The sequence below is a fragment of the Arachis ipaensis genome, chromosome B1, assembly GCF_059453495.1.
Source record: "Arachis ipaensis isolate K30076 ecotype BB chromosome B1, ASM5945349v1, whole genome shotgun sequence".
NCBI lineage: Eukaryota > Viridiplantae > Streptophyta > Magnoliopsida > Fabales > Fabaceae > Arachis > Arachis ipaensis.
Window position 1 is genome coordinate 140864086 of NC_142436.1, and position 60948 is coordinate 140925033.

At 35.9% G+C, this 60948-nt stretch overlaps 4 protein-coding genes and 4 pseudogenes across 11 annotated transcripts; 2 read left to right on the plus strand and 6 right to left on the minus strand.

Moving 5' to 3' along the window:
• Positions 1–7882: 7882 nt before the first annotated feature.
• On the plus strand, positions 7883–8716 carry LOC107612868 (mitogen-activated protein kinase kinase kinase 18-like). Its single transcript, XM_088503134.1, has 2 exons — positions 7883–8109; positions 8170–8716. Exons 1-2 carry the CDS (start codon positions 7883–7885, stop codon positions 8714–8716), a joined length of 774 nt encoding a protein of 257 aa, XP_088359260.1.
• A 4828-nt stretch (positions 8717–13544) lies between these two features.
• Positions 13545–14721, minus strand: LOC107636321 (uncharacterized). 2 transcript variants are annotated; one of them, XM_016339850.3, is made up of 2 exons: positions 14322–14721; positions 13545–14171 (listed from the first exon to the last, which is right to left on the minus strand). In XM_016339850.3, exons 1-2 carry the CDS (start codon positions 14611–14613, stop codon positions 13825–13827), a joined length of 639 nt encoding a protein of 212 aa, XP_016195336.1. In that variant the 5' UTR covers positions 14614–14721; the 3' UTR covers positions 13545–13824. The 2 variants fall into 2 exon arrangements, with proteins under 2 accessions (XP_016195336.1, XP_016195347.1); XM_016339861.3 differs by having other exon boundaries at positions 13545–14150; positions 14322–14716.
• Positions 14722–24778: 10057 nt separating this feature from the next.
• On the plus strand, positions 24779–26209 carry LOC107612861 (putative F-box protein At4g22030 pseudogene; annotated as a pseudogene). Its single transcript, XR_015899850.1, has one exon. The product of XR_015899850.1 is annotated as a putative F-box protein At4g22030 pseudogene (transcript).
• A 2991-nt stretch (positions 26210–29200) lies between these two features.
• Positions 29201–32564, minus strand: LOC107612853 (uncharacterized; annotated as a pseudogene). Its single transcript, XR_015899852.1, has 2 exons — positions 30513–32564; positions 29201–29462 (listed from the first exon to the last, which is right to left on the minus strand). The product of XR_015899852.1 is annotated as an uncharacterized LOC107612853 (transcript).
• A 1980-nt stretch (positions 32565–34544) lies between these two features.
• LOC148578634 (uncharacterized) lies at positions 34545–40310 on the minus strand. 2 transcript variants are annotated; one of them, XM_088501951.1, is made up of 2 exons: positions 35938–40310; positions 34545–35552 (listed from the first exon to the last, which is right to left on the minus strand). In XM_088501951.1, exon 1 carries the CDS (start codon positions 38346–38348, stop codon positions 36819–36821), a length of 1530 nt encoding a protein of 509 aa, XP_088358077.1. In that variant the 5' UTR covers positions 38349–40310; the 3' UTR covers positions 34545–35552; positions 35938–36818. The 2 variants fall into 2 exon arrangements, with proteins under 2 accessions (XP_088358077.1, XP_088358076.1); XM_088501950.1 differs by having other exon boundaries at positions 35704–40310.
• A 4337-nt stretch (positions 40311–44647) lies between these two features.
• Positions 44648–48252, minus strand: LOC148578635 (transcription factor LHW-like; annotated as a pseudogene). The gene is made up of 4 exons (XR_015902528.1): positions 48191–48252; positions 47954–48055; positions 47622–47762; positions 44648–47541 (listed from the first exon to the last, which is right to left on the minus strand). The product of XR_015902528.1 is annotated as a transcription factor LHW-like (transcript).
• On the minus strand, positions 48197–51738 carry LOC107636312 (uncharacterized). Its single transcript, XM_088501952.1, is given in 7 exon segments — positions 48197–49349; positions 49351–49589; positions 49949–50015; positions 50099–50133; positions 50354–50435; positions 50542–50736; positions 51567–51738. Coding segments are annotated over 7 exon segments (1809 nt in total). The 5' UTR covers positions 51662–51738; the 3' UTR covers positions 48197–48253.
• Positions 51739–51863: 125 nt separating this feature from the next.
• LOC148578636 (pentatricopeptide repeat-containing protein At3g49170, chloroplastic pseudogene) lies at positions 51864–55740 on the minus strand (annotated as a pseudogene). 2 transcript variants are annotated; one of them, XR_015902527.1, is made up of 3 exons: positions 55516–55740; positions 52851–54929; positions 51864–52148 (listed from the first exon to the last, which is right to left on the minus strand). The product of XR_015902527.1 is annotated as a pentatricopeptide repeat-containing protein At3g49170, chloroplastic pseudogene, transcript variant X2 (transcript). The 2 variants fall into 2 exon arrangements; XR_015902526.1 differs by having other exon boundaries at positions 52748–54929.
• Positions 55741–60948: the final 5208 nt, after the last annotated feature.

The window sequence follows — 60948 nt, forward strand, 5'->3', positions numbered from 1 at the left end:
AAGGCAATGGAAGCTCCACTTGGGGAGAAATAGTCCTCATTGCAGTCTTTGCCATGATGTCTGCTACTGTATTTGCATCTCTCAAGATCAACCGAATATCAGCACGCCATTTACAAGACATGATATTTCGGATTTTTAACACCAAAGGATTAATAAACCCAGAGCAATATTGTAAATTATTGACAATAGTAAATGCCTCCACACAGTCTGTCTTACATATAATGTCTCTTTGTCTCGAGTCCCATGCTAAAAGAAAGCCTCTCCAAATAGCAAACAACTCTCCTTGCAAAATGCTACGACTCTCAATTGTTCCCAAACAGCCTCGTTGCCACCTTCCCTTCCAATCTCTGCTAACACAAGCAAAACTAACTCGAGCACCACTGCCAGGATAGCTAGCATCACAATTAATCTTAAAGGTACCCACTCAGGGGGGAATCCAAGAGCCACTAATGGTTGAGGGGATAGATAGTCGTTGCAACTCAAAAATATTTCGGAGCTCCTTTTCTAAGGACAAAGCCATACCAATCACCTTGTCTGTGGTCCAATGCTCATGAGGATGAAAGATCTCGTTATTTCTCGAACACCAAATCCACCAGAGACTAGAAAAGAATCTAAAAGGGCGCTGTTTGCTATTATATAAGAACCAACTCATCAAATCCACTGGTTGATCGGAGATCCCTAAAGCTTGCCAAACAAGTTGGGCTTTTGGACAATCCCGAATACAATGTAAAACCGATTCCTGACCTGAGAAACATCGTGGACAGCTATCCGTGTGCGAAATGCCCCTCCTAAAACGAAATGCAGCAGTAGGAAGAGCCTCCCGAAGACATAGCCAGGCCAAAATTTTGTGCTTTTCTGGAACATATTGACGCCAAAGCCAAAGCCAATTACCCCTATCCTCCCAACTAAACATCTTCTTACTGAGCCACAAATAACCACTATGAGCATCATAAACCTTTGAGGCCGCACCAGTCCAACACCAACCGACCTCTGAACCAGCTTGAACATCTGGGTTGTAAGAGTTAATGTTGCTCTACAGAGACTGATTCAGATGAGAATAGATATTCTCAAGGTTCCACTGTCCAGATGACCAAAGGTCCAAGATCCTGAGATCCGAATCAGAAATGTGAACATAATCCATCTCCTGACATAGTCGCCCCTCTCTTCTCCATTTAGAAAACCAAAAGTTCTGTTCCAAATCCCCAATGCACCAACTAAAACCTTCCTTCAGGATATCCCAAGCTCGACATATACTCTTCCAAACATAAGATCCCCTTCCTCGAGACCGACTAAAACAATCAGCCTTAGAAGAATGGTATTTCTCCGTCAACAGTTGAACCCATAGCTTGTCGGGATGGTGAAAAAGTTGCCAAACTAGTTTTCCAAGAAGAGCAATATTGGCACAAAAAGAATCTCTAATTCCCAGACCTCCAAACTTCTTAGGAGTGACCAACACTTTCCAGTTAACTAGATTCAGGCCTCTACCATCAGCTTCACCCTTCCATAGAAAGTTTCGCATCATGGATTCTATCTTATTAGTTACCCCTTTAGGGAAGAGAGATACTTGCATGCGATAAGTAGGAATCGCAGTCACTACCAAGTTGAGCAAACAGAGTCTACCTGCCTTATTAAGCAATCTGCCTTATTAAACAATGTGAATTAATAAGGTTAAAAGAGTAAATTAATCTTAAATTTAATTAATAGCATTAAATTAAGATGTAATATATTTTTATTTAATTGGTGGTTGGTTATATTGTTCAAAATAGTCATTGTTTATCTAGTATTTTTTTATTTAATAATATATCTACTAGTATAATAGTTAAAAAGAGGTATATTATACCTCAAAATATGAGTTCAAATCTTATTTTACCTAACTCATACAAAAGTGAATTTGAGATGTTAGCTTTTACTTTATTGATACAATAGTAAATTTTGTAATCGATTAATACTTAACAGCACATACCTTAAAAACTATAAACTTTTTACCTTATTGATACATGATGATTCGCTTTTGAATTTTAATATGGAGGCATAGCTGGTGCTAGACGCTGATATGGAGAGGAGGGGTGCTTGACATTGGGGTGGTGTCAGGGAAAATAGAACTCGGACCGTGCGATTGGGAAGACGTAACTCGGACCGTGCGAGTTCCTGCTGCCAAAGCGGACCGTCCGATTTGTTACTACCCCATCCACGTGTCGTGTTGGCCAGGTGCTCCCTAGAGACGGTGTCACAACCAACCTCCTCTATTGCATGCGTACCCAAGGATTTCACTTTTCCTTTCTTCTCCAGCCAGCTTCGAAGCCTTTATCTTCTTCCTCCCTCAACCATTTCTACTTCATCTGTTTGAACTAAAAAAAATCCAAATGTCAAAGAAATCAAAACCTAGAAATGTTGATCATCCGGAACTTCACATTGTAAAAATTACTTTAAATTATTTTTTTTATATACATGCAAAAACAGAACCTAACAAAAATAATATAAAAAATATTTATTATATAAATAAATAAATACAATAAAAAATATAAAAGAGAGTACAATAAATTTTATAATCTTAAACAAAAAAAATATTCTATAATTTTTCTAATATTACCCGTACTCTTTAATTTAGTATTATTTTGGATTATAAATTTTCATTATTTATGGCTCTATTGTTACTTATAATTAATTTTTTATTTATTTTGTCCTTTTTTATAGGATCATAGTTTATATTATACAAAATTTTGATAATAAACATAGTATATAATAATTACAATTACAAATTTTACAAAGTAAAAATAAAAAATAAAATAAATTAATATAAAACAAAGATAGAGTATATCAAAGAATAATACACTTTCAAAATGACTCTATCATCCATTCCTATCACTCACTAAAACAAAAACAAAAACTTTACCAGCAACTATTTTTTTCCAACCCAACAATACAGACCCCACACTCTGAGAAAGAAGAAGAGAAGTCGAAGAAGATGAACAAACTTGAATCTGGTCGGCTATCTACGGTTCGGGAACTTCACAACTATATATATATACACAAAACTCGGACCATGTGACTACTAGAAGCTACTTCCCCAACGAACAAAACGGACCATCCGATTTGTTCCATGAGAAATCGCCGGTCCGATTTCTATGATGTGAGTTTCATCTCCTCCAAGCAAAACGGACCATCCGATTTGCATATAAATTTTTGGAAACAAAGAATTCGGAGGGTTCGATTTCTCCACACCAACTCTGATAAAAAAACTGTCCCATATAACGGTGTAGAACCCCATCTTTCATAACCCTGCAAAACACCTACACCCCTTCCATAACCAAAAAAATCAGCCTGATGATTAGGTCACTGTGAGATGCTAGTTTTTACTTTATTGATACAATAGTAAATTTTTTATCGATTAATATTTAACTACATCAACTCTGAAAACTAAAAACTAAGATAACCGATTAATATTTAACCACACCAATTTTGAAAACTAAAAATTAAGATAACGTGAAGAAAAATTTTTTATAAAATGGAATGATATATATTAATTAATTCAAATGGTACATCTGAGTTGATTGTTAGATTTATAAACGAGTAAGATAGGTCGTTTTTTTAAATTCGTTTTTGAAAGATTTTATCAATAAAATTACTCTTTTAAAGATTACAAATTAATCATTTTTGTCTTTCGATCACTCTATTAACCATTTTCGTCAACAATTGATGATATAAAATATTAGTTGATAGCATACATGATACTTAAAATGTCCAACAATAAATGTTTAAGTCTATCAATTTAGTCGTTAAGTTATATTAGATTAAGATTTATGTAATTAGAAAAATGAACTAAACTGATACACTTCAAATTTATTTTATTCGATGAATTATTTTTGTTATTTTTTCTTTTTTTTTTTTTTGTATTTCTTCCATCTAGAAGCAGGATTTGTGGGTTGTGTGGAGCAAATACAATGATATTTGATATTTGGGAATATTAAACTACTCTTCCACCTTAGCCCATGACAACAATAAAGAAGTCTCGTGGCCCACAAATTCAGCCCAACAGAATAGATAAATTCAATTACAATTTTAGTCTTTATTATCTTATCTTATCTTTTCTTTATCTTATCTTTAGTTGTTCTTATCCTATCTTTATTTGCTTTTATCTTTCTTAAGCTAATGTTCTATATATATTTAGTTTTACCTTTATAATTTACAATTCAATTCAATCAATCAAGAAATACAAAATATAATATTCTTCCTCTCTTCTTTTCTTATTCTTTCATAATTTTATCAGGGAATACGATGATGCGTGGATTACTGGATTACTGAGAGATGCTATGGAAATTGATTCCCTAAAAACAAGTTTTAACTTGCTTTGCTTTTTGCTTTTAACCTTAGCTTGTTACTTTTTTCTGTATATATATGATTTCCATTCATGAAGGCCGCACTTTTTTATTGCTTCCACTAACCCAATCATACAAAGTGAGTCATATATACCATATGAAGTGTAGAAGGAGAAACACCATAGCTCGGAGTTCCATCTCCATAGCCACTACTCTCAACTCTAGTCAGGCTTTTGCTGTCAAGTCAGCGGACTTACATCACTACAAGCAACTCAGGACAGAACAGAAAATTCTCTCCACACTCAACTGTCCTCAAATTGTGGCCTATAAAAGCTGTGATGTCACGATAGAGAATAGTACGTCTTTTAACAACGTTTTCATGGAGTACGCTAACCATCACTGACGCAGTTAGAAGGAACACGGGTGGCTTACTTGAGGCTGTAATGGCCCGTTTCACCCGTCAAATATTACTTGGACTTACCTTCACTCCCAAAGAATAATGCATGGCAATGTGAAGGGGCAGAATGACTTGGTGATAGCACAAGGAGCCAAGATAGCTGATTTCGGTTGCGCTCTTAGGGTGGTGGCTGATGGTGAGGGTGTAATTCCAGGCCACCGGCGTACAAGGTACGTGGAGTGAAGTAGGAATTTTCTGCTTATGTGTGGACACTTAGGTGTGCAGTGTTGGAAATGATAACAGAAGAGCCATTCTAGCACTATCTACATAATAATGACCTGTTACGGTACTTTATCGGATTCGTTTCTGGGATGAGGTGCCAGAAATTCCAAGCCATGTCTCAGAGGAAGAAAAAGATTTTTTGGAGAAATATTACAAGAGAGACCCTAGTAAGAAGGGGTTGGTTGAGGAACTTCTTGTGCATGAATTTGTTCATGCATTTAATGAGCATATTGATTATGAGCTCAAGTTGAGCAGCTTTGAGCCTCTGATTTACATACTCCCATGGGTGTGTTGGAGATGGAACAGGACATTATACACAGACAGCAACATCCGATTGTTGTCATCGTTCGAAAAGTCTAATTAATTCTGCTTTTACCTATGCTTCCTTTACTGATACTCACTGATATTAAAAAAAGTGAATTTTTTATGGATTAATACTTAATAGCACCAACCTTGAAAACTAAAACTAAGATAATGTGAAGGAAAAAAATTCATAAAATAGAGTGGTATATACTAATTAATCCAAGCGGTACATCCGAGTTGATCATTGGATTTATGAACAGGATTAATAGTCAAATTAGTTATTGAAAGATTAGTTGTTTTTTAAATTTATTTTTGAAAGATTTCATCAATTAAACTACTCTTTCAAAGATTACAAATTAATCATTTTAATCTTTCGATCACTCTATTAACCATTTTCATCAACAATTGATGATTTGAAATGTTAATTGCTAGAATACATGACACTTAACATGTCCAAGAATAATCGTTTAAAAAAATCTATCAATTTAGTTGCTAAGTTATATTGGATTAAAGTTTATGGAATTAAAAAAATGGACTATATTGATACATTCTAAAATTATTTTATTTGATGAATTGTTTTTGTTATTTTTTTTTAATTTTTGTCTTTTTTGTTTTTTTGTTTTTTGTATTTCTTCCCTCTAGAGATAGGATTTATAGATTGTGTGGAGCAAATGCAATGATATTTGATTTTTAGGAATGCGATGATGAGTGGATCACTGTGAGATGCTATGAAAATTGATTCCCTAAAAATAAGTTTTAGCTTGTTTTACTTTCTACTTTTAACCTTCGCTTATTATTTTTCTCTGTATATATATGATTTCAATTCATGAAGGCTGCACTTCTTTATTGCTTCCACTAACCCAATCATACAAAGTGAGCCATATATACCTTATGGAGTGTAGAAGGGAAAACACCATAACTCGGAGCTCCACCACCATCGTCTCCATAGCCACTACTCTCAACTCTAGTCAGACTTTTGCATGGACTTACATCGCTACAAGCAGCTCAAGACAGAACAGGAGATTCTCTCCAAACTCAACTATCCTCAAATTGTAGCCTATAAAGACTGTGATGTCACGCTAGAGAATGGAGAACGGTACGTCTTTTAACAATATTTTCATGGAGTATGCTAACCATCACTCACGCTATTAGAAGGCACACGGGTGGCTTACTTGAGAATGTAGTGGCCTATTTCACCCGCCAAATATTACTTAGACTTACATACCTTCACTGACAAGGAATAGGCATGGCGATGTGAAGGAGCAGAATGACTTGGTGACAACACAACGAGTCAAGATAGCTGATTTTGATTGTACTCTTAGGGTGGTAGCTGATGGTGAGGGTGTGATTGCAGGACGCCGACACACAAGGCACATGCAGAGAAGCTGGAATTTTTTACTAATGTGTAGACACTTGGGTGTGCAGTGTTGGAAATAATAACAGGTGAGCCACTCTGGCACTATTTACATGATAATGACCCTGTTACGATACTTTATCGGATTGGTTTCTAGAATGAGGTGCCAGAAATTCCATGCCATGTCTCAGAAGAAGGAAAGGATTTCATGGCGAAATGTTTCAAGAGAGACCTCATGAGAGGGGGTTGGTTGAGGAACTTTTTGGACATGGATTTGTTCATGCCTTTAATGAGCATATTGATTATGAGCTCGAGTTAGGTAGCTCTGAGCCTCTAATTTACACACTCCCATGGGTGTGTTGGGGATGGAACAGGACTATACACAGACAGCAATATCTGATTGTTGTCATCATTCAAAAAGTCCAGTTAATTCTGTTTTTACCTATGCTTCCTAATATTTACAAAAGTGAATTTTTTTTATCGATTAACACTTAATAGCACAAACTTTGAAAACTAAAATCTAAGATAACGTGAAGAAAAAAATTTCATAAAATAGAGTGATATATACTAATTAATCCAACCAGTACATCTGAATTGATTTAGATTTATAAATAGGATTAATAGTTAAATTAGTTATTGAAAGATAAGTGTTTTCTAAATTAGTTTTTAAAACATTTTATCAATAAAATCACTCTTCTAAATATTACAAATTAATTAAATTTATCTTTCGATCACTCTGTTAACAATTTTCGTCAATAATTGATAATATGAAATGTTAATTGATAGCATACATGACACTTAACATGTCCAAGAATAAATATTTAAGAAAATCTATCAATTTAGTCGCTAAGTTATATTGGGTTAAGGTTTATATAATTAGAAAAATGGACTAAACTGATACATTTTAAATTTATTTTATTCGATGAATTATTTTTGTTATTTTTTCTAATTTTTTTTTTTTTTTGTATTTCTTCCATCTAGAGACAGGATTTGTGGGTTGTGTGGAGCAAATACAATGATATTTGATCTTTGAAAATACTATAATGCGTGGATTACTGTGAGATGCTATGAAAATTAATTCCCTAAAAACAAGTTTTAACTTACCTTACTTTCTGCTTTTAACCTTAACTTGTTACTTTTCCATATATATATATGATTTCAATTCATGAAGGCCGTACTTTTTTATTGCTTCCACCAACCCAATCATACAAAGTGAGTCATATATACCATATGGAGTGTAGAAGAGGAAACACCATAGCTCGGAGCTCCATCTCCATAGCCACTACTCTCAACTCTAGTCAGGCTTTTGCTGTCAAGTCAGCGAATTTACATCGCTACAAGCAACTCAAGACAGGCCAGGTGATTCTCTCCACATTCAACTGTCCTCAAATTGTGGCTTATAAAGGCTGTGATGTCACGCTAGAAAATGGCACGTCTTTTAACAATATTTTCATGGAGTACGCTAACCATCACTGATGCAGTTAGAAGGAACACATGTGGCTTATCTGGGGTTGTAGTGGCCCGTTTCACTCACCAAATATTACTTGGACTTATCTTCACTTCCAAGGAATAATGCACGGCGATGTGAAGCGGCAGAATGACTTGGTGATAGCACAAGGAGCCAAGATAACTGATTTTGATTACGCTCTTAAGGTGGTGGCTGATGGTGAGAGTGTGATTCAGGACGCCGGCGTACAAGACACATGGAGAGAAGTAGAATTTTCTGTTGATGTGTGGACACTTAGGTGTGTAGTGTTAGAAATGATAACAGAAGAGCCACTCTGGCACTATCTACATGATAATGACCCTATTAAGGTACTTTATCGGATTGGTTTCTTGGATGAGGTGCCAGAAATTCCAAGCCATGTCTCAGACGAAGGAAAGGATTTTTTGGCGAAATGTTTTAAGAGAGACCCTAGTGAGAGGGGGTTGGTTGAGGAACTTCTTAGGCATGGATTTATTCATACCTTTAATGAGCATATTGATTATGAACTCGAGTTGGGTAGCTTTGAGCATTTATATACTTCCATGGATATGTTGGAAATAGAGCATGACTATACATAGACAGCAACATCCGATTGTTGTTGTCATCGTTTGAAAAGTCCTGTTAATTCTGCTTTTACCTATGTTTCATACTCACTGATACTAAAAAAAAGTGAATTTTTTATCTATTAATACTTAATAGCACCAACTTTGAAAACTAAAAACTAAGATAACGTGAAGGAAAAAATTTCATAAAATAGAGTGATATATACTAATTAATCTAAGCGGTACATCCGAGTTGATCGTTAGATTTATAAACAGGATTAATAGTAAAATTAATTATTAACAGATAAGTGTTTTCTAAATTCGTTTTTGAAATATTTTATTGAGTAAATTACCATTTCTACCCATAAAAGTTGAAAACGCTGACATATCTACCCATAGAAGCTTAAAATTACCATTTGTACCCATAAAAAATTGACTTCGCAAGCAAAATTACCCAAACCCTAAATAATTACATAAAATCTCCAAACTACCCCATTCTCTTCTCTCACGCACGCACCCACCCTCACTCACTATCTACAGCACCTAAACCACCACTGCCGTAGCATCATCTCCCTTTCTACTCTCTCTTTCTCCCTCTCTTTCTCTCACTCACTCACTTTTCCTCTCTCACCTCTTGAACATCAACATAGCCCAGCCACTATCCTCTTCAAAATCACAAAAAAGAACAAACTCAGAGCAAATTGAAGAATAGAACATGCATAGATTCAAAATAAAACCCTAATTTCTTAGAACCTTCACAAAAAATTTTCAATTTCTCATATTCAAGATCACTATTTTCGTTGCAAATAACACAGATTATTAATTCGATTTTGGCGACGCTGAGAGGAGATGCGAAAACGCATCGCTAGGAGGAGAAGAGAGCAGCGATGCCGAGAGAAGAAGATGAAGATACGACATTTGAAAAAGGAAAGAACTCAACGTTGAAGAAGTTGTGGTTGCAGAAAATAGAGGACTCAAAATTGCTACTTCTTGAAGCCAAAAACCTCCCGAAGAAGAAGAAGAAAAAGAGGAGGGGAGGAGAAGATGGCGCTCGTGACAGCAAAAGAAGGAACCACCATTAATACACAAAAGAGAGAGAAGAACGACAGAGATGAGAGAGACATCAATAGGGAAAGAAGAGGAAGGAGAAAAGTGCAAAGAGGGAGGAGAGAAAGAGAAAGGACGATTAAAGAAGATAGGGTAGAAAGTGGAGAGAGAGAGAGAGAGAGAGTGCGGAAAGGGGAGGGTGCTGCAGCAATACTGGTTCACAGTTTAGATGAAGATGAAGAGGATGAGACTCACCAAGGGTAGTTTGGGAATTTTATGTAATTATTTAGTGTTTGGATAATTTTGCTTGCGAAAGTCAACTTTTATGGGTACAAATGATAATTTTTATTTTCTATAGGTAGATATGTCAACGTTTTCAACTTTTATGGGTAAAAATGGTAGTTTACTCTATTTTATTAATAAAATTACTCTTTCAAAGATTACAAATTAATCATCTTTGTCTTTTGATCACTCTATTAACCGTTTTTGTCAATAATTGATAATATAAAATATTAATTTATAGCATACGTGACATTTAACATGTCCAAAAATAAATGTTTAAGAAAATCTATCAATTTAGTCGCCAAGTCATACTGGGTTAAGGTTTATGTAATTAGAAAGATGGACTAAACTGATACATTCTAAATTTATTTTATTCGATGAAATATTTGTTATTTTTTATTTTATTTATTTCTTTTTGTATTTTTTACATCTAGAGACATGATTTATGGGTTGTGTGGAGCAAATACAATAAAGGAAATAAAGGATCTGCGCCCGATTAGCATGGTTGGTTGTGTGTATAAGGTGATCTCTAAGGTGTTGGTTAGGAGGATGAGAGCAGTGATGCCAGGGTTGGTTGGGGAGACTCAGAGTGTATTTTTCAAAGGTCGGAAAATACACGATGGGGCTCTCATTGTGTGTGAAACAGTGCATTGGCTTAAATTAAGGAAAAAGGAGGCAGCAATCATCAAGCTCGACTTTTAGAAGGCATATGATAGAGTTAAGTGGAGCTTTGTGGACATTGTCTTGCAGAAAATGGGTTTTGGAAGCCGATGGAGGGCTTGGGTTATGGAGTGTGTGGGCACAGCATCGTTGTCAATGTTGATAAATGGTTCACCAACAAAGCCGTTTATGATGGAAAGAGGTCTGCGACAAGGCGACCCACTATCTCCTTTTCTTTTTGTACTTGTGGTTGACGTTCTGCATAGAATGATCAGGGAGGCAGTTAGAAACGGCCGAATTTCTCCTCTGTTGGTTGAGGGGACAACATAGAATTATCGTATCTTCAGTTCGCAGATGACACTATTTTGTTTTGTCCGCATGAGGAGGAGACTATCAAAAACTACAAGAGACTACTTCGCTGCTTTGAGCTTATGTCGGGGTTGAGCATTAATTATGACAAATCCAGTCTAATTCCAATCAATTGTAACCGACAATGGGTGGTTCGTATGTGCAGCTTGTTGGAGTACAAGGAAGCTACACTACCAGTGAGATACCTTGGAATTCCTCTAGGTGCTAATCCGAGGTTGGTGAAGACTTGGAAGCCAATAATAGATAAGGTGGAAGAGAAACTAAGTTTATGGAAGCCCAAAGTGCTAAACAAAGCGGGAAAGTTGGTGCTTATCAAAGCTGTTTTAAATAGCTTACCAGTATATTACTTAAGTTTGTATAAAATGCCTAAGGCAGTTGCTGAAAAATTGATCTCATTACAGAGAAAGTTTTTGTGGAGTAAGGAGGATGGTAGTAATGGCGTAGCTCTGGTTAGATGGGAAGTGGTTCAGGCTCCAAAAAAGTTAGGTGGTTTAGGTGTTGGAGATGCGATGATCAAGAATACAGCACTCTTGTTTAAATGGTGGTAGAGGTTTTCAAAAGAGGAATGTCCGTTGTGGAAGAAAGTGGTATGTTCTTGTTATAATCTGAATCCTAATGAGCTACTGTCCACTCAGACATTACCTATTAGAGGAGGACCATGGAAGGATATCTGTCACCTACAGATCAAGGAGCAACACGTAAGAGATAAGATGATCATTGGACTCACCATGGAGGTTGGTGATGGTAGAAGAACTCATTTCTGGGAGGACATTTGGCTATGTTGTGGTGCTCTGAATGATAGGTTCCCAGGGCTCTTCTCGGTTTCACTCCAAAAAGGATCAGTCATTGGGGATTGTGGGTTTTGGGATGGGATAGAGTGGATTTGGAACTTCCATTGGAGGCGTGAGCTGTTCCAATGGGAATTGGAAATTGTGAATCAGTTGCATGATGCTTTGAGGCCGGTAAAACTAGCGGCGGACAGAGAGGATAGGCTTGTGTGGAAGTTTGATAGACAAGGTGTTTTTACTACTAACTCATTTGTGCAGGTATTGTAGGAGGAAACACTACCGGAGGACATAACAAGTTATAGCTTCACTAAGACTATATGGGAGGGCTTAGTTCTTCCAAGAGTGGAGCTGTTTGCTTGGTTTATCTTGATTGGCAGAGTGCATACAAAGGAGAGATTGTGTTGGCTTGGGATAATTACTCAGGAGGATACTATGTGTGTTCTATGTAAAAAGGATGTTGAGAATGTACATCACTTATTCCTTGGATGTGAATTTACTTGGCAGGTTTGGTGTGCATGGTTAGTTCATCTTGGCAGGAAGTGGTCCTTTCCTGGGACTGTGAAGGAGCATTTTCAATGTTGGACAGGCGCAACCAGTAGAAAGGAGGAGTCTAAAAAGTGGTTCATTTGTTTTTTTGCGATTGTCTGGAATGTCTGGCTGGAAAGAAACAGGAGGATATTTTAGAATAAAAAAAAAGGCGTAGACGACATTATTGACATGTCTTTTCTTAGCTACCAGGAGTGGAAGTATAAAGATCCCTTGTGTTGTTGATGGCTATGCCGAAGATGACATGGGATTGTTTTGTTCTGTAAGCTGTTAGTTAGTTTCTGTCTGTTTTAATCTTTTGATTCTGTTTCTTGCTCCACCTTAATGTTGAGCTCATTTGTTTCAAAAAAAAATATATATATATTTGATGTTTGAAAATGTGATGATGCGTGAATTAATGTGAGATATTATGGAAATTGATTCCCTAAAAACAAATTTTAACTTGCTTTGCTTTCTGTTTTTACCTATGCCTCCCTTATTAATACAACAGTGAATTTTTTATCGATTAATACTTTATTGCACCAACCTTAAAAACTAAAAACTAAGATAACGGTGAAAAAAAATTATAAAACAGAGTGATATATACTAATTAATTAATTCATACGGGCGGTACATTCGAGTTGATTGTTAGATTTATAAACAGGATTAATAGTCAAATTAGTTACTGAAAGATGAGTTTGATTTTCTAAATTTGTTTTTGAAATATTTTATCAATTAAATTACTCTTTCAAATATTACAAATTAATTATTTTTGTCTTTCCATCACTCTATTAACCATTTTTGTTAATAATTGATGTTATGGAATGCTAATTAACAGTATACATGACACTTAACATGTTTAAAAATAAATATATTTGAAAATCCATTAATTTAATAGCTAAATTATATTGAGCTAATGTTTATATAATTAGAAAAATGGACTAAATTAATAGAATTTCATAAATATATTTAATCATCTTTTAATTATTAATAGAATGACATAAGAACAAAAATAATTAATTTATAATATTTAAAAAATTAATTTAATTAATAAATTTTTTTAAAAATTAATTTAAAAAATGACTCATTTTAAAGGACTAATTTAAATTTATATATAAAAGTAACCATGCTAAGTGGATGCCGATAACTGTCCTGAAAATTGAGATACTACTGCATGATAAAGCATACACAAGTGAAAAAAGGAAGTGAAATTTCAATTATGGAGCAATCTGTAGACATTAATTAAGGCGTCTAGGGTACAATACAACAATACAATAACAAATTCTAGCAAAGTTAGGCAACCAAGATAACTAAAGTTACATCAAACACCATCTTCATGCATTTCTCTGTGGTCAGTCAAATCTTAAGTGGTGACGCCTAACAAACAAATCAGCACTATATTTCTGTCATCACATAAAAGTATTCACTATTTTCCAGGACTAGATTTTGCCCTGTTGTTCTTGCTGTATTTTCTTACATATTCTTCTTGGAGACTGAGTGTGACAATCTCCTATCCAAGACTTGTAGCTTCTTGCGGAGGTTGTGATTCTCCTCAAGTACCCGCTGGTACTCAAGAAGAAACCCCTGAAATTGTTTTCTCAAAGCAGTTACATTGGCTTCTGCAACATCAACGTCTTTAGCTTTAGAGTTGAGATCAGATTCTAGCTGTATAAGCTCCACTTTCAATTTGTCTCTTTCTTCTTCCAATGCTTTAGTTGCCTCCAATCTTTTCATTACCACAAGATTCTTTCTTCTAATTCGGAGTTCTCTCATGCAGTGATGTAATCTATCTATTATAACTGCAAGAAAAAGGACGGCACCTGCAAATTATTTGCCAAAACTGAATGACAAATAATCCCTTTGAAATTCAGAAGATTAAAGGATACTAAACACAACATAATTATGGTACTAATGTCCTTGTGAACCAAGTGCGATGTTGAAAAACCATATACCAAAAATAGCAAAGATACCAATGAGAGTAGTTTGGAGGAGATGATTGGCCATGAGAAGCTGATCGGTGGGATTGAGATGAACATGGCCATCATCATGGATTTGTCGCCTCTGAATGTTGATTATTCCGTAGACGCCGGAAAGAAGGAGGGTTACAAGGGAGGCGGCGGCAGTGTTGAGGACGAGGGGCCCGCGGGCACGCTTGAGGCGGTCAAGGGTGAGGATGAGAAGCTTCCTAAATGGGGTCTTGAATAGGAGAATTACAATCACAACCGCCTCCCAGAATATGAGGAGGAACAACACCTCAATCATCACTCCTGATTCTTCTTTGTGCCTCAGATCGCAAGTTTCATTGGGATCACATCCCACTCACTCAGGGACACATCATCATCACATACTATGTGACCTAATGTTTTTTTTGTTTGTTTTTTTTTTTTTGAATCAAGATCTATATCTGTTTTTTTTTTTTTTTACGTCAACACTTTGAGATGATTGTTCATGCCCTATTTCTTGAGTTGGGCCTTGATTTTTTTACTCTTAGTAACCATACATTGGTGTGTGTTGCAGTTTTCCACCTCATATTAGAGAAATATGGTTTTGATGAATAATATAGATTAGCAAAGTTAATCCTTGGGCTCAAATCAATTCTACACCCTGACCAAAACAAAGAAAAAAAAAATTCAATTCTACACATTAAAAAGGAAAAAAAACTCACTGCTTCTTAATATTTATTTTCAATTTATAATAACGATTTTATATTTTTACAACTAGAGAATTTTTTTCACCTTATATTATTTATTGCACTATACAAATGAATGGTAAAACAGAATATATAAACTAAAAAAGCTTGCTAGCAAACACCTCATTATCACCATCACATTCATAACAATCTGCAAATTGTGTTTGTTCAAAGCGGGTCCTACCAAAGTACCAAACCCGTAGAGCCATTTTGATTTCAAACGATTCTCTATTTTCTCTCAAAACAGGATCTCTCTCATTCACACTCAACTCTATACTCGCTTCCTTGAGCTTTAAAAAACCAGCAGTTTCTCCATATAACTTAAACACCATCCTAACTTGACTACCATGTTCCAATGTGTTTAAAACACTTGCCAATGCTCCACAAATCACACTAATCATCAATCCTCCATTGTTCACTAATGAAGAACAAGCTGATCCCAAAGCTACAAGCCCTGTATATATATAGTTTCAATTCATGAAGGCCGCATTTTCTTATTATTTCCACCAAACCAATCATACAAAGTGAGACATATATACATTATGGAGTGGAGAAGGAGAAACACGATAACTCGGTCTCTACCAGCCTCGTCTCTATAGCCACTATTTTCAACTCTAGTCAGGTTTTTACTATTAAGTCGGAAGCTTACATCGCTCCAAGCAGTTTAAGACAGAACAGAAAATTCTCTCCACGCTCAACTGTCTTCAAATTGTGGCCTATAAAGACTGTGATGTCATGCTAGAGAACGGTAAGTCCTTTTACAACATCTTCATGGAGTACGCTCCTCAAAATACCATCGCTGACGCAGTTAGAAGGCACACAGCTGGCTTACCTGAGGCTGTAGTGGCTCATTTCACGCACCAAATATTACCTTCACTCTCAAAAAATAGTGCATGGCGATGTGAAAGGACAGAACGTCTGGTGACGATATAAGGAATTAAGATAACTGATTTCGACTGCTCGCAGGGTGATAGTTGATGTTGAGGGTGTGATTATAGAGACGTCGGCGTACATAGCACCTGAGGTGGGACGTGGAGAGGAGCAGAGATTTCCTGCTGATGTGTAGGCACTTGGATGTACAATGTTGGAGATGATAATAGGGGAGTCACTGTCACTATCTACATGATAATGACTTGTTACTGTATTTTATCAGATCAATTTCTGGGATGAGGTGCCAAAAATTCTAAGCCATGTCGTCATGTTTCGGACCTGTTACTGTACTGGAGACGATAAAGACAGCAACATTAGATTGTTATCGTCATGTTTCGGAAAGTCCTGTTAATCCTAAAGGCAGAATTAGTGAGTTGTGTGGAGTAGATAGAAAGATGTTTGATGCTTAGAAATGCGATGATGATGGATCACTGCGAAAAATAATAATTACTGCAATAAAGAATTACTATTATACACCATAGAAATTGATTCTCTAAAAACAAATTTTAGTTTGTTTTGTTTTCTGTTTTTACCTATGCTCCCTCACTGATACTCATACTTACTAATACTCACTGGTACTCATAAAAATAAATTTGTTATCCATTAATACTTAATAGCACTAACCTTAAAAACTAAAAGCTAAGAGAAGGTGAAAGAAAAAGATTCATAAAATTGAGTAACATATACTAATTTAACGTAAAAATAAGTATGTTATTCTTGTTTTGCTCTTATCTAATAAAAATTTGTCAATAAATATATATTTGGGTTAATAGTTAATTTAGTCACATAAAATAAAGATTTTTTTTAATTTATCTTTAAAAAATTGGGTAAAATATATTTTTTGTCCCTGAAGTTTTACAAAAGTTTTAAAAATATCCCTAAGTTTTATTTTGTTTTAATTTTGTCCCAAAAGTTTTCGATTTGCATCAAATATACCCTTGACGGCTAAATTTTAAAAAAAATTTAAGACCAATCTAACAATAATACATGAAAATTATGCTTGATTTGCTTGTATTGAGGGTTGTTCTTATGAAATCGTTGTTAAATTGGTCTTAAATTTTTTGAAAAATTAGCCGTCAGGGGTATATTTGATGCAAATCAAAAAGGAAAAGGAAAAATACCACAGCTTGGGCCTCCACCACCACTGTCTCCATAGCCATAACTCTCAACTCCAGTTAGGTTTTTGCCATCAAGTCAGCGGACCTACGTAACTTCGAGCAATTTAAGATAAGACATGTAACATCCTAGTATTCAAATCCTTATACTCGAGTCATAAGTCAATGATAATAAGGTGGTATGACTCAGAGACAAATTATAATACATATATAGTTGGAATAAATTATTAAACGAGAAGCCTGAAAAAGGAGTAAAAGAAAATCGCAATCGGAAACACATGCGTAACGAAAAGCATCGCATTTGGAAAGAACTTGGTAAAATAGAACTTAAAGGTAGAATAGATTAAAGACGGAATATATATATATATATATATATATATATATATATATATATATATATATATATATATATATATATATAATCATATGTATAATAGCTACTAGTCATGACATGCGAAGTTTAGGTCGGCTAAGGTTATAGTAGTAAAAACAGTTGATAATAATTTCTATCTCTCCCAAATATACATCAAGGCCTCTATAGGCAAGGTTTCCAAAAGAATTATATATACGTATACATCATTAAGTTTTCTAAAATAAAAGGAAGAGAAATCTAAATAAAATACAGAACAAAACTCAAAGTAGACTTCGCCGTCTTCCAGACGAACTCCAGCTCACTGTGGAGCACTAGGACTTGCATCTGAAAAACAAAGAATATATACGGAATGAGAACTCCCAATCCATGGGTTTTCAGAACAGTAAAAATATCAAATAAATACAATATAAGGTAACAAGAAACTCACTAAGCAATCTTATGCTTCCACACAATGGTCTTTCCATCCTAGGTTCTCATTAATCCATGATTAGGAAAATGTCCTAGAAAATTCTACTCTAATTCATTTTTTATCATTTTCTCCATAACTCTCCAAATTTCAAACAGAACAGCCCTTAGATAGTTCAAATTCAACGATTCTAAATCAACTCATCATACTTCCACCCGGAGCAAGTGGGACGAACCATTGCATCTACCTAAGGAGCTCAAATAATCTCATTCAATATTCATATTTATTATTCAATTATTTCGTCGTTTCATCTCATTAAAGGCATCCCTCAGCATCAACCGACACCAGCATGAGGGACCTCTCAGTTATGCAAACACAAGCAAGACAAACAAATAATACACAAGTAAATTCAGGTAAAGCAATTAGCACATAATCATTTAATATGTACAGTTAAGCAAGTCAAGACAAATAGCAAACTCAAACAAATCAAACAAATACAAATTATGTATGCCTGTCCTATGGCTGATGAGTCTCATCTGTCAGTTATACAGCCAAACCCAACATGTCTGGAGCAAGTGGAATCACTCCACTGCGTCTACCCAGACAGGTATATTTGGCAAGTGTAATCACATCTGGAAGCAAGTAGAATCACTCTACTACGGCAAGTGGAATCACTCCACTGCATTTCAATCACATCTAGGAGCAAGTAGAATCACTCTTTTACGGCAAGTAAAATCACTCCACTGCATTTCCCAAGCAGGTACATTTTAATCAAACTCACTTTTATTTTCATAGTCATTCTCTTCATATCTCAATTATAATCAATCATTCATCACCTCTTAATATCATAATCATTCTCATCATATCTTAATCAAATTCATTGATGCGTGAGCATCTTTCCTATCTTTTCCTAGTGAATTTGCATCTAATTTGTTGAGTTTAATTAAAAATTAATTATGTTTTAGCCACTATGGATGCTATTTTGAGTTTTGTGCAATACTATTTATTTTAGGTAGCATTCGGCGGAATTTGATGGAGTTTATGCAGCACAAGAATCAAAGGAGATGGCAGCGAGGAGCGACGCGTACGCGTGACTGACGCGTACGCGTGAATTTGGAGCTTTCCATGGCGACGCGTGCGCGTGACTGACGCGTACGCGTGAATTGAAGATTTGCTCAGCGACGCGAGCGCGTGACCAACGCGTCCACATGACTCGCGAAAAGGACCATCGACGCGTACGCGTGACTTGCGCCACATGCAGAAAACGCAGAAAAATACTGGGAGCAATTTCTGGGCTGTTTTGACCCAGTTTTCAGCCCAGAAAACACAGATTAGAAGCTGCAGAATAGACGAAACAAGTGGTCCCCATCCATCCATTGAAGACTTGATTATTTAAATTAATTCGAATTTAAATTCAAATTTGAATTCTAAGAAAAGATATTATTTTAATTTTAAAAATTAGATTTTAAATTTACTAGGATTAGTTATAAAAGGGAGAAACTTTCATTCCTTTGGGGAGGTCCTGGGGAGGATCCCATTCCATCCCAATTTACAATCCGTATTTTCTCTGAACCATGAGCAACTAAAACCTCCACTGTTAAGGTTAGGAGCTCTATCTATTGTATGGATTGATTTTATTATTTTTCTATTTTAATTCATGTCTTGATTTATATTTAAGAATTGTTTTCGTTCTTTATCTTATGAATTTGGGTGGAACGGAAGTATGACCCTCTTTCTATTTGAGTTCTTGTAAAACTTGGAAAAGCTCTTTACTTGAACAACAGCTTGAAAACATATTCTCCTAAATTTCTAATTTATCTGGATTTAATAGGATACATGACATATAATCATTTTATGTTTGGGTAATTAGGATTTCTGTGGCATATAACTAGAATTGAACTTCACCCCCTAATTAGAATTAATTGACCAAGGAATTGGCTGTTAATGCATTTTAGAGGAGACTAGAAAGGTATAAGAAATTAGGGTCTAGTCACATATAGTTGCCATAAATTAGATCTTACATGATTAAAATAAAATAATAAGAAAAGTCAATCCGAAAAATAGATAACTCTAAAACCTTAACTGTTTCTTCATATTTTATTCCTCACCTATTCACCTGCCTGTCTTCAAACTCTTCTTTAATTTTTTATGCTTTTGAACATTCAAACAGTATTTTCTGTTTGTCTAACTAATCCTATCAAACGCTATTGTTGCTTAATCCATCAATCCTCGTGGGATCGACCCTTACTCACATAAGGTATTACTTGGTACGACCCGGTGCACTTGCCGGTTAGTTTGTGGGTTGTAAAATACTGCACCATTCATTCATCATACTCTCTCAATATCATAACCATCCTCATCATATCATAATCAATCATTCATCATCTCTCACTATCGTAATCATCCTCACCATACTTAGTCATCATCAACCATTCTCATTTCTCATTATCATACTCATCCCCATCATAACTCTCATTACATTTAACCCATCTTCCCTCAATTCACTCTCTCAACTCACTTGGTTTCGTTCCTAACTCCTCTACCTTCTATTACACCAACTCTAGACTTATAAGAGGATTCATAGAGGTTTAGAAAGCTCGAAAAATGGTTAAAATACAAAAATATATTTTTTACAAAATTGGGTGGTCATGCGTATGCATGCCTTCCGTGTACGCATAAGTCCAATTTTTGGCAATGTCGTGTACACAGACCACAGTTGCATACGTGCGAACCCAAATCGTCATTAGATTCTCTTCACTCTCATATGTCCTCAAATCGTCACCTATAAAACTATGATATCACGCTAGAAAATAGTACGTTCCTTTACAGTTTTTTCATGGAGTACTCTCTTTAGAAAAATATTATGCAATTCAGAGGCACACAACTGACTTATGTCAAGCTCTAGTGGGATGTTTCACTTACAAATATTATTTGGACTTATGTACCACTCCCAAGGAGCTAAGATAGTTGTTCTTGTCTTACCAATATAAAAAAAACGACAGATTTTGTTTGAAACTAAAAGGTTTGCCATGTTCTATGTACCCATCTATATTTGTTTGTATCTTTATTAATAATGTATTGACCAATTTAAAATTGAGATATATAAATTTTGTGTATATAATAAGGTAGTTGTTACGGCCCTGGATTCCCGCGGGTCAACCCGATCCGAGCTTCACCCGGTCCGACTACACGCCTCTCAACCGACTCGGACACGCGTCCCGTACGGCTCTCTCGCAGCTATGGGACAGCGTCTTTGGGAATATGGGCCTGCCCTCCAGAGGGGCCCAACACTGACATGTATATAAGGGGAAGACTGGCTCTTCCCCCAAGGTACGTAACATCCCTACACCACCTTCACTCCGCCTGCACGTATTCTGACTAGAGCGTCGGAGTGTCTTTGCAAGTGGCACCCCCCTCACGCGAAGTGCTCGGGACCTCGCGCCCTCGAACTGGAAGACCGTGATCAGACGAGCCCCTTCCTTCACCCCTGATCCTGACCTGAACCGTCTGGTATAATAGGAATGGAGTACATTGCCCAAATTGAAGTTGGATTTATTCTTCTTTAAAACGTTAAATGAATCTATGTCTTCGCTTTGTCCAAATTAAAAAAGAGTTACTAACTATGCTCAGTATATATAGTAATTAATTAGTATTAAACATATTTAATAAGTAGCTTTTAATTTTCTAATGACAACCTATCTACTACAGAAGAGATGATATAATTAAGGGTTAAGTACGATTTTGGTCCTTAACGTAGAGGTCGAAAATTTATTTCGTCCTCGGCCTTTTTTCGCTATAAAATGGTCCCGAAAGTTTAATTTAGTTTTAAAATCATCCTTTGGACAAAAATATCCCTCCCCTATTCTTTTTCAAAATCAACCAGAAGCAGAAGCGCAAAGGCACAAGCAAACACAGAAACAGAAGTAGGCAGAAGCAAAAAGTAGAAGCAGAATAACAACAATCAAACAACAACAACTAGAGAAACAACAACAATAATAACAATGGATAATAGAATCAGAACAACAACAAAAATAGAACCAGAAGCAAAAATAGAAGCAGAAGCAACCAGAAGCATCAACAACAAAAACAACAATGAAATAAACAAAAGCAAAACACCTTCCTTTAAATTTGAAAAATTAAAAAAGAAAATAATAAAAAAATTGAAACAGCACTGTAGGGACCTCGAGGCAGTGGTGAGGGAGGAGAGGCTGTGGCGGTTAACTGCAAATCGCGAGGGGAGGAGAGCTGCGGTGGTGGTGGCGGATCACGTGGAAAGGGCTACGGCAATGGTGGCGACGCCGCGAATTGCGACGAGAACGGCGATGCGGTGGTGGCAAGATGCAAATCACGACGAGGAGGGAGCTGTGGTGGTCGGCGGCGCTGCGAATTGCAACGAGGGTAGAGGTGTGGCGACAAGAACAGCTTCCTTCCTCTCTTTCTCTCTCTCTTTGCTCTCTCCTTTCTTGTCGTTAGTGTGAGTGTGTGCTCAAGAAAAAAAGAGCAGCGGCGAGAAAGCAGCTGTGGCGGCGAGGAGCAGCGGCAGCGTCCTGTAGAGATTCTCCACCTTCCCTTCTCCTTTTCCCCATTTTCTTTATTTTATTTTATATTTTTTAGTTAGAGATAATTTGGTAATAAAAATAAAAAATTTAATAAAAATGATAATTTTAAAATTAAGTTAAACCTTTGAAATTATTTTATAGTAAAAAAAAACAAAAACAAAATAAATTTTCGACATCTACGTTAAAACCGAAATCACACTTAACCATATAATTAACTAAAACACACATTTGGTAGCTACTAGTCACTTAAACAAGGAGGTTTACTATTCATTGTGTTCACTTGCTCACGTGATGTTTTATGTTATTGAGACCAATGGCCGCGGTTAGGAAGAGCGGTCAAATATAACATTCCAAAATCATTTCTTCTTTTATTTTGACCAAATTTTTCACCACGTGTACTCTTCTGCATTATAATTAACATTCACATTTTTAAATAAATAAAAGCTTTCTTATTTGAGGCCATAAATTTCTCCCAGGTCACACACACATCACATTTAATTTTTTTTTTTAACTTTGTGTTAGAAAAACACTTTTCATACTCGATATAGATAACACTGTTTGACTGTGTGCTGTTGGTTGAAATAATAATAACAATAGTAATAATAATTTACATGAAAAATAGGTATGTCTATTTTGATTTTCTCTTGTCTAATAAAAATTTATCAATAAATAAAATAAATTGTTCCAATCATAATATAAAAATTTTATGGTTTTTTATGGATTAATGGGTTGGTCATGATAACATATTTTTTATATATTTATTTATTTTAAATTTTCTTAAAAATTATTGTTATTAAGCTAATTAAATTAAAAAAATTTCATAATTTGATAACTAAGTAATCATAAGAAGAATGAATTAAAAGCCTGATTAATTATTTCAAAAATAAATTAAGTATTTATTTAAATAAATATTATTTCTTTCATCCTAAAAGCATAAACATATTGACATATACAAAAAAAAAAAATAATAAACAGCATAAACAAAAAGGCCATAATTAGTAGAATTTTAGACTAATAAGCAATACTACTTAGTCTTTCTTTCTTGTTGTCTTTTTTGTTTCTTTTTTCTAATTAACCAAAAAAAAATTAGTGAGCAAACTACTGAAATGTATTCAAAAGATTTAAATACTAATTACCAAAAAAAAGATTTAAATATTAAAAAAATACTTCTTATTTTAGAGATCAACATAATAAAAACATTTTTAAAAATTTAAACATATAACAAAAATAATAAAAAAAAAAATTTACATAAATAGCAAACAAATAATGATCAACATTTTTAGTGAAAAAAAAAAAAGTTAGCTAGTGACAAATATATGATAATGCAAGAAAAGAAATGTTGATCACTTAATATTCTTCTTAGTTGTTTTTTTTTAGGATATTTTTATTATTTTAATCTTTCAGGAATATTTTTGTGGGTATCTAAAAATGTTTTGAGGGTATTTTTGAGAGTTTCTTTCTTAATAGGTAGGATTTATGATTAAGAATTAGGGTTTAATTTTTAGAATTTAAAAAAAATTAACTGAAAAATTTGAATTTTTAGTTAAATTCTTTATTTAATGGCAGTTCTTCTAGTAAAATCAAAATCAAGAATCAATGTCATAAATAAATAAATAAATCGTATTATGAAAACACCAAACACACATACATACCCTCAATAGACTAGTTCTTGAATATTGATATATATGCTGATTAAGTCTGCAAGAGATTTAGTCTAACGAAATCTTAATTCTCAAAATTATCTATCTGAGTGCACAACATTAGTTTGGGCAAAGATAGTTACTTAGCTTGGAATTCAAGTATTCAACACAATAAAACGAATAATGAAGGTATATATATAGTCAATTAGCCACTGGATTGAAGAAGTAAAAGTTACCCACGTAAGTGAAACATTACGACAGAGCATACTGCATATATAAGCTTTTGAAAATGTTTGATAACAAAAAATTTAGCTAAAATCAGCAAAAATTTATTTTATTTAATATTTATTAATTATTTAGTAATTAATAAATTTAAAAGTAATTAATAAATATTAAATAAGATAAATTTTAACTATTTTTTTTTATATTTTTCTAACATTATCGATAAATTTTTATTATTTCTTGGATGGCAAGCTGATGAGTGAGACATATAGACCGCAATTGAGCCAATGGCTGGAAATTTTGAAGCGACCAATTCATCAAGACCTATCTAATTTATTTGTTCAGTCAACAAGACTTAGTTTAATTTAATTTATTCAATTTCCTTAGCTTAGATTATATTCTTTGATTAATTGATTTGACCTCTTCCGATGGTCGTCCTTGTGTCATTTCCCTTCAATATAAATAGATTAATAGTATTAGCTTCTTTGGTCTAATAACCTCTCCTTCAATGATGGCTTTCATTTCCACCATTTCCATACACCCCTCAACTCTGCTTTCTTCTCGTTCCATCTCCTCAAAGAGACTAATAAATGCAGCAATCCGTATTCCAAAGCTAAATAGCAGACCTTTCAATAATAACAATCTCTCGGTGCCAAAGATACCTTCTTCTTCAAGAGATCTCGTTCAAGATTATGTGATGAGCACCACACACTCAAAAATGTTACACCACAATCATAACATTAAGACCCTTGAGCTCTTATCAATCTTGGAGGCCGTAGCTGAGAGAGCTGAGATTCACAAAAACGTTGCGGAACAACGTGATAATTGGAACAAGCTCCTTCTCAACAGCATCAACATGATTACACTTGCTGCAGCAACAATGGTTGCGGTTGCTGACAGTCACGGCGGCGGGGCATCATCCATTTCAGCACTTAACCTATCTTCCACCCTATTGTTTTCTGCAGCAACTGGAATGCTTCTTGTGATGAACAAGATCCAGCCCTCGCAACTCGCTGAGGAACAACGCAAAGCAACTAGGTCCTTTAAGCAGCTTCAGACTCAAATCGAAACCACACTCGCTCTTGGAGTTCCAACCGAAGAAGATGTCAAGTCCTCAATAGCAAAGGTTTTGGCCATTGAGAAAGCTTATCCGCTTCCATTGTTGGGCGGGGCTATGCTTGAAAAGTTTCCTGCGAAATTCGAACCTGCTGTTTGGTGGCCAAGAAGGAACAACAAGACCAAAAGTGATCATCAAGAAGGAAAGGCTCTGATGAATATGAACGGGTGGAGTGAAGAACTAGAAATGGAGCTGAGGGAGGTTATTGAAGTTGTGAAGAGAAAAGATGTTGAAGATTATGAGAGGCTTGGAAACAAGGCACTGAAAGCAAACAAGACTCTGGCCATTGCAGGCCCCTTGCTCACTGCCATTGCAGCTTTGGGATCTGTGTTTGTGGCGGGGAATAACGGTGCAGGTGTGGTTTCTGCCATGGCTGGGTCAATGGCAGCTGTAGTCAACGCTTTTGAGCATGGTGGGCAAGTAGGGATGGTGTTTGAGATGTACAGAAACTGCGGTGGGTTTTTCAAACAATTAGAAGAAACAGTTGAAGCCACGCTTGAAGAGAATGATTTTGACAAGAGAGAGAATGGGCAAGTGTTTGAATTGAAGGTGGCTTTGCAATTGGGAAGAAGTGTGTCTCAGCTCAGAGAACTCGCTTCTAAATCAGTTTCTTGTCGAGCCGAAGGGATTTCTATTGATGAATTTGCAAGCAAGATGTTCTAATCATTTATTAACTATATTTCTTAATTAGAATTATAAATGTACATATATGTTCTTTCATTCATTCTGTGTGTCCATTTTAGATTTTTGCTTTAATTTTTGTAAACTTAGCAGTCTTAGATCAATAATACGTATTCTTTTTCGCAACTTGCATTTGGTCCCCTAGGCTATTTGATTTCATAGTCAATTACGATAGGTAGTTAACAAAAATCTAACCAACAATAAATCAATTAACTTGGTTGGTCAAGTGGTTAGCTCACTTGTCCGCAAAAATATAAAATTATTAATTATTAATTATAATTATTTAAAATTAATTAATTAAAAATTATTTATTTATATTTTTTCTTTTGTAATTTAAGAATTTCTGTCTCTGACATCTTTTATTTTAATTTGTTTTATGATATAATATTATACATTTGACTTGACAAGCAGTTATTATCATAAATTAAAGCCGACTTATATGTATATATATATAGATATGTTAAGCTCTATGAATTCATTTGCCGTCAACATATTTTACTTTGGAGTAGTAGAGAACTATTGAGGAGAATCCATTCAGATGAATGATATTAACGAAAAAGAATACCTGGCATACTTTTCATCTTTAAACAGTTGGAATTCATTAGAAAGTAGGAAGAGTTTTACATCAGGACTTCATGTCTACCAGATATTTATTCACCATCTTGCTAACGCATTTATTTTGAAACAAATAAAAAATTAAAAACTGATACTAATAAATTTAATGTATAACTGATATAAATAAGTATATCAGTACTTTAATTTATATAATTAAACGCATGCTCTGCATGTTTAACCGTTCAAACGAACACATCCAAAGCCTTCATTCACTTGCCAACGGTTTTTGTAGTCTAGCTCTGGATATTATTATTTCTTTTGCGGGTAGGATATCATCATTTAATATATTATTAAGATGTCGTTTTACATGTTTAATTTTACAATTGCTTGACACATATAAATTATGGAATCCACTCTTTCACCTTTCACCTTAAAGATAAGTTAAACACAAATTTTTTAGACACTATAAAATTTTTCTATTATTAATTTGATATATTTATAAGATCTAGTTAGTCCCAACGTATCTATCCTAAACTAGCTCATAAAAATATATTTTAAATCATATTCAAATAAATTTTTACTTACATTTTACACAAATCTATTAAATTTATTTTAGAATTTTTGAGTTAATATTAAAAATAATCCCTGAAATTTGACATTCAATTCAATTTGATCTCTTAATTTTCAATCAACTTAATTTGTACCCTAAAACTTTAAGGTACGACGACTTAAGTTGGTCTCCATCCATTTCCGTCACCAAAAAAATGATATGGCACATTTAGTTGACATCTGACTCAATCTCTCACTAGTTCTGAAGCACACCTCTACATTTTAATCTCTCTTACTTTTAGTCTCTCACAAATAGCTAAAAGCTCACTACTCACCCCGAAACACCAACCACACCATCAGAGCTCACCTTAGCAGTTCAGTCCACCTCCGTTCACTGTCAACTCACACTCACCGCTGTACGCCTCTCGTCGGATCCTCCGTATCATGAGCTCTCATGTCGCCACTCTCCTTCGTCTGTGTTCGACTGCTTGCGTCTCGTTGTGCCTCCGTCGGAGAGTGCTCGAGGCTTCGAGCTGTGCTACCTAGTTTTTACAATGTGTCGTCGTCATCTGTCATCACTGCACCCAACCTAAGGCCTCGTTTGCTCACGAAAATTGCCTCTGTCATCCTTCATCTCTACTCATCTCAGCTGCTCGGGCTATCGCAGCGCCTCCCTCTACCAGTGATGAGTGCTCGAGCTGTGTGTGGTTGTTGTTGCTCGTCGTCCGCGGGTGTTGCTAGTTGCACTGTTCGATTATGCCGCTGCAACAACAATCAATAGGTAAGTTCTTTTCAGTTATTTTAATATTCTATATTAATTTTTAATAATTGATTTATGGATGTTATTTCTATTAATTTTATTGTTGACTGATTTATGAATTTGATTAGAATATAACAAAAAAAAAGAGTATTCAAGTGAAGATCTTTGGAGGTTCATACTAAAGATCAACAAAGAGCAATGAAATTTTATTGTCGAAGCTTGATTTAACATATTCAACAAGTTTAAGTAGATGAATCAAATAAATCATATTTTGTATAATCATTAGTCTAATATACTCGAAAATTAGAGATATTTTGTAAATGAGTTGGAAGAGGTGAGAGAGATGGTGCTAAAGTTGAGGCATGATTCCGTAATCCAGCATTATTACGGGCGGGTTTCAATGTCGTAAAGAGTGCCATCATAACTACATATAAATTGAATTCACAAATTGAAAAAGTAATAAATTAATTGAAGGAGAAGATAAGAGAAGAGAGTAACCTAATTGAAGACGACGCTTTGAAAAAAGAGGTTTGAAGCGTGCATGTCATTTTTCAATAACAAAAATGGATAAAAAAACTAACTTGAGTCACATCTTAAAATTTTAATGTATAAATTGGGTCAATTAAATATTAAAGAACCAAATTTAATTAGAAGACAAATTTTAAAGACTATTTTAAATATTAACTCGATTTTTTTTTTTTACAAATAGTATAAATAAAGAGTTTAATATATTTTAAAGTATGTTATCTATATATAATCTTTATATTGCAAAGAAGAAATACGCTAATCTGGAGTGAGAAAATCTTCAACTCAGTATTCTGATCCTGTAAATTTATGTTCACATTATCACATAGGTGATCCTAAACTGATCTCCATAACGAATAATATAACAAGAAATGCTTAAGCATGACTGCATTAGCCACCATATCTTATCGAAAACCCCGGGTTCAAATACATTGCAACATAGCATGTGCCTTTCATTCTATGGTTGACTATTTCCTATTATTCAATTCTTTCATTTATATTTATAATATAATATAATATATAGTCATCTGACCAAGAAGAAAGATGTGCATCGCAGGATGAGTAGATATGCTTTCTTATGAGGTTCCAATAGTGAGTACTATATGAAATGTGTCTACATTTACACTTGTTCGCTAAAATGCACATCCTATTTATTAATACTAAATACAATTTTGACGTAACAAAAGAAATTATACATGTTAGAATACATATATATAATGGGAGCCACTTATATATCAAAATCTCACTCTCGTTAATTGAAGCACTTTTCTACTCTTCAATTCTTTCTTCATCGTGTAGCTTTGGTCCATCCAAGCATCGCCGTCGCCATCATGACAAAAAGCACTGACATCGATGACGTCGTCGTCATCTACTGCACTCTCACACAATCTCTCTTTCAGCATTGTTAAATTTTCGTCCTTCCTAGTATAGTCAGCACCGATATGATTGTTATCTCCTGTCTTTTCACTCGATTCCGTCGATCACTCCTTACTAACATAATTAATGATTAATTTGGTTATTAAATTTTTTTATTAAAAAAATATATCTTTATTTAATTACATAATAGAACATATATTCATATATAAAATATAATATAATAAAGTAAATCTATTTAGAATACTGAAAATATAATTAAAATCATGAACATATAAATATAATAATAAAATTTGTACTCTAAACAAGTAAACATATGCTTTATCATACATAATTAATTTAAAAAATTGAATAAATTATTAAAATTAATAACAAAAATTTAAAATGATAAAATCCAACTTTCTTACCATATTTTTTTATAATATTTTGTTTTTTTAATTTTTAATTTATTAGTATTTTATTATTTAATTAATGATTAAATAAATTATTTTTCTGAAAAATAATTTTTTGTATTATTTTAAAAAAGAGACCAATATAACAGTTTAAAAAATAACATAAAAATAATATTTTAAATAAAAAAATATTTAATATTAAAATTTTTAAATACAAAAATAAATTGTATAAATATTTAACAGATAAATATAAAATACATTCCTAAAATAAATAAAACATATAAATAAAAGTACTCTTGAGAAATAGAGAATTATTTTTGTCTGTTTTATTTATTTTAGGCATGTATTTCATATTTATCTCTTAAATATCTATACAATTTATTTTTATATTTAAAAATTTTAATATTAACTATTTTTTATTTAAAATATTATTTTTACGCTATTTTTTAAACTGTTATATTGATCTCTTCTTTAAAATAATCCAAAAAATAATTTTTCATGAAAATAATTTATTTAATTATTAAGTAAATAATAAATTACCAATAAATTAAAATTTAAAAGAATAAAAATACTATAAAAAATACTTATAAAAAAGTTAGATTTTAAACTTGTGTTATTAATTTTAACCATTTATTCATTTTTTAAAATAATTTCTGTGTCCTCTATGCTATTTTCTCCAACGTCCAGAACTTGTAGTTTTGTGCAGTGGGCCAGGGACATGGGTATGTTCCCTCCAAGAAGTTGCCATTCAATTTTATAGTATATAAGACATTACCTTTAGAGAAGCTTCCTGGTAAGGTTCCATAAAGGTTGTTCATTTGCAAATCCAAAACTGTGAGAGAGGGTAAGGTTCCCAAACATTGTGGAATTATTCCTGCCAAGTTGTTGTGAGACAAGTTGAGAATTTCAAGAGAGATTGCATTGAATGTTTCACAGTCATTAGGAATGCTTCCACTCAAGTTGTTATTAGATAAATCAAGGAAGGTAAGATTAGCCAATCTGAAAAATCTATGGGGTATATTTCCCGTGAATTCATTAGAGCGCAGGTCTAGAAAACCAAGACTTGGATAAACCCCTAGTGTTTCTGTGATGTTTCCAGAGAAATGATTGCCATCAAGCCTTATTGTAGTTAGTGTTGAACAATTTCTGAAGGACATTGGAAAAATCCCCGAAAAGCTGTTGTTATTGACTGCCAAAATAGATAGCATCATGCCACTGCACAAGTCAGGTGGCAGTAGTCCTGAGAAGTTGTTAGAAAGATAAACAGTACTTAAATTAGGATTGTACTTCCAAAAATCTCTGGTGATGCTGCCTGACAAGTTGTTGGAGAACATAAAAAAGTATTCTAAAGCAGTTAGTTGAGCTATGCTGTTTGGCAACTCTCCCTCCAAATTATTACTGCTGACATCAAAGTACTGCTGTGACTTGAGGTTTCCTATTTCTCTGGAAATGGGACCAGAAAAGTGGTTTCCAGAAAAGTCTAAATTTATCATTTCCCTCATGCTTCCAATCTCTTTAGGAATGGGACCAGAAAATTCATTGCCGGACGAACAGAGGTACTCAATTTTCTTTAACAGACCAATTTCTGGAGGGACCTTTCCTGTCAACCAGTTTTGTTGGAGTTGCAGACTTGTCAACTCAGTCCAATTAGAAATTAGTGAGGCAGAGAGTTGACCAGAAATGGGATTATATGATAATCCCAATTCAGAGAGCTTGGTCAAATTCGATAATGAAAAAGGCAAGGGACCTGCTAGATTATTGCCTGATAAATCAAGGAAGGTTAGATGATTGCATGAACCAAGTTCCAAAGGGATTGAAGAGTTTAAAAATTCCATCTCAGATCAAGATATCTTAACTGCATGAGTTGGCCTAGGGATGATGGAATTTTCCCGCGGGCTGAAATGTTATGCAAATCAAGAATTTGAAGCCCAGCTATGAATCCTATTTCCATGGGAATAGGACCAGTGAAGTTGTTGTCACCCATACGAAGCTCTTTGAGGTTTGAGAGCTTGGATAAATTGGACGACAATGGTCCTTCCATCCCACAACGTGAGAGGTTCAGGTATTGAAGCTCGGCCAAATTGGTATACAATGATTCTGGTATTGTGCCATTAAAATAGTTCAGAGAGAGGTCTAGGAACGACAAGTTGTGGCACTTCATTGTGAAAGTTGGGAATTCGGGAGTGAATGAATTGTAAGACAAGTCAAGGTATGTTAAGGAAGGCATGCATGAATAGTCAGACCAGTGAGGAGGAGATGCAAAGTAGTTTCCTCCAAAGTCAAGGTACCATACCTTTGGGAGACTTATGACCTGATAGGGAATAGCACCATTGAAACTGTTGTCGTAGAAGCTGAGATATTCGAGTTCCCTTAAATGTCCTATCTCATATGGCACTGTCCCTGAAAAGTTGTTGCTTCCAAAGTCCAAGAAAGTGAGTTTGGAGAGGCTGCCAATTTGAGGTGGTATTGACCCAATAAAGTTGTTATCATTGAGGTCAAGGTGAGTGACGTTTGGTAGGGAAGCAAAATCCAAGCCATGAAGGGTGCCACTGAGATTGAGACCAGAGAGGTATATCCGTGAGACAGTTGTGTTTGTTGTTTTGTCACAAACAATGGCATCCCAACTGCTACAAAGGTTGTGAATGTTGGAGGGGGACCATGAATTGAGTAAAGGAGTGTATAGTAGGCTGTTTTTCCATTTCACAAGGACTTGAGCTTCTGTTGTTGGCGAAGCTGTGATTTTCAAAGAAAGCAAGAATATCACTGCTATTATTATATGAGAGAGAACGTGATTGAGAACACAGTGATCTCTTTCGATAGTTGCCATGTCTCTCCGAAGCACTTGTAATGCTAGTATGTTAGCTTTGCTCCCTTATATAATACAATAATTGCCATTATTATTTCTACTAAGATTAAGACTAGTCTTCGTAAGCTTACTATATGGTTATAGACCATTTAAGTCCACCACCATACGCAGTTTGTTATGGAAATATGGGATCATATCATAATATTAGAGTTAATATGGGTTGTTACTTGTAATGCTGGTTAGTGGTTAGCTTTGCTCCCTTACATAATACAATAATCGCCATTATTTCTATATTTGGTCCACCACACGCGGTTCGTTATGGAAATATTTCATACATGCATGGTTAGACACCCAAGGTTGACGGGTATTTTATATTTGTAAAACTCAAACTTTTCTTCCATTTGGTTTAGAGGAATCAGCAAGTGGTTAAAAAATTGAAAATTCAATACTCATTATAATTATTAATAAATAATAATAGGTATAGATAAATTTGTAAAATGGTCCCAGACTCTTATGAAGCAAGAAAGCAGTGAGAGGCTAATGCAGATGCAGATATCTATGCAAGTCACAACATTGTAGCAATAATTTACAAACCACACATAAAGCTTTTATGTATTTAGATATAACATTTCCAATTTAGGGCCCTATTTAGAAAAATCAAGAGTATAAAGTGCACATTAACCCCCTTCCTTACACATCCTACAATATCTATACATCAAATCTTGAATCTATCACCAAACTGCTACCAAATACTCACTACCTAGGGGTGGCAAACGGGCCTAAACCCGCCGGACCGGCCCGCGTAACCCGCCAAAAAGACGGGCCGGGCTGGAAATTTGAGACCGCCGAAAGACAATCCCGCCTAACCCACACCGCTTAAACCGTGGGCTTTGGCGGGGTGGGCTAAGGAGGTTTTTTTTTTTTTGGTTAAAAGGCTGAACATGTTTTAGCCCAGACCCAGAACCCAACTAACCCACAACCCCGACCCGGCTCCCCAATGAAACCCTACCCGCCTAATTCCTAAATCCCTAGTTGCACTTGCAGCTTTGAGCTTCCTCAATCCTCACACCGTCACTCTCAGTCTCTCACTCGGTAGAGCTTCAGCTTCTTCCAGTCTCCACCCATAGACGATAGACAATAGTCAGTCTCGCTCACACCCTTCAAGATCGCACTTCCGTCGACCTCACCCCTCACGCTCGCAGTCACCATCGCTCTTCGGTCCTCCTGGGTTAGAACCACCGCTGCTGCTCCGTCTAGCCGTCGTCGCTACTGGTCTCGGTCCTGGGCTCCTAGGTCTGTCCTTTCGCTCTCTGGCCTCTGAATATGCTCCCCGGCAACGGCGCCAAAAAACTTGATGAGTTATTTTGTTGGAGAAACAAATCTCTCCCAAAACAACACAAATCTAACCGGCAAGTGCACCGGGTCGCATCAAGTAATAATAACTCACGGGAGTGAAGTCGATCCCACAGGGATTGAAGGATTGAGCAATTTTAGCTTAGTGGTTAATTTAGTCAAGCGAATCAAGATTTGGTTGAGTGATTTGTGATTTGCAGAATTTAAATTGCATTGAAAGTAAAGGGAATGGGTAATTGACATGAAATTAAAGAGAACTGGAAGTTAAAGTGCTGAATCTTAAAGAGCAAGAAATTAAATGGCAGAAACTTAGAACGCAAGAAATGTAAATTGCAAAATCTTAAAGTGCAAGAAATGTAAATGACTTGAATTGTAAAGGGGATTGGGACTTGGATTTGCAGAAATTAAACAAGGAAAAGTAAATTTGCATCAAACAGAGAAGAAGAAGATGATTGGGATCAAATCGGATCTGAAGCAAAGCAAGTAAATGAACATGAAAACAGTAAACAGAGAATGTAAAATTGGGAAATCAGATCTCAGGATCCAGAGACTAGAAAACCAAGTCTAGATCTCAATGCCTTCCTAGATCCAACAAGAACAATTGCAAGGGAATTGTAAATTGCAAGGAAAGTAGATGAAGAGCAATTAACAGAAATTAAATTCACTCAAACAGTAAATAAAGCAGAGAGATCCAAGGATGAGATTGAAACAGAATTTCTTCAATTCTCCAACCCAAGATCCAAGACAATTGTAATTGAAATTGAAATCAATAAAACTAAGAGGAAGAGAAGTGAATTCTCCTTCCCCAAGCAAAACAGAAAAGAAAAGCTATTCTAAAAAAACTAAAAGGGAAGCTCCCCGAAGAACTTGAATTCTATTCTATTTATACACTTTCTTCAAATGATCTTCAAGCCTTGAGTTGGGCCTTTGCTCTTGGTGAAATTGGGTTGAAAGAGGCCTTGGTTGATTGCTCTTGGAGTTTGAAGGGGAACCAAAACGAACCAATTGAACCGGGTTGGAGTTTTGCAAAAGTTGGAGCAAAAGTTGGAGCAAAAGTTAGGGTCTAACTTTTGGTCCAACTTTTCATATCAGCCAACATAACTTGCTGATACTCACGTTGGTGCAAAAGTTAGGGGTCTAACTTTTGCACCAACGTTGGCCTTCCTTGGTGCACTTGTGGCGCCAACGTTAGCCCAAAAGTTAGGGGCTAACGTTGGCGCAAACTTTTGCTCCTCCCCTTGTAGTTTTCATGTGCCAACGTTAGCCTCAAAGTTAGGGGCTAACGTTGGCGCAAACTTTTGGTGCCCAGGGAGTGTTTTTCTCATGCCAACGTTAGCCTCAAAGTTAGGGGCTAACGTTGGCGCAAACTTTTGGTGCCCAGGGGTGATTTTCATGTGCCAACGTTAGCCTCAAAGTTAGGGGCTAACGTTGGCGCAAACTTTTGGTACCCAAGGAGTGATTTTCAAGTTCCAACGTTAGCCCAAAAGTTAGGGGCTAACGTTGGGGCTAACTTTTCACCCAAAAATTTGTGCAAAAGTTTGAGGCTAACTTTAGGTCCAGCTTTTTGCTTCCTGGTTCAATTTCACTTATTCCATTGTCCCCTCTTTACTCCTAGCTATTCCTTCTTGCTTCAACCTTTCTCCAAGCTTTCTTCACCTATCATTAATCAACCAAACACATCAAAGCTATGCTTATAATCATGAAATATTCATCTTATCATAATATGCAACAATTATAGCATAAAACCTCATGAAATAGCATGAATTCATACATGGTTGATTAAATCAAATGAAGCATGAAATTCTACCTAATTGGCTTGCTTGTAGCTCAAGAAAGTGCATAATTCAAGTGAAAACAAAAGAAAAAGGCTAGTGAAACTAGCCTAAGATGACTTGTCATCACAACACCAAACTTAAAACTTGCTTGTCCCCAAGCAAGAAATGATTTATTGAGAAGAAAAGATGAAATGGAAGAGGATGTTCATGCTAGCAGAGTATTATTGATAGTTCATGGGGTTTTGTGTGGATATGCAAATACTCACTTCTTATTGACTCCTAGGCCTAGAAAGTCTCCTTCAAACTTCAAGTAACATACTGCTATGATCTCTCATTATTCTTTTATCCTTGGCTATTACTTTATTCATAAGCTTTATTTGAGTGTCATGTGTAGCAAGTTCATTTCCTTTTCTTTATACTTGACACATTATTCACTATAGACACTTGGCTCACATTCCTTCTTAGAACATTGATGCCCAGCACCTCTTTGGGATACTAAATGCCTTGTAGTTAGGTTGCTCTTGATAGTGGACTTTCAGCTGATGATCCCGGGTTAGTTAACCCAAGTCACCAAGTGTTGATGCACTCCAAAGAGCTTAATAATCCAAGCAGATCCTAATACAAAGACACCACAGGCATATATTCTAAGGTTCAAGCTATTGGTGTCCAGCTTTGTTTCCTTTTTGTTTTTCTTTTGTTCTATCACTTCCTTTTTTTTTTCTTTCTTTTTGTTTTTCTTTCTAACCAAGGATTTTTTTTTATTCAATTGAGATTCATAGACAGTAGCTACTTTCTACTTAAGAGGAGGCATCCTAGTGCTCTTTATTCACTAAAAGTGAGCTATTATACAATCACACACATACCACCACTTACTTTTATTCTACTTCTATCTAACAGAGACCATCTTACTTCACATTCAAATATTTCTTTTATTGAATTGAAAATGCAGGGGATAAGGCATGCTTTTTGTTAAGTGAAAGTAAACACACAAGTACACATATAGACTAGTTTACTTATTCTAAAAGAAACAAACATAATGCAAAGACTTTTAATTAAAAAGAACTACTTAAAGATGCAAAGACAACTTAGAACAGATAGAATGCATGCTTTTTTCTTTGTAGTGATGAACAAGGAGCAAGTCCACCTTTCATTTGTCATGCTTTTTCTTTCTCCTTTCATACACTTGGCTGCTAGTGTTCCCACCATCCATGTTTGTTGCCTGTTGACCTCGCCAAAAGCCAGCCTTATTCATAGCCTCCTCCACTCTATCTTCAAGCCTCATGGCATTGCTTACTTCTACCTCACTTCTCTTTTTGAAGAATTCATCAAAAGTTGGGAAAGCCGGATCCATGTTGTGCAAATGTTCTCCAATATAGTTTAGTTTGATTTGGCTATTGATGTTGTAATCGGCTTGTACTTCATACCTTGCATCTTGGAGTGTTGTGAACTCTTTGAGAGCCCTCAAATTTTCAGCTTGCATTTGTTCCAACTTCCCAAAAGATTCATGAGATTGAAAAGCATGTTCTTCTTCCATCACAAGGAATCTTGACTCGAATTCACTTTGTTTGTTCATTATTCTTAGCTCCCTTTCTTCTTGTGCTTGTTGGTTTTTCATGTACAGTGAATGGTATTCCTCTTGCCTTTCTTGAATTCTCATGTACTGTTGTGACAATCTTCCTATTGCTTCTTGCATTTGAGTCATATCCATATTGCCATGTGGGAAAAAGTGTGGCTGTTCTTCCTCCTCTTGTGGCTCTTCTTCTATGTGTGGCTCATCTTCTTCCATTGGTTCTTCTCTTTCCCTTCTTCCATGTGGTCTTCGGCCTTGATGTGCTTCAAGGGGCATCATCATTCGTTCAATGGTTATGGGCATGCCTTGGCTTAACCACATTGGATTCTCCTCTTCCATTGGAACTTTAGCCTTTGCACACAACCTCCAAATGGTACTTGGATAGTACAACCAAGATCCGGCCGAATTCTTCTCAGCCAGCTTTTGAATGTCTTTTGCAAGGATTTCATGAACTCTTATCTCTCCTCCCACAATGATGCAATGCAACATCACGGCTCTCTCCCTGTTAACTTCTGAGGTGTTCACTGTGCCCAGAATTGATCTTTTCATCAACTCATACCATCCTTTTGCTTCCGGGGTGAGGTTACATCTCTTCAGATACTTATATTTGTTCTTTTCATCTCCTTCCCACTCTGAGTTCTCCATACAAATGTCTCTCGCAATCTCATCATAATCCTGATCCTCATTCAATCTTTGTTGGTATCCCGGTTCACTAAAGCGAACTGACTTTAGTCTCAAGACTTTCTTGATTGCATCCGGGCTAAAGTCTACTTCCACCCCCCGCACATAGCTCTTGTACGTTGGGGGCTCACGCATGTCAAGCCTTGAGACATTTGCATAGAACTCTCTTATGATATTGGCATTAATTCGGGTGGCTGGTGATGCAAGTTCCTCCCACCTCCTCTTTCGAATTTTGTCCTTCATATCTTGACATCCATCATCCGGCAACAAGAGTGAAATTTCAGGATAGATTCTTTTCTCGTTCATCCATGCAATTTGCATTTGATGGAACCAAGACTTGAATCTCCGTTGGTCATATTCATGTGTGTCTTCCTCCACCATGGGATCTTTCCCTTTTCTTCGTTTGGTTCTAGAGGAGGAGGCCATGATAACTTGGTTGGTTGAGTCTTGTGAGGTTAGCAGGAGTGTGAAGAATGTTGGAGAGTTTGATGTGTGGTTGGAGCAAGAAGAAATTTAGGCCGAATTTGCTATGACAGGAAATGATGAAGACAAGTTTAAATGGTTGGAGTTTAAAGTAAGAGAAATGTTGAACCGAGCTTGTTATGTTGAGGAGTGATGAAGAGAATGAAGTTCCAAGGGTTAGAGTGATTCGGTCATGTGCATGGCTTGAAGGTGGTATGTTTTTAAATGAACAATGAAAGGCTAGGATGCAATTAGACTTATAGGAATCAAAGGTGTGCATGTAAGGATAAATGAAGACAAAACTTGCTTCTTCACTTGCTTTTGCCGTGATCATTCTCAAGGAGTGGCAGATTTCCTTTTTGAAGCATGTGATGAGATTTTGTCCTCATGCTATGCTTTTCTTTGTCTTGTCTCTTTCATTGAAGATTCTTTGACCACCTAGTCATCACCACAAGACAACAAATATTAGTTTTGTCCAACCGTGGCAAGAATGTCCCTTTTATTAATATAATATGAATCATCAATTCTCATATCCATTTGAACCGTGACTCTCCTTGGAGGACACCAAACTTGATGGTTGGTCATGTATAAAGAAATTGTGTCTCTTCCTTCAATTAGTGAAACCCCAATGTCACTCTTAGTTAAATGTTTATAAGAATTGCTTTCATCCTAATTTTCTTTTTCTCTCTTTTTTTTTCATGAAGGGTCAATTATGTCCCTAAATCGGTTCATCAAGTTTTGATGAACACCAAACTTGTTTCTTGTCAAAGGGTACATCACAATTGCTGCCTTCATTACCGAATAAGAATTTTTTCATTTATAAGATTTTGGAAAACAACAATTGTATGATTATTGATGCATGAATTTCAAATTTTCATGAAGCTATGTGGACACCAAACTTTAGTGTTTGGCCATATGCTTTTAAGCTTGCAAAACGGAATTATTTGTAACGTTGGTTTAGTGTGCTTGAAGGCACACCAAACTTAGAATTCTCAGCATATGTTTCAAAACAGTGCATGCAGGCAATGGACATGTTCACGAAAAGAGAAAAGAATTCATGCTCAAATGATCATAACTTATTGAATTTAAAATGACATGAATCTTAAATCATGGGTTGCCTCCCATGGAGCGCTCTTTTATTGTCATTAGCTTGACATTGAGGCTTTCTTTTATGGTGGTTGGTGCTTGTAGAGCCTCAATTTGTCTCCCCTGACTGTGATCCTCTTCTTTGTTTTCTGGTGTTCAATTGCAGCATGCTCTAATGAGAGTATGTTGCTGACAGTGTAGTAGTCCTCGGTTTGTTGATTTGCCCCCAGCTGTTGATATATCAGTTGCACTTTGTCACCTTTGGAAAGCCCCTCTGTTGGAATCTTTCTGTTCTTCCAACCCCTTTTTGCTTTGTTTCTGCGTTTCATCTTTCCTTTTGTTGATCTTTCTTTTCTGGCTGTAGGCTTTCTTCGGGGACCTCTCTTTTCAGTGGCTAATACTCTAATATCCTCTTGGGCTTTTTCATCAGTCTGCACAATCCTTAGCATTGGGATGTTGCTGTGACCTTCCTGGTCATTTTTCATATAGTCTTTCTTCTCCTTGCTAAATTGTGCCTCTGGTAATACCTTCAGAGTGACACTCTGGTCATGCATCCTGAGAGTTAATTCCCCTTCCTCTACGTCTATGATAGCTCTAGCAGTGGCCAAGAATGACCTTCCCAGTATAACAGAGTCACCATCATCATCGTTTGATTCTAGAACCACAAAATCAGCAGGGTATATAAAACTGTCCACCTTGACCAAAAGATTTTCAATTACGCCCCTGGGGTATACCATTGACTTATCTACCAGCTCCAGAGACATTTGTACTGCTTTGACCTCCTCTATATGCAGCTTTTTCACCAGGGAGGATGGTATTAAGTTAATACTTGCTCCGAGATCGCACATTGCTTTAGTGATGGTCAATTCCCCAATGGTGCAAGGCAACAGGAAGCTCCCTGGGTCCTCAAGCTTGGGAGGAATCCCCTTTTGAATCAATGCCCTGCATTCCTCAGTAATCACCATGGTTTCTTTTTCATGCCAACTTCTTTTCTTGTTGATAAGCTCCTTCAAAAACTTGGCATACAGAGGCATTTGCTCCAGTGCTTCAGCCAAGGGAATATTAATTTCCAGCTTCTTGAAGGTTTCAAGGAACTTGTGAAAATGCTGGTCTTTAACCTCTTTGTTGAACCTCTGGGGATAAGGCAGTAGAGGTGTGATGCTCTTTCCTATTTGCTGCAAATAGGAAAGAGCATCACACCTCTACTGCCTTATCCCCAGAGGTTCAACAAAGAGGTTAAAGACCAGCATTTTCACAAGTTCCTTGAAACCTTCAAGAAGCTGGAAATTAATATTCCCTTGGCTGAAGCACTGGAGCAAATGCCTCTGTATGCCAAGTTTTTGAAGGAGCTTATCAACAAGAAAAGAAGTTGGCATGAAAAAGAAACCATGGTGATTACTGAGGAATGCAGGGCATTGATTCAAAAGGGGATTCCTCCCAAGCTTGAGGACCCAGGGAGCTTCCTGTTGCCTTGCACCATTGGGGAATTGACCATCACTAAAGCAATGTGCGATCTCGGAGCAAGTATTAACTTAATACCATCCTCCCTGGTGAAAAAGCTGCATATAGAGGAGGTCAAAGCAGTACAAATGTCTCTGGAGCTGGTAGATAAGTCAATGGTATACCCCAGGGGCGTAATTGAAAATCTTTTGGTCAAGGTGGACAGTTTTATATACCCTGCTGATTTTGTGGTTCTAGAATCAAATGATGATGATGGTGACTCTGTTATACTGGGAAGGCCATTCTTGGCCACTGCTAGAGCTATCATAGACGTAGAGGAAGGGGAATTAACTCTCAGGATGCATGACCAGAGTGTCACTCTGAAGGTATTACCAGAGGCACAATTTAGCAAGGAGAAGAAAGACTATATGAAAAATGACCAGGAAGGTCACAGCAACATCCCAATGCTAAGGATTGTGCAGACTGATGAAAAAGGCCAAGAGGATATTAGAGTATTAGCCACTGAAAACAGAGGTCCCTGAGGAAAGCCTACAGCCAGAAAAGAAAGATCAACAAAAGGAAAGATGAAACGCAGAAACAAAGCAAAAAGGGGTTGGAAGAACAAAAAGATTCCAACAGAGGGGCTTTCCAAAGGTGACAAAGTGCAACTGATATATCAACAACTGGGGCAAATCAACAAATCGAGGACTACTACACTGTCAGCAACATACTCTCATTAGAGCATGCTGAAATTGAACACCAGAAAACAAAGAAGAGGATCACAGTCAGGGGAGACAAATTGAGGCTCTACAAGCACCAACCACCATAAAAGAAAGCCTCAATGTCAAGCTAATAACAATAAAAGAGCGCTCCATGGGAGGCAACCCATGATTTAAGATTCATGTCATTTTAAATTCAATAAGTTATGATCATTTGAGCATGAATTCTTTTCTCTTTTCATGAACATGTCCATTGCCTGCATGCACTGTTTTGAAACATATGCTGAGAATTCTAAGTTTGGTGTGTCTTCAAGCAAACTAAACCAACGTTACAAATAATTCCGTTTTGCAAGCTTAAAAGCATATGGCCAAACACTAAAGTTTGGTGTCCACATAGCTTCATGAAAATTTGAAATTCATGCATCAATAATCATACAATTGTTGTTTTCCAAAATCTTATAAATGGAAAAATTCTTATTCGGTAATGAAGGCAGCAATTGTGATGTACCCTTTGACAAGAAACAAGTTTGGTGTTCATCAAAACTTGATGAACCGATTTAGGGACACAATTGACCCTTCATGAAAAAAAAGAGAGAAAAAGAAAATTAGGATGAAAGCAATTCTTATAAACATTTAACTAAGAGTGACATTGGGGTTTCACTAATTGAAGGAAGAGACACAATTTCTTTATACATGACCAACCATCAAGTTTGGTGTCCTCCAAGGAGAGTCACGGTTCAAATGGATATGAGAATTGATGATTCATATTATATTAATAAAAGGGACATTCTTACCACGGTTGGACAAAACTAATATTTGTTGTCTTGTGGTGATGACTAGGTGGTCAAAGAATCTTCAATGAAAGAGACAAGACAAAGGAAAGCATAGCATGAGGACAAAATCTCATCACATGCTTCAAAAAGGAAATCTGCCACTCCTTGAGAATGATCACGGCAAAAGCAAGTGAAGAAGCAAGTTTTGTCTTCATTTATCCTTACATGCACACCTTTGATTCCTATAAGTCTAATTGCATCCTAGCCTTTCATTGTTCATTTAAAAACATACCACCTTCAAGCCATGCACATGACCGAATCACTCTAACCCTTGGAACTTCATTCTCTTCATCACTCCTCAACATAACAAGCTCGGTTCAACATTTCTCTTGCTTTAAACTCCAACCATTTAAACTTGTCTTCATCATTTCCTGTCATAACAAATTCGGCCTAAATTTCTTCTTGCTCCAACCACACATCAAACTCTCCAACATTCTTCACACTCCTGCTAACCTCACAAGACTCAACCAACCAAGTTATCATGGCCTCCTCCTCTAGAACCAAACGAAGAAAAGGGAAAGATCCCATGGTGGAGTAAGACACACATGAATATGACCAACGGAGATTCAAGTCTTGGTTCCATCAAATGCAAATTGCATGGATGAACGAGAAAAGAATCTATCCTAAAATTCCACTCTTGTTGCCGGATGATGGATGTCAAGATATGAAGGACAAAATTCGAAAGAGGAGGTGGGAGGAACTTGCATCACCAGCCACCCGAATTAATGCCAATATCATAAGAGAGTTCTATGCAAATGTCTCAAGGCTTGACATGCGTGAGCCCCCAACGTACAAGAACTATGTGCGGGGGGTGGAAGTAGACTTTAGCCCGGATGCAATCAAGAAAGTCTTGAGACTAAAGTCAGTTCGCTTTAGTGAACCGGGATACCAACAAAGATTGAATGAGGATCAGGATTATGATGAGATTGCGAGAGACATTTGTATGGAGAACTCAGAGTGGGAAGGAGATGAAAAGAACAAATATAAGTATCTGAAGAGATGTAACCTCACCCTGGAAGCAAAAGGATGGTATGAGTTGATGAAAAGATCAATTCTGGGCACAGTGAACACCTCAGAAGTTAACAGGGAGAGAGCCGTGATGTTGCATTGCATCATTGTGAGAGGAGAGATAAGAGTTCATGAAATCCTTGCAAAAGACATTCAAAAGCTGGCTGAGAAGAATTCGGCCGGATCTTGGTTGTACTATCCAAGTACCATTTGGAGGTTGTGTGCAAAGGCTAAAGTTCCAATGGAAGAGGAGAATCCAATGTGGTTAAGCCAAGGCATTCCCATAACCATTGAACGAATGATGATGCCCCTTGAAGCACATCAAGGCCGAAGACCACATGGAAGAAGGGAAAGAGAAGAATCAATGGAAGAAGATGAGCCACACATAGAAGAAGAGCCACAAGAGGAGGAAGAACAGCCACACTTTTTCCCACATGGCAATATGGATATGACTCAAATGCAAGAAGCAATAGGAAGATTGTCACAACAGTACATGAGAATTCAAGAAAGGCAAGAGGAATACCATTCACTGTACATGAAAAACCAACAAGCACAAGAAGAAAGGGAGCTAAGAATAATGAACAAACAAAGTGAATTCGAGTCAAGATTCCTTGTGATGCAAGAAGAACATGCTTTTCAATCTCATGAATCTTTTGGGAAGTTGGAACAAATGCAAGCTGAAAATTTGAGGGCTCTCAAAGAGTTCACAACACTCCAAGATGCAAGGTATGAAGTACAAGCCGATTACAACATCAATAGCCAAATCAAACTAAACTATATTGGAGAACATTTGCACAACATGGATCCGGCTTTCCCAACTTTTGATGAATTCTTCAAAAAGAGAAGTGAGGTAGAAGTAAGCAATGCCATGAGGCTTGAAGATAGAGTGGAGGAGGCTATGAATAAGGCTGGCTTTTGGCGAGGTCAACAGGCAACAAACATGGATGGTGGGAACACTAGCAGCCAAGTGTATGAAAGGAGAAAGAAAAAGCATGACAAATGAAAGGTGGACTTGCTCCTTGTTCATCACTACAAAGAAAAAAGCATGCATTCTATCTGTTCTAAGTTGTCTTTGCATCTTTAAGTAGTTCTTTTTAATTAAAAGTCTTTGCATTATGTTTGTTTCTTTTAGAATAAGTAAACTAGTCTATATGTGTGCTTGTGTGTTTACTTTCACTTAACAAAAAGCATGTCTTATCCCCTGCATTTTCAATTCAATAAAAGAAATATTTGAATGTGAAGTAAGATGGTCTCTGTTAGATAGAAGTAGAATAAAAGTAAGTGGTGGTATGTGTGTGATTGTATAATAGCTCACTTTTAGTGAATAAAGAGCACTAGGATGCCTCCTCTTAAGTAGAAAGTAGCTACTGTCTATGAATCTCAATCGAATAAAAAAAAAAATCCTTGGTTAGAAAGAAAAACAAAAAGAAAGAAAAAAAAAAGGAAGTGACAGAACAAAAGAAAAACAAAAAGGAAACAAAGCTGGACACCAATAGCTTGAACCTTAGAATATATGCCTGTGGTGTCTTTGTATTAGGATCTGCTTGGATTATTAAGCTCTTTGGAGTGCATCAACACTTGGTGACTTGGGTTAACTAACCCGGGATCATCAGCTGAAAGTCCACTATCAAGAGCAACCTAACTACAAGGCATTTAGTAGCCCAAAGAGGTGCTGGGCATCAATGTTCTAAGAAGGAATGTGAGCCAAGTGTCTATAGTGAATAATGTGTCAAGTATAAAGAAAAGGAAATGAACTTGCTACACATGACACTCAAATAAAGCTTATGAACAAAGTAATAGCCAAGGATAAAAGAATAATGAGAGATCATAGCAGTATGTTACTTGAAGCTTGAAGGAGACTTTCTAGGCCTAGGATCCTGTCCTGGTCCTCGCCTCCTCTAATATGTTAGTTTTCTGGCTTAGGGTTTGAGATCAAAGATTTAGGTTTGTTTGTTATGTTTTGTGTTATTTGATAATGGTTGAGTTTTGATAATGGTTGATATTTGATTAAATCTAATGCAGATTTCGAAATTGTTTGCTGTTTTTTGTGTTGTTTGTTAATGGTTGAGTTTTGATTATGGTTGATATTTGATTAAATCTGATGCAGATTCATATATTGTTTGCTGTTTTTTGTGTTATCTGATAATGGTTGATATTTGATTAAATCTGATTTCAGATTCATATATTGTTTGCTTTTTTTGTGTTGTTTGATAACAGTTGACTTTTGATTAAATCTGATGCAGATTTAGAAATTGTTTGCTGCTTTTTGTGTTGTTTGTTAATGGTTGAGTTTTGATTAAATCAGAATTGTTGATACTTGTTTAATTTCAAATTCATATAAACAATTTAAGTTTGCTTTTTATTTCAGAAAATATGAATTCTGAAACTGTGAGTAACCTTGTTACTGCTGGAGTTGGTTCTAGGGCTACTCCGGTCGAGGTTGATGAACCTAGTTGAAAAGGCCCAGCAACATCCGATGTTTGGAACGTTCGAGTGTAACGGATGCAAGAAGGTGCTACTCTAAAACGACATCTTGATAGTTGTACTCAAATTAAGTGAACCCATTTTAAGTTGCAATTCTGCTATAGTCTGACCAATATCTTCATGCTTAATTTGAGTACAACTATCAAGATGTCGTTTTAGAGTAGAAGTGTCATATCGCTTACCTCCAGCTTTAAACACCTTCTTGCATCCTTTACACTCGGAACGTTCTACTCCATCCTTATCTGAACCGAGCTTTCTGAAAAAATTCCAAGCATCGGATGTTTCTGGTCTGGCCCTTTTCGAACTAGGTTCATCAACTTCGACCGGAGCAGCCTCAGAACCAGTTCCAGCAGTAACAAGGTTACTCACAGTTTCAGAATTCATATTTTTTAAAAATGTTACTCACAGTTTCAGAATTCATATTTTCTAAAATAAAAACAAACTTAAATTGTTTATATGAATCTGAAATTAAACAAGTATCAACAATTCTGATTTAATCAAAACTCAACCATTAGCAAACAACACAAAAAGTAGCAAACAATTTCTAAATATGCATCAGATTTAATCAAATATCAACCATTATCAACCATTATCAAAACTCAACCATTATCAAACAACACAAAAAACAGCAAACAATATATGAATCTGAAATTAGATTTATTATCAACCATTATCAAACAACACAAAAAACAGCAAACAATATATGAATCTGCATCAGATTTAATCAAATATCAACCATTATCAACCATAATCAAAACTCAACCATTAGCAAACACAAAAAACAGCAAACAATTTCTAAATCTACATCAGATTTAATCAAATATCAACCATTATCAATCATTATCAAAACTCATCCATTATCAAATAACACAAAACATAACAAACAAATCTAAATCTCTGATCTCAAACCCTAAGCCAGAAAACTAACATACCAGAGGAGGCGAGGACCAGGACAGGGGAGGCAAGGAGCAGCGGCGATGAAGACAGACAAGGAGACCCAGAGAGCGAGAGGACCGAAACGAGTATACTCAGAGGCGCCAGAGAGCGAAAGGACAGGACCTAGGAGCCCAAGACCGAGACCAGCAGCGACGACGGCTAGACGGAGCAGCAGCGGTGATTCTAACCCAGGAGGACCGAAGAGCGACGGTGACTGCGACTCTGCGAGCGTGAGGGGTGAAGTCGACGGAAGTGTGATCTTGAAGGGTGTGAGTGAGACTGACTATGGTCTATCGTCTATGGGTGGAGAGTGGAGGGGACCGAGGGAGTGACTACTAACGAGTGAGTGACCGAGTGATAGACTGAGAGTGACGGTGAGGATTGAGGAAGGTCAAATCTGCAAGTGCAACTAGGGATTTAGGAATTAGGCGGGTAGGGTTTCATTGGGGAGTCGGGTCGGGTCGGGTCGGGGTTGTGGGTTAGTTGGATTTTGCGTCTGGGCTAAAACATGTTCAGCCTTTTAACCAAAAAAAATAAAAAAACCTCCTCAGCCCGCCGGGGAAGCCCGCCCGCCCCGCCCCGCCCCGCCACGCCAAATCCTTTGATTAAATCAGCTATTTCCAGAAAGAAACCTCGTTCCTCGCAAAGCATCTATTGGAATAACCAAGAAAAGTGATGAGAGAGGTGATAAAGGAATATGCAAAAGAACTTGGTAAAGCATTGCAAACTACCTCCACTAGCATCTGACGAGGATGGTTCAGATCCTCAACTATAATAGGGCAAACCATTGATTGTGAGCCAACCTCGTACGCCCATGTAGCCCCTCCCTCAAAGTTGTCTTTCAAAAGCAGTCCACCTTCCTTGCTGATAATCTGCACATTCAAGAAAGAAAGAACATGGGTTGTTCCCCCTTATTCTTCAAATGAAAAAGCTATCATCTACATATTCTTTTGATAGTCCTTTATAGCATAAATGATGCAAAACCAAAAAATTTTATTTGAATAAAAGGTTTGATTGGTACAATAGTGAACTTTAGGGTACAATAGTGAACATTGTCCCTTACCTTTGAATCCCCGGTTTGTTTCAGCTTGTAAGCATGCTTTGTCACACTCTGCAAAAAAAGCATATGCTTGATGGTACGTTCCAGCAGTGCATCTATGCTACACTGTTAAATCATCACAAGAGACCAAGGGGAAAAATATTCAGTGTTGTTACATACAAAATCATTCATGAACCAAAATATTAGAGTTATAAAAGAGATATGCTGGAATCAAGTATATGAGCAAAAAGAAGTCAATACCTTTGCTCCATTTGGCACAATTTCCCATAACTCTTTACACGATCTTGAATCATTTGGCGATCCTTAGGTTATCATGACAGATATGGTCTTTGAAACCACAGCATCCAAGAGGTGGTCTGTGCCTGTCCCAGAAAATATGGCACTCTCTGATATTGCTTCACTTGCAGAGTAATAATCAGAGTTCATACCCTGCATATTCATACATGTTAGCTTTTTATCCATATTCTCTGTATTAGCTTCCGATCCAACAGCAAACAACTTATCTCAGTTTCCACTCAGAAGTTGGTTTTTGAAATCTGCTCCTAGAATATCAAACAGATCATCACCTGATGACGGTTGAGCACAAACTTGTTCTTGTTTAACATTCTTCACCATAGATTGACCAGTAACATGTTTATTAACACAATCTTGGACAAAATCAGGGCTTTGACCTCCGGTAGTCACAGGCTTTGAAGGTAAAGCATCATGAACATGCTTCACATCTACAGAGAGAAGCTTCTGATCAGAACCTTGTGGAGGCACAGTAAAGGAACCTGAGTGACTGAACAAATTAGACAGAGAAGAACCACCTGCTTCACTTGAACCATCACTTTTAACTCCAACCCCACCCCCTTGTGCTCCAGATAAATCACCAACGGACACATCTGGAGTTCTTAAACCAGAATCAGTAACAAGACTTGTCCTCAAAAGACTACTCACCCCACCATGTATTGGTATTCCAGCAAGTAATGAAGCACTGCTAGAACTTTGATTGTGATCAAGTATATGGCCTCCATCTGTCTTTAGTAGAGACATGTTTAATGTACTTGACGCATTTATACTAGGATTACTGTGACCTTGATTCCCACGGACTGACATCATTTGTTGCTCCATATATTTTAGATTGCAATCGCTTGGAACTGATTGACCGAAACTGGATAAGCCATTGAATGCAGATCTTGCATTATATGAAACAGAAGGCTGCTGTAGGCATGAACCTCTGCTTGAGGGTATCACTTCAGCCTCCACAACCCTATTCTCACTTTGGCCAGCAAAGTTTGTTTTAATCAATGTAGTAGCATTTGGTTGGCAATAACCATTTGATATCTGGCTCAGGTTATGAGTTTTGGGAGTCAATACTGAACCTTGGAAGTTATTCATTTCTCCCCTTATAGGAAAGTGTTTGAACAGTTGGCCTTGAAACATGAGATGGGTTACTTTGCTCATTTGAGCCATTAGATACTGATGGAACGCAATGTGAGGGAATTGCAGGTGGTTCGACAGAGACAGGCAAGCCACCTAGTGCTCTTCCAATGGAAGGATTTTCTGAATAATCTTCCGATAGAAGGGCACCGGGAATGCATCCAAGTTGCAAGATCAAGCTCTTCACATCATTTACAAACCCAATATTCTCCATTATCTATAGCAGTAGACATTGCTGAATTAATTGCAGAAGAACGTCGAAAGAGAATGTAAAGCATCAAAAACAATTACAATGGCGCATTCACACTAGATAAGAGGGCATTGCTAGCTTATTCAACTCATAACATGCAGCTTTCAAGAATGGCTATCCAAGATTTATGCAATCCATCATATTCATGTATCCTGAACTAATATGCTGAGTATGTGACATATACACATGTAAGCTAACAGAGGCTACTCACTCTTGATCGAAATATTATATTACAATGTGAGATACTCTGACCTAGCATGATAATTTTGGGGATATTGTATCACATTATATCTCTTCAGAACAACAAACATAAGAAAAGGACTTACTGGCAAGAAAGATCCAAGTTGAACAACCCCATGGGGAAGCACAGGAATCACTGCAACAGTTTGCATAGACAAGAAAACAAGGTATCATAATATAGCAACATGAACTCTACAAAAAAATGTGGAGCATAAAGAAGATCACAAACCTGCATTCCAGCTGAAAGTTGGTGATGCATCTCAGCATATACCTAAGAAGAGTGCACCAAAATAAGAAATCAAAACAAAACTCATGAATTACAGCCCTATATAATGCATATTACACAATTTCCAGAAACTAAATTAAATTGAGAGAGCATAAACAGGAGTGCAAGCTTAAAAATTATTGTTCACAACTTCAACTGAACCACAACATCTGCAATATACAGCAAAAACTAGTCAAGCATTTTTAGGAAGAGAAGATCAAATTACCTCAGGTGGATATGCATCTCTACTGAAATTGTTGAAAAGAATCCACTGATGGTTGCCAGTAAATGCAGCGCGTCCAATTATTCTGAGTTCACAACAAAATGAAGCACATGAGTCACTACAAATTTTCTCCTAGGATCCTGAATCCCCAATAAATATTCAAAGAATAGAGAGAACAGGAAAGCACCTACCCTTCACCTGTGATATTGACTGAATTATTCACTGTCATTTTGTTAATCAAAGAACAAACTCTATCCTCCTCTTGGATCCCCATCTGAGATGAGTGAGACTCAGAAGAAAACCAGCTTCCTTCTCCATTCCCAAAATTTGGTTGAGGGAAAGAACATGGCAATGGTTCATAATAACATTCTTCCCAGATCAATAGTCTGCCATATGAAACTACAATCAGTTAACTCAAAAAAGTAACTAAAATACTTTCATATGTTCAGTTATATGTACAAGGTTAAAAGCAATGATGCATCATAAGTTGCAAGGATGACAAAGATAGATCATATTTTGGCTCATTACCAAAGCAAGCTATTTTGCAGATTCGCTCTCAGAATCACAAACAGATCAAATACAGTATGTAGTGCGCCTCTGGCAAAATCTAGGGAAAATAAACTTCAATTTTCTTTTCTCTTTAACTAAGATTCTCAAGGACAAATCAGAAACAATCAAAGCACTAAGCTCCAAAATAGTAAGAATGAGTATAAAAGTGAACAGAATAAGAATAGAATCAAATACAAAGAAGCAGTAAATGTAATGAGTAATGACCAACAAAATGAGAGCCTAACATCTCAATAATATCTAGGAATCAAGGCAACCCCTAAAATGGAATATATTATCATAATTTCTTATGAGATCCACCCATATGATTAGGGAATATTGAACGAAAGAATTTTCAATGAATCAGCTAAATAATTTACTCTCAGGTTGCATTATCCAGGTTTTAGAAAGAAAACAAAAATCTCAAATTTATCATTAAGAGAAATAAAGGGCACACGCACAAATCAGCAGCATAAACTCGAAAGTAAAAGTAAGGGTGTAAAACACTATTAGCTTTTCTTAAAATTACTCATAAACCGAAGTAGCAGCCAAAAAATCATGCTTTGATGGATTTAGAAACCAAAAAAAACAAACAAACAAAATAAAGCAAAATGATTTCACTTCTTTTTTGTTCTTTTCATTTCTCTGCAAAAATCAACCAGGTAGTTACTTTGAATTGTTGCATCCGATCTTCCAGAACACAGCATAAGACCACTGATTCCGACCGCACAGAGTCTTTAAAGCTTCTTTCAGCAAAAACCCCATCTTTCTTCCAACGGGGTATTCTCAAAACCACATAAAATTGGGTTATCTTTTGTCTCATATCTTTCTACCATGTTCATGTCTCATATATAACATAACCCATTTTCTAATCTATTTTCACAAAAATAATTTAGTGAAAATCTTATGAATGTTGGGATATTATTCTGGGCATAATCGTAAATATTTGCCAAAGTATGAACCAATCGAAACCAAAACTATAGTTGTCATATAATCCAACTGAATATCCAAAAAGTATGACTCGTTGAAATTCAATAGCAATTACAAAATTGAAGTAAACAAGACGAAGAGAGACACAAGCAATGAGGCTATCAAAATAAACGAATGTTCCAAAGGCCTAAAAGGCCTTGCCTCAACAACAGAAAAATAAAAAACTAACACTCTAATTTCGTACCCACCAAACAACAATCTTTCAATCCAAAAGCTTAAGCAGACGCAGCTGCTCCCTTCTTCCTTGGTTCAGCTTCAGTACCTACTTCAACAGAAACAACATTGCATTAATGAAATGAAAAACAATCAGGCAGAAGAGACCACAAGAACTGTCATGTACTTGAGTTGCTGGGGCCCAAATCGAACAACCGAAAGCAATTACTATTGTTATATAGATACATAGATAGACAGATAGATAGTGTTGATAGGCTGCTTGATGGAAATTGTAAGAGTACATATTATTAATGGAAATTGAAGTCAGAAAGTATGTTAATATCCATATTTCTTTTCTTTCCCCCTGGATTTCTAAAATTTGGTTGAGTTTGGTGAAAAAGCACTACTCTATGAATTAAATATTTTTTACCAGGGCTGAATCAATCATTTACAATTGGCAACCATATTTTTCTGTTATTAGAAATCAGAGAGCTGATTAATATACTCCACTTGAATATATAAAAAAAGGAAAGCATCCTTTATTTACATGACATCTCCAAAATCAATCCTAGAAAAACAGTTATGATGTAAGAAGTAAACCAAAGTCAATAATCATGATATATAAGCAGGATGCATGAATATGTTTAGATAAGAGCTTATTCAAAATAGATAAGAGTTTAACCAAAAAATAGAGAATTACAATAATACCTAAAAAATGATCTCAAATGATATGCATATCCACACGGCATCAGCTAACGATGCTATAACAATCATCATATGGAATATCACTAGGCATCAACATCTCGGTCACCTTTTGTTGCATAAAATTTGTTCTGGATAAGCCCAACACGGAAATGCATCCAGCACAGCCCAGGGGCACCCCAGCAGCTCATCCAGGGGCCCAAACAGTCAACCATAACAGTGGGAGGGGAATCTGACCAAAGCGGAAAAGATCCCCGACGAATGGCAAAATCTCTCACACAAGGGACCGTCATAATTCTCCCGAACCATGGGAAACAATGGCCGGATCATAATCTCTACTCGTATATGAAAAAGGGGAGACCTGAGCTCCTCCATGTATGTTGAACCCCCTATAAGATTTCATCTACTACCTCAAATACATCTTGCCTCTTGTTATCAGCTAAATTTTCGAAGAACAACAGGGATAAATTGGAGTCAGTATCCAACACGTTGGATTTTTTCTGGAGATTATACTCTGCCTCAATCAACATGTGATAAATTAACAACATTTAAGTATTCAAGGTTCTCATCATAAATTGGAATCCGTAATCCATAGGAAGCAAGGAGAGTAGACCTATGCTTAAATATTGATATACTATGATATACAAGTTGGCACTTCTATAATTCCCAGATAAATCTTTTCCAACTCCGCATAGATCTCAATTGATTGTTGATGAGTTACATCATCAACTGCAAAGACATGAAGCTTCTTATCTACCTCTATCCAACTCCATCCTGCAGGTTTTCTTATTCTCCTTCTTTGCATAAGGCTTCTGACTTCAGCCACTTTGTTCCATAAACCTTTTTTTGCATAGATTTGTGCTAGTGATAAATATGGTGCTGCATTACATGGTTCCATCTTAATGAGCTGATCCGCAGCCTCCCTTCCAAGCTCTACATCTCCATGAATCTTGCAAGAATTCAAGAAGGAACTCCAGATTACAGTATTTGGATCATAAGGCATTTCTACCATTAAATCTCTTGCCCTCCTAAGATTTCCATTTCTAGCATACAGATCAATCAAGCAAGCATATTGGTCTATATCAGGAGATAACTGGTAATCTATGCTCATTTTGTTGAAGTACTCCACCCCTTTGTGAAGAAATCCAGCGTGATTGCAAGCTGTTAAGATTGCTGTAAAGCACACATGATCAGGAATGAACTCTTTCTCCACCAGTAAATGATCAAAAAGCTCCAGAGCCTCCAAACCTCTACCGCAGTGAGCATAAGCCATGATCATAGATGTCCACAACACACTATTTTTGTTAGAAGCCTGGTCCAACACAGCTCGAGCCTCACCAATGTCACCGCCCTTTGAATACATATCAATCAAAGCACTGACCACGAACACATTCTGCTCTGAACCCATCTTAACAACAACAGAGTGCACTTGTCTTCCTTGAAGAAGTATTGCAATGCCACTGCAAGCATTTAATACAGAACATAAAGTGTGATCAGTAACACCCAAATTCCTCTGCCGCATTTCCACAAATAGTTTCAGCGCGTCATCATAGTACAAGTTTTGACAATAACCAGAGATCATTGAATTATACACAATACTATCCCTTTCATTACTTTCATCAAACACTAAAGCAGCATCATCAACACACTCCAATTTTGCATAACAATCAACCAATGAGCACAACACAAAATTCATGGCACAAAATCCTCGTTTCACAACATGTGCATGAAGAATTGAACATTTTTCAAGGCCGCCATTTTGCCTCACACAAGAACCGATAACACTGGCAAAGGTAAAAGAATTAGGCTTAATTTGGGTACCCAACATATCCTTGAACAACAAGAATGCATCTTTTCCTTGTCCATTTATTGAGAACCCTGAAATGAGTGAAGTCCAGGACACCTTATCGTGCACCTTCATGGATGTGAATACCTTCTTTGCCTCCAAAATGGAATCACATTTTGCATAGAAATCAACGAGTGCACTGCTAAGGAACAAATTATCCTCATACCCGGATCGAATGATATGAGCATGGATTTGTATACCTAGAGGCCAATTAAGGGTTTTTGCGCAAGAACTAAGTGTGGCACAAAGAACATGCTTCGTTGGTTTTGTTCCTAATGCTATTGCATTCATTGCATTTGATGACTCTGGTATGCAAGAGATTGTGAATCCATGAACACACTCCTGATCAAGGTTACGAGAATCAAACCGGTCAGTGAACCAGTTAAGTGACGGGTTTAAAGGTTCAATGATCTAACCATGGTTGAACAGTAATTGAACCAGTTTAATTAAGTATAAAATAAAATTATTTAAAATACAACCATATAAATTTCTAAATATCTAAATTAAATGTTTCAATAACAATAAAATTCAAAATTTGCCTCACTGCCATGGTGTTATGGAAGATATGGAATGCAAGGAACATGAAGATTTTCGAAGATAAAGAGGTCTCTCCACAAGAAATTGTTAGTGCTGCATCAAGACTGAAGGAAGAAAGGGAGGCAGAAAGGGAGATATGGGTAAAAATTGAAAATACAATCATAGCTAACATTGATTAAGAAACAGAATAGCCAACAAAATCAGCACCACAAATATTAACAAACAACAGCAGCAAACAACATCACAAAATCAAAATTATGAAGCAAAATAGAATTTTAAAATATAAAAATAAATTACATTATCAGAAACTTATTATTAATTAGGATAAAAGCAAATTCATGAAGCAAAATGCCAAAATCCAAGCAGAAAATAGGAGACCAGTGAAACTTACCAGGGACGAGGGAGAAGCGGCCGGAGAGGCGAGAGACGCCGGCGAAGATGCGAGCAGAGGCACTGGTGGCAACGACCCGGAGTAGCGATGCAGGAGGATAAATGGAGAACGGCGGCGGCGCAGTAGTGAACGGACTGAACGGAGTGGCGATCCGGAGAACGGATCAGTGACGCCGGCTGACTTGGAGAGCAGAGAAGGAAAAGGGGAGAAGAGGAAGGTAGAAACTACAACAATTGTATAAACATATCAAAACATATAAAAATAAATAACATAAAAATATTAAATATTAATTTTTTATTTATTATCAATATTAATATATTAATAAGTAATAATATAGTTATTAATTTAATTTTTATAAATTAAATATAATAATAATAATAAAGTTGAGTAAAAAACTCAAAGATATAAATTTTAACTAAATAAATTTATTAATTTATAATGTTATAGTAATATTTTATTTTTTATAATGTTATAGTAATATTTTATTTTATATTTTTAGATACAAATTAGAGTTTAATTTTGATGTATAGTGTAAAATAGTTTATACGGTTATTCGTTTAATTATTTCTTTTTTTTTATGATCATTCACACTATCAATATAAAGGATAGTTATTTTTTATGATATGACATTATGTAATTGAATGCACACAAAAATTTATTTTACACTGATAATATACTAAAATTTAATTCTAAAATTTAAAAAAAAAAAAAAATATATATATATATATATATAATAAAGAATTAGCTAATTTATATTCTAAGGCAACATGATAAGAGTTTTTAAATTTTTAATATATTTAATACGTTGAAAATATAAAAAAAAAGTAAAAAATAATTTTTCAATAATTTTTGTCAAACCTTTTTTTATGGTGTTTTTAAAATATATTCTTATAGTATAGGTTAACAAAATTTTTGAAATATTTTGACATCAAATTTAATACGTATATTTTTTAATGTGAAAACAAATATAATTTTTTAATGAGACATATATATATTTATACATATACTTTTATATATTTTTTCAAAATATTAGTGAAATATATACTTGCCCCACAAATTAATAACTAAATTCGTCTCTGTTTGTTATACAATAAATTTCATTCCTTTTTTATTTTAGGTTAATTTTATCGGAGATTCATATATAATTATTTTTATATAAAATTAATAGTTAAAAATTATTAAAAAATTTAATTTGTTTAATTAAATTAACATCTAACAATATATAAATATAATTGTATATGAGTTTTTATCTAATTATATATATTTAAATGACTGATATTAGTTATATTTTTAACAATTAATTAGTGGTAATTATAAATGATCAAAGAATGTACATAAAGGCAACATTTATCCAAATAAAATTAGATATTCTATAAAAAAGAATTAAGGAAAAAAGATGTAAGTGAAAAATTATTGAAGTATACATACAAAGCCGCCCAAGAAAATTAAGTGTCATAATTATTAGGAAAAGATTAATTTAATGAAAAAGGTAGCTTGGGGCAATTACTGGGATGCCAATAACCAACCAGATAAGATTAAGCACATTGGGCCAAATAAAAAAAATTGCAGTGGGGACAGGAAAAGAATAGAACAGAATATATATAGCAGCATATAATTATAAAATTGATATATAATAAAAGTAAAAATTGATATCCATGTTAGTTTTAGGCATCAAAACCTAAGAACAGCTAATAAGAGGTGGTCCATAACTCCATACACATATATACAGAGTATAGTAATGATTAAAAATTTTAGTTTAATTTTCTAATTTATTTTTTTAATATTTAAATGACTACAAGATTAAATATATGTTTAATTTTTGAAAACATAGAAATAAATCTAAAATTTTTTATTTAAAATTGAGAATGATATATAATTTAGAACTCTTAAATGATTTTTTAATGCAACATATTATTATTATTATTATTATTATTATTATTATTATTATTATTTTGTTTTAATATACATAATATATAAATTAATGGTGCCCTGTGCTTTGAATCCTTCAATTATTCGAGGTTATAGGTTCATAGGTGCATGATGCATATACTTGATTGCAGTCTGACCGTGTTCGCGGTGTGGTTTGGTTCGGTTTTTGAGAAAAAAGTCATCCGATCCGATCATTTAATTAAATTACGATTCGATTTGGTTCGATTTGTTCAGTTTTTTTAATCAATTCAAAAAAAAAAAAATACTACCATACTATTTCACAAAATCATAATATTGAAATCAACAAACACATATACACAATAGCTAACAAAGTATTGGTCTAATGAAATTTAACTACAAAAGGAATTCAAATACAACAATTAAAGAAGTTTAAAAGTTCAATAGTCAACACAACTGAAAATAAAAATAAATTTTCATTAAAAAATAGCCAAGTTATACATTCTAATAATAAAAAGAACAATTCATACTATGATACATGTGCCCGAATCAATGAATCAACTCAAAGTTTAAGAGCATATAAGTCATGCTAACTAAAAAGGTGAATCTTGAATCATATCAGTTATCAGAACCTTCTATGCAACAATAAGAGCAAGACTGCAATTAGATCCATCAATCCAGCAACCATCTAATGAACTAAGATACATACATACATACTTAATCCATCATCTAGAACCATCTGATTAAAATAAATTTTAAGAGTAAACACTCAACATGATAAAGAATAAAGACATCTACAAAATTTTCTGATTTGATTAATAAAGACATCTATTCAATTCAGAATTACCTCATCAATAATCAATAATAGCAGCAGTGAACCCTAAGTAACAAGAAAGCCACGAATTTGAATCAAATGGAAAGCAAGCAACAAGAAATGGTGTTGGAAAATCCAAGTAAAAGCAGAGGCTCAACAAAATCAGACGGCAGAATAGAAATTGAAGTGAAACATATTCAAGGAAGGAAGAAGAAAAAACCGAAATAGTGCTGAGCAAGAGCAACAATGAATCAACAAACAAGAATACCAACAATAAAGTAAACAATACCAACAAACAGCAACAATGAATCAATGATTATTGAAAAAAAATTAGTGAAATTACATAGTAACTCATCAGTATTATTAACAAAATTTCAAAACAAGCAAAATAAGTGCAGAAAACCAAAAATCAATTCAGAATCACATAATCACATAATCAGAGAATCATAGAATTTGAACTAAGCAAAACAAGCAAATTTGAACCCAGCAACTCAGAAGCACAGAATCAAAGTTATTAACAAGAAACTAACAAAACCCTAAACAAATCCAGCAACTCAGAATCACAGAAATTATAATTAACAAAATCAAACCTTAACTATTTCATAATTATAAACCCAATATGTCTAATTAGCTTCAGATACATAGAAGGAGAGAAAATCAAACCTGAAGTCAAGTGGATGGGAAGGAGGAAGAGCACTGGAAAAGGGCCAACCGGTGGCTGCTGTATTGTGGGAGACTGGGAGGTGCTGGGTTGAACTGATGATCGTGGTGCTCTGCCCTGTTGAGTCAGTGGGTGGTGGCGTGTTGTTGGCCTGCTGGGTCAGAGGGTGGCGTGCTAGCCTGAAGAGGAAGGCTTCGCGGTGGTGGGACTTGGGAGGATCTCTGCTCTGTCCGCGAAGAGGAAGGCTTAGGCGTTGGAATTCGGAGGAAGGCTTCGCGGTGGTGAGACTTGGGAGGAACGTGGGTGTCGCAGCCTCGCAGGTGTGGAGACTCAAGGACGTGGGTCGCGCAGAGGGAGAGATTTGGAGAAGAGAGAGCTACTGAGCTAGGTTTGGATTGGGGATTTGGGGGTTAGGGTGCTGGACGCACACTCGCGCAGCACTGCAGCAGCACTGTTTCATTCGTTTGGGAGGGGGTGGTCTGGGGGGATGGGGTTAGTAATTTTTAGGGTTTTTTGCCAAACCGGTTCGGTTCGGTTAGAGTTTTCATGGTCAAAACCGAAAACTGAACCGAACCGTAAAAAAACAGCAAAACAAGTTTTTTTTTATTTTTTCAGTTTTTAGTTTGTTCTATTTTCGGTTATTTCAATTTGATCTGTCGGTTTAATTCAGTCTGGATTGGTTTTGAACACTCCTAATACATACACACAATTTAACAATGTTTCTTTCCAAACAAGAAACACCACAAACTGACGAAGAAGAAATATATAATGTGATCACTGTGATACGGAAACCATACATACATATCTATGTTCTTAACACCGATAGCAGTGATTCCCACCAAGCCAAGAAAGGGTTGAGATAATTTTTTTTTCTTTTAAAATCTGAAAGGCAAATGTCTCTATTGAGTTAATAGTCAAAATCGTCCCTGAAAGATACCCCGATCTCCATTTTAGTTCCCGAAAGATAAGTTACTCACATTGATCGAGTTTGTCCTTCCGTCCTCTCAGGTGGTGACGTGGCTAACGTTTGCTGAGGTGGAACGTTAAGTGCCAGCGTGGTGAGGTTCAAAACGACGTAGTTTCATATCCTCAACCCCAAATCAGTGGAATGACGTCGTTTATGGTGTACAGTTGGATATTCAAACGTTCTGCCCTTCTCTCCTCTCATAATAACCCTCTTCAACTTTCGCTCCAAAATCCCTCGTCTTCTCTGTACTCTGGTACTCTCCCCAAAGATCCTTTGATCAGAATCTGGAGGCGTTGTCGACGATTCCTGTGCGTGTCGAGGCTTGTAGAAGAGTAGGCTCTACTACGTTGGATAGTTGGAGGAGGTCGCGGAGGAGTTTTGTAGTTGGAGGAAGGAACAGTAACTGCCATAGGGTAAGATTTAATTTTTTTTACAATTTCTGTTGATTTTGCAATGTTGGTGTCCGTTGGTTTAGGGTGACTTAGTTCTAAGAACCATCTAGTGAGACTAGGGTTTGGATTAGCCTGAACATGTTCTGTATGCGTTTGCCATTAGGGATTTCCTGGGCGTTATGTGGTGGGTTTTTCTGGGGAGTGGAGGGTTTGCGATGGTTATGATTATGTAGTTTGCTGTGTGTTTACATTCAGATGTAAGGCTGGAGTTGTTTCAGTTTTTGATGTTGACTACATTCATTTATTTTTGCACTTGTAGATGGAGGGTCCTCCGATGACGTTTGTAGTTCACCATGGTGGGAAGTTTAAAAAGGATGAGGGTGGAAATCTGTACTATGAGCCGGATCACATAGAGGTGTTAATGGGAGTTAAAGCTGACACACTTGACGTGTTCTTTGTGAAGGGATGCTATGTCGAACTGGGATATACTGAGGCTAGGGAGTGCTGGTGGAAATCTCCAGGAGTTCCCCTTGAATATGGGCTGAGGAGGCTGGCCACAGATCATGATTTGGTCGCAATGGTGAAGGATTGCAGGAGGAACTTCAACTTGATCAACCTATATTTCGAGCATGGTGTTTCAGAGCCATGTGTGGTTGATAAGCAGGTAGAAGATGTGCCAAAAATTAAGCCAACCCAAACCAAGAGACATCAG

What these genes read in the sequence shown, in the direction of transcription:
- LOC107612868 (XM_088503134.1), top strand. Translation starts at nt 7,883, where the DNA reads ATGGAGTGTAGAAGAGGAAACACCATAGCTCGGAGCTCCATCTCCATA. An exon ending in TTTAACAATATTTTCATGGA is followed by an intron (nt 8,110 to 8,169) that starts GTACGCTAACCA and finishes CTGGGGTTGTAG; the next exon opens with TGGCCCGTTTCACTCACCAA.
- LOC107636321 (XM_016339850.3), bottom strand. Translation starts at nt 14,613, where the DNA reads ATGATTGAGGTGTTGTTCCTCCTCATATTCTGGGAGGCGGTTGTGATT. An exon ending in CCTCCAAACTACTCTCATTG is followed by an intron (nt 14,172 to 14,321) that starts GTATCTTTGCTA and finishes AATAATTTGCAG; the next exon opens with GTGCCGTCCTTTTTCTTGCA.
- LOC148578634 (XM_088501951.1), bottom strand. Translation starts at nt 38,348, where the DNA reads ATGGCCTCCTCCTCTAGAACCAAACGAAGAAAAGGGAAAGATCCCATG.